The sequence below is a fragment of the Electrona antarctica genome, assembly GCF_951216825.1.
Source record: "Electrona antarctica genome assembly, chromosome: 6".
NCBI classification, from domain to species: Eukaryota; Metazoa; Chordata; class Actinopteri; order Myctophiformes; family Myctophidae; genus Electrona; species Electrona antarctica.
Genome location: NC_136811.1, coordinates 38,523,051 through 38,582,838, shown reverse-complemented (window position 1 = coordinate 38,582,838; position 59,788 = coordinate 38,523,051). Strand labels below are relative to the sequence as shown.

At 43.6% G+C, this 59,788-nt stretch overlaps 1 protein-coding gene across 3 annotated transcripts; it reads left to right on the top strand.

Moving 5' to 3' along the window:
- Window positions 1-15,276: 15,276 nt before the first annotated feature.
- Window positions 15,277-59,361, top strand: eva1ba (eva-1 homolog Ba (C. elegans)). 3 transcript variants are annotated; one of them, XM_079503188.1, is made up of 5 exons: window positions 15,277-15,454; window positions 16,988-17,359; window positions 55,194-55,356; window positions 57,315-57,410; window positions 57,537-59,361. In XM_079503188.1, the coding sequence occupies exons 4-5, from the start codon at window positions 57,344-57,346 to the stop codon at window positions 57,983-57,985; spliced, it is 516 nt and encodes a 171-aa protein (XP_079359314.1). In that variant the 5' UTR covers window positions 15,277-15,454; window positions 16,988-17,359; window positions 55,194-55,356; window positions 57,315-57,343; the 3' UTR covers window positions 57,986-59,361. The 3 variants fall into 3 exon arrangements, with proteins under 3 accessions (XP_079359314.1, XP_079359315.1, XP_079359313.1); XM_079503189.1 differs by lacking the exons at window positions 15,277-15,454; window positions 16,988-17,359 and adding an exon at window positions 42,978-43,142; XM_079503187.1 differs by lacking the exons at window positions 15,277-15,454; window positions 16,988-17,359 and adding an exon at window positions 42,978-43,270.
- The last annotated feature ends 427 nt before the right edge of the window (window positions 59,362-59,788 follow it).

Here is a 59,788-nt window from a genome sequence, read left to right as displayed (position 1 = left end):
CGAGAAAAATAGGCCATATCTACCCATCTGGATATCGCTAACATGGGATAAACTGGGACGCATGCTTCCAGATGTGTGTATGTCACTGCATTATCATAGCGTGTGTCTGTATATTGTATTTGTAACAGCATGTTTAGCTGTGAAATATGTATGTGAATTAAATGGCCTTGTGAAGCGAGTGCCTGCCAGCAGTAGCGTGTGTGTGTGTGTGCGCGTGCGCACGTTGTTTGCTTGCATCAGGTGTGCGGTTCTCAACCCGTGGGTCGGGCCCCCCCGGCGGGTCGCCAAAAAAAATATATTTTTTTTTGCAACTGAATGGCTGGATAATAGAAATTAAGAGTTTACATAGTACACATTCAGTGCATTCATAAACATTCCTTAATGATTATATCTGGTTTCAGTATTTATTTGTGATGTATTTTCGCTATTATTAAGGTTAGTGTAGCAGTCATTTGTATTGGGAGTGGGGCCGCGATACATGGCCAAAGCATTTCCGGGGGTCCCCGACTCCCCAGCCAAAAACGTTGAGAACCCCTGTTCTACAAAACATAAATGATTGGCTCCAGCTGTGTCTGAACCTTTTGGACTTGTGTGTCACACATCAGCTGATCGCACCATAAAAAGAAATCCAATACTAGTCGCCTTGTCAGAAAACAAAGTGAGGCAACAACAAAAAGACCAAAGAACAAATGCATTTCAGTATTACACCAAAATAAATGTATTTCTGGTCCTGTTGGGAATAAACCGTAATACGTGTACGCACAAGCTTGTGTGTGTGTTTTGGAAATGAAAGAAATAAACTCAAACATCTGAAAGAAGATTAAACTCCAATAAAGAAGTTGTTGACCACAGCATGATTTTGTTTTTGCAGCTTAAAGATGTTTGAAGTGTCCTGACTCTTCCTGATGTCTTTGTTTCAGTTTGTTTAGTAATCCGATTTAGAGCTATAAAAAAATAACTGCAACCACGATCCACTTAAGTTGATTTGAGCTGACTCTGAGACAGAAGTCCATGTTCGTGACCCAATTAATTTCTCACTGAACACGAAAACACCACTGGAGGTCTGTCTAAAATTAGTCCAATAAAAACAGATGAGCTTGGCTTTTAGAACCACAAGACTTGAAGTTCTCCCCACAAGAAAGGGGCAAAGCAATTTCAGTGACAGCCAGTGATTCTTGAGACAGTTGTAAAGCTGGTGCCAGTACAAACCAGGGGCTTTGTTGTGGCACCTTTGAGGGGGGGGGGCATCTCAGTTCCCTGCTCTCAAGATAGTAGCACAAATTACTGTAATAGAGGTTTTCCTGTTATTAATTGTTCAAATGTTTCTGCATTTCACAGCCAGAAAGTAGTTGTAAATTAGATTTCTTTTCCCATTTATAATTTCCTAATTAAGAAAACCCCCATCCAAAACACAAACAGGATGTCACCATAGAGTTATTTGCATCTAGTAAATCTCTCTTTTATCATTGGAATCTTTTATCATGACAGGGTCTGGTATTATGGTGTTAGAAGGTACACAGTAAGTGTTAATTTAACCATGGGCCCATCCATCTATTATACAATTGAAAAGGTGTGCCCAAAACGCTGTGCGCCGCACAGGAACAAAAGGCACCAGCTACTACGTCACTCCAAGAGTGTCTGACACACTGCAATAACCCACTAAACACACTAACACGTCACAGACTTACCCTCCGCGTCGACCCATGGCTATCTCCTCATGTCGCGCAGCACGGCCACACTCCACATCACGCGCGTAAAAATTGTCATTGCACTGCCACTAAAGCCGCCTCCCGTCCACACTCGCAAACAATATCAATATAAATAATAAACACAAACACGCCACAAGCACCGACACCCCCGCCTAATTTGTTGCCACGTCTATGAAAACAAGCCCAGAAAAAATGCCATTCAACACGCTACTTACAACTCCCTTACAATTCGCGGACCTGGCAACACTGCATCCCGTGATTCCACTCTTTTCATTGGCTGCGCCGCCAACATTGTCAAACATTGTTGCCACGTCTATGTAAACAAGGCCGCAAACCCTGACTTCCTACAGCCTACAGCCTATACTTTCACACACTACCACTCGCTTACAATACGTGGACCTGGCAACACTACATCAGCCCTTCCCAATGGCTCAAAACCCCACCACGTCACCCACGTGTGTTTCGTGTTACCTTTCACACTTCCGGAAACAATACCGGAAGTTACACGGTACACACACACACACGCACACACACACACACACGCACACACGTGCGTGCGCGCGCACACACACACACACACACACAGTGTACAGCCTGCCGGAAACCAAAAGTAGAAGAAGACGAAGAACAACAACACAGGTTCTACACTGATTCTAACTTGGATGGAGAGCGCCGCGATTACATACACAGTTACACTCATGCAAACACGACCGCGTCGACACCTGGCGTGGTACAATCGGGACGAACCGACGCGCATATATATGGATAACAACAACAACACTACACGCAGCAACAACGCGCTGCAACACAACACGTAAGTCACGTATGTAACTATGGTTCTATGAATCCTGGATGACTGCTTAAAACTGGATGATTGGCGTCCAGTGTTAAGCACTGACTCTGGCAGTCAGTAAGGCTCAAATAGAACAGCTGTGTACAACGCAGTGTCACTGCAGACACGTGTGTGTGTGTGGTGTGTGCGTGCGTGCGTGCGCGGGGGGGGGGATTTTGGATCGCCTCGCGATGCAGCTGAAATGGCACACACACACACACACACACGCCACAAAACGCTAATAATAATACTAATAATACACAATTAGAACACTACACTAATCATAACAACAGTACAGCACAGTACAGTACACATGAGTACAGTACAGAAAGAAAGCTCACATCAGAATATTAATCCATGTAATAATAATCATAATAATAAAACATAATAACACAACACTAATAACTATAATATCAACAGTACAGAGAACAGTACAGTACATCAGAATATTAATCCATGTAATAATAATAATAACAATAAATAAGCACACAACACTAATAACAGTACAGAGAACAGTACAGTACACATGAGTACAGTACAGTACAGTATACTGTTCCTGCGCCTTGCCATGCTCTCTTTCAATCATAATAATAATAATAAATAACAACACTACACTAATAACAACAATAATATCAACAATACAGCGAACACTACAGTACACATGAGTACAGTACAGTACAGAAAGAAAGCTCACATCAGAATATTAATCCATGTAATAATAATAATAATAATAATAATAAATAATAACACAACACTACTAACTATAATATCAACAGTACAGAGAACAGTACAGTACAGTACATCAGAATATTAATCCATGTAATAATAATAATAATAAAAAAACACTAATACAACAGTACAGAGAACAGTACAGTACAGTACACATGACTACAGTACAGTACAAACACTTACAGTACAGTACAGTACAGTATACTGTTCCTGCGCCTTGCCATGCTCGCTTTCATACGCACATACACAAAACCAAACAGGGCCACTCAGCCAGCTTGGCAACTTTGCGCTTTCCAAGCAAATGCATAAATGAAAACATCATGGGTTGCCATTGCCTTCTTCCCATTTGCGACGCATCGCGTTAGGATGAGCGGGCCGAAGGCCCGCGAATTTCTAGTAATGTTACATTACTATACTCAGGACTTTGCAGTCTGAGTGTATTATTACTAAACCTTCACAGAGACCATGCAGTAGAACCCCCCGTCACCAACCATCTGAAACCCATCAGTGACCCGGCTCTCCCCATTGCAGAAGATTACTTTCAGCTGCTGCCTCTCTCTCTACCACTCACTCTTCCTGTCTTTCTCATTGTCTATTTCAGTCTGTTGGTCTGTATCATTATTTTTCTGTCTAGTAGTATTTCAACCTCTCTCTCTGACCATGTCATCTTCTGGTAGAAGAGTGATGCACAGCTGGATATCGTCTTCTCATGAAAGCATAGAGACCTTTACATTCTATGCCAGGCGGTTCCCAACACTTCCCCACTTGAAAATCTTGAAAGCGTTGGTGCCTTGTTAAGTGGTCAGGTCGGTTTATTTTAAAGGTCAAACAATCGATTGTGATCAGAATGTTATAATGTTATATTATCATTTAAAATCTTTGTTTTGCCAAATATTCCACCAGTGGGTCCCACTTCCGGCCCACAGGTTGGGAATCGCTGTTCTATGCGAATAAAAGTAGGTGTTTGACATGTTGCATGGTAGAGGGACATCCAGTCCATGCACACTTATCTTTGGACAAGGCTTTCATTCTGTGTGGAGACAGAGCATACTTCTTTCATTCTGTGTGGAGACAGAGCATACTTCTTGCATAATTCTCCAGAGTGCAAAGGCGGAGTCCAACTGATGATAAAAGTGTTCTGGAATGACGAATTTACATAAAGAAGCACTCAGTAGTGAGTGTATAGTACTCTGCTAAGGCAGCACAAATGTGCTTGGAAATCTGACAATAATTTGACTGAGAAAAAGGTACAAAAAGTGAGTAAAATCTGCATAATTGGCATAAGTATTGATTGCTCATGTGATTTACATAAATAAATCAACATTCTTTGTATAAAGAATCCATTTATAAAACATGGCTATTTGTGTTTGTAATAACTGCGATAAAAGCTTTCGAAACTACATCATACAAACACAACCTTATTATTTGCATTAAAATAATAAATCAATTGAAAGGTCCATCTGCTCATAAAGAAGATGTTGTGATTTATTGCTGAAGTTTACTTTTTATACTAAACACAGAATGTTGGCATCTATTCACCACTAATGACAAGAAGCTACAATTTATTGTCAAATGATAAACAATCACTGCCATTTGGCTGCAATTGGGAGTTCTGTGTGTTTACCTTTAACGAATGAATTAACAAGGACAAAAGTATGCATAGTCTGGCTCTTGCCAGATGAGCTCAGTGTCCTAAAAATAGCATGCATAGTCCTTTCTTTTTGCAATAAATACTGTGTAGTTCATTCAGTTCAGTTCATAAGTTATGTATGTCAGGGATGGTAGGGTGCTGGTTTTGTTCAGGTTGATGTGTCACATCAAAGCCATCTGCTGCTATGTGGGGGCACTCATTTGTCTGAGCGCTCACTTTGGCATGCCTCACAAGCCTCAAGGCCTCGCTTTCAGCACAGCTACCTTGTTTCACATTATTTTTACAATATAGTACATATATTAAAAATCATGAAACTATTTCAATCTAAGAGCAGTATGAAATGCTACATTTAAGTCTATAGAGTGGTCCAGGGATTAGTCGGAAGAAGGAAGCACCTTCCTGATTCCTTATTTCGCATTCTTTTACAATACTTTTTTTTTTTTAATCACACCCGTGTGAAGTGAGGGGCGCTAATATATTAAAGTCTAACTCATGTTGCTAGGATTAGGTGATGTAATGATGATGTAAAACAAACGGTGTCAAAACAAACATTAAATTCTCCTTATTGTTGATGGCATTTAATGTTTGTGTTATGGACAAGATGAGGGCCCAGGTAGGGCCGGGCCTTAATTTCCGGGCATGTTGAGAACTCGCCGGCTGCCGGGTGGGGATGCTAATAACTTTGGGGCAGGACCATCTAGAGTTTGAATGGACAGGTATAAGTCAAAAGGGTGAAAACTAAAGTTCTCAACAGGCCTGAAAATTAAGGCCCGGCCACCTGGGCCCTCATTAAACCCTGTACACTAAAGAGAATGTCCCTGCTGCCACCCTTAGATGTCCATATACTTACTGCATGGAGCTGACCTGTTCTGACATTCTGCGTCCGTGTGTGTACGGTTGTAATGCACGTAACTCGAGAACCGTTTGCCCCACCGACTTCATATTCGACACACGCGTTCCACACCCCCGCAGTGAGTGCAGTGCCCGGTATCGAGTCAGTCGGACCCACGGCTCTGCTCAGGCTCTGCCAGTGGGCCTAATCAGCCTAAATCCCCTCACCTGTGCAATTCCCAGCCTCTGCCTCAGCCAATTGATTGCCATGGCAACCCCACACCTGATAATTGATTAGCCTACTTAACCCATTTTGGGCGGGAACCCCTTTTGGTGTTAGCATCATGTCATGCTTTAGCTATTGAAAAATAGCAGATCTAGCGCTACGAGCTTGTAGATCTGCTATTTTTCAGTACCTAGCGCCACATTTAATACTTAATAAATTAATTTCACGATTCATCTGGCAGGGCAAACGACCCAGGATCCGTCTCAAAACATTGCAATTGGTGGTGGACTAGCTCTTCCTAATTTAAAATACTATTTTTGGGCAGCCCAACTCAGACGTGGATAGAAAATGATGAATCAACCAGGTGGTTAAAAATTGAGAAAATTCTATGCACACAGTCACAACTAGCAGTTCTGCCCTTCTCAGGGAATAAAATAAATGGAGATGCTATGGGAGTTTGGTCTAGGTTCACAATTAAAATATGGAAGGAAGTCCAGAAAGAATTTAAACTGCCTCAACTATCATCAGGCCTGTCTTCAATCGGGTGCATGGGAGGTTTTGTGCCTTCAAGGCTAGACGCTGGGTTCCAGGGGTGGAGTTTGCTACGCCTGAGGTTTGTCCACCAGTTTTTTTCCTCCAATCAGTTAAAGTCATTTGAACAACTCAGAAACGAGTTTAATCTGCCCAGAACTGATTTTTATAGATACCTCCAACTAAGACACTATTTACAAAGACATGATGACTGGGACAAAATTCGAACCCCTTCGAGTTTGGAATCTCTTTTTATGGACATACAAAAGCATGGTTCATTCATCAAAGTAATTTCTATCTTGTATCAAACTCTGCTAGAAATGGTTCCCAATAATTCTCTTTATATAAAAGCCAAGTGGGAGGCAGAAATACAACAAGAGATTTCACAAGAAGAATGGCTAGATGCCTGCACTGAAGTGCATAAAGTAACAAACTCTAACTCTTGGAGAGAATATCAATGGAAAATTGTAAGCAGATTTTTTAAGACTCCATTATTGACTGGTAGAGCAGGCACTACTCCTACAACTGAGTGCTGGCGGGAATGTGGTGAACAGTTTGGTAACAATACGCATATATTTTGGACGTGTCCTAAGTTACAGCAATTCTGGAATAATGTTTAACATACCACAAGATTGATGTGGTGCCGACTGGGTTTGAAGGTAGGAAAAAGGTGTAGGCCTGCCTCCTCCAGATAACAGTGGCCAAAAAGACTATCACAATAAATTGGCTAGGAAATTAGAGACATGGAAGAAATTACTTATTTGGTGAGGCTACAAAATGAGCAATTTATTAAGAAATGGACGCCCTTCGCACGCATCGAGATTTAACATTACCAAGATGTATTTCTACAAAGAGATTATGAATGTTTAATGTGATATGATTGTACAATATGTGGGTAGATGCGCACTGTGACAGTATTTATAAAAATATGTATGGTACGTTCTGTAACTCGCATATACTATTTATCATTCTCTTTGATTGATGGACCTTCCCCTCTTTCCTTTTCTTTTCTTCTTTTTTTTTCTTTCATGTCCGTTGACCGAACTACTCGATCAGATGTTGTCTTTCATGTTTACATTTCTTCACTTTATTATTATTATTATTGTTAGTATTATTATTTATGATTATTATTATTTTTCAAATGTGTTACTTTTAATGTTGCTGACATGTCTCCTTGGGGAGACAATTTTGTACTGAGAACTGAATGATGCTATGATGCTTGTGTATACAATGTATTGTCTACCCCGGCAATGACAATAAAAACAATAAGTTGAAAAGAAAACGGGTGCTATGACAAGTTGACAACGGGTATTATTAGGTTCCCAAATTGCATCGTTCTCAGGTAGGCCAGTAGCCGACGGGCACGTACAGTCTAGTATTTCTAAATAGCTTCTTCGCCTGTGATGGGTCAATCTATTGTTCAGTTATCCTAAAGTCCACTTATGAGGCAGTATAGTGATCCAATGGAGCCTAAAACGTGGCATATTTATTTTCAAAGTCCCTGATATGAATATGAACAGCAAATGAGTATTAGTAAAACAAAATACGAGCCGGATATTTTGCAAATCAAGTTTTGATTTGCTCCACAGCGGAAAACGGTCCAGCTCTTTAGGTGTCTCGTCCGGAGATGGAGAGTACTCTGAAGTCTTATATAGAAGTCTTTCATGCAGCTGCTGTGAACACTCTTTTAAATAATGGTTGATGCTCTAAACTTTAGAATCTAAAGGTCTACTTTTCACCATCACTGGATAATCAAGCATATGAACGAACAGCTGCTCCTCCAGCCAATCCACATGCTAATTGTTGTCTCCACCAGGCCGAAGGCTTGGGGAGAGAGTATGTTTTGCACTCCGTCCGTCCGTCCGTTACCAGCTAATCTCTTCCAGTTATAGCGCCACCAGGAGGACGACTTTTGTAAAACACATTTTTTTATATTACTCCTCCAGATTCTGTCCAAATATCCTGAAAATCGTTACACAGTACCTCTATAGTCATGTGCTCAAGACTGATCTGTGCCATATTTAATATTCCATCCTAATTGGCTATAATTGGCTTTCAAAGTTTGCAGGATTGGCCCGTTTGGAACAAAAAGCATCAAATCATGAACACAGCATGCAATTTACGTGAGATCTTTCCCACACTTTCCTACTAGGCTGAGGAATAAATCCCACCCTTTTCACATTGGCCTGTTATAGCGCCACCAACAGGTGGATTTTTGCAAAACACATTTATGGAACAAAATGCCTCAAAGGCAAAGGCGTAAGAAGAAATGGCACCCTTTTCACATTGGCTTATTAGAGTGCCACCAAACATCACACACACTCCTATCGTCCTGGTGGAGACCTGTGCCCAGAAGGGCACTTTTTCTAGTTAATCTTGTTCCTCTGTGTCCTGTTGGCTCCAGCAAATCATGTGGTAATTTAATTGTCTGAAACGGAAGCCTGTGTGTTTCTCAACCAATCAGGCTGTTTTACAAGTGAGAGACAGACGGCCAGCTCAGCATGTTTGCTACTACGTGGCTTATAAGTTCTAACCTATAATGTTTTCAGATAGGCCTACATATTTTAGCGTGCTGATTAAGTTTAAATTGTGTAATACACCGTCTGGATGTCATATTGAAAGAGATTAAAAACTTGAATTAGTTCTGTAATCAAAATCAGCTGTGTTTACTTTGGAGGAACGTGCAGCAATGGGATTCAAACAGGTGAATGAAATTGAGATTATTTGGGCCGTGTTACTGCCACTATCCTGTCCCTGTCCTCCAATGGTAAATTTGAGTCAGATTTAAATAAGGCCATTTCTTACAGCCAGTCTTACAGAGAGTGTCCTGTCCCCCCGATCCTGCATGTCTGTCTAGTACATGTTAATGTACTATTGCTAAAACTCTTTTGCTCCACAAATTTCAATTACTGCCTCCTTATTCCTGTGCTTGGGTCCAGCCTCTGAATCCCGACAAGAATGAGTTATGCATGTTTGCCTCAGAAGCCAGTGCTCTCCTACCAACCTTTTTGCATTTGTACATACTGTATTGTATTACTGTATGTACCTCAAACAAATGTTATATTATAAATTAATGTGAGAATATTGTTTTCAATACTTGTATAGGCTGTTGTTCTTATAGCCTCTACCATCTGTCTTCTGTCTTCACCTCTCATCACCTCCTCACACAGCATGTGTCAGTGGATGTGGAGGAAATGTAAAATGGCGCGGGAGTGGATCTGTCATTTTCAAACTGCCCCCTAACTCTGAACATCTGGTCCTGAGGGGGGATGAGGGTGACCCTGTCAATGGGAGCCCTTGTTTGTCCTGTCAACGCCAGGGGAGCAGCCTACCACAAGATGAACAAGGAGGCAAAGGTGTGTGTACGTGTACGTGTGTGCATAACTGCATATGCATACATGGACTGTCAGTGTATGTATTGGAATGATGTATATGCTAGCTATTGGGCACAGGCTATAGACCTATGAACTAGGGCCTAGTTCATGTAAATGTATTTTTGTTATCATTTAAGATGTTTGTGGGTTTTAAGTGACTTTAAGTGACTAATCTCAATGCACACACGCTCTGAAAAGACATTTCCCGAAAAGCCTGAAACACTCCATATATCTGGAATTACCTACAGCCAATCACATATTCATGCTAAACTCTAGTTGAGCCTAGGGATTGTGTGATTAATTTCAACTGCCTTTTTTGCAGAAATCGGTTTTCATTGAATTCTCATTCACCTCCCCTTGAACAGGCACACTCAAGCTGGAATATAATGCATAGCATCTGACATAAACTTAAAACCCACTAGAATGAATGAGCAGCTTGATATCCAAATACCAAATGTTGAAATATGATGGTATCAGGCCCTTGCCTCCCGTCTGTTTGACAAGGAAAACATTTCGGTGCCATTCAGTCTTAAATCCTTACTCAATGTTCTGTGAACTGTCTTCCTGGATGACAGATCCAAGTGCAAAACAAGAAAAATAATATTGGAATGACTATCAATCATACAGTAGGAATTCTCATGTGACATGAGCACATACAAATTTCAAACGCAAATAAAAATGCCCAGAAACCCAGAATTTGTGTGGTATGCACACTTTGCCAGTCCCAGAGGTTAAGCAGCGGCCGATTGTGGGGAAAAGGAGTGTCTGCTTGGGATTGGAGCTCCCGTCCACTGGTGATTACGACTCTAACAGCTGTCCCCTCTCACATACTGTAGTCAGCGTACGTACACACTACTCTCAGCGAAGGGAGAGAGACGTCCAGGAGCATTGAGAGCTCACACTGCCTAACTGCAAAACACAGCTGTCTTTCCGCACCTCGCCATTCCTAATGATGTTTGGGTTCGCACCACATTCTTCTGTTGTCACAGAAAGAGAGAAATCACCATTCACACACTATTAGCCGTAATTCAGTTACTGTACTTTGGCTGCGGCTGCTTTACGAGTGCAGAGGGATGCAATGTAATGTCTCCATTGGGGCTATGTGGACATTATGATAAATCGGGGCAGCAATGGGTGACCGCAATCAACATGGTCATGTTTTGTTACTGCCAGAATGCTTTAGACATGTTACTAACATACATGGCCTGCAAAGTAAGACCCCTTATCTGCCTGAGCTGCAAACAGCCTTTGCTTCTCTGTGAAGCTTTGCAGAAAAGGCCTTCTTTTGCCTGAGGATTTGTAATTTGATATCCACCCATTTCTTTCGACACCCTTATAAAGCACAACAAGCTCTTTCACCTTGAAGTACAGTATAACCATATTAAGGAGAGCAGAATAGATGAGAGGCTGCTGAATTGATTTAACACTTTTCAGTAGGCCTACCTGAGGCTTTGTTGTGTTTCTTGAATTCATAAATTCCACTGCATGAAACAGAGCAGGTTTTGGCAGCAGGTTTGTGGCTGTCTCAAACAGATCAATCATTTACAGACGCTAGAAGTTTTCTCTTGAAATATGAGAACATACAGGCAAGGTGAGAGCCCTGTATGCAGATTCAAACACACTGCCTTATATGTACTACAGCAAACAACCTTTACAATTGTTTTAGTTGCCTTAGGTTCAAGATTCATAACTTGTAATATGCTATTGGCAGTTTGTATTCTTTTTGGAAAAATATAAAAATATACAGGGTCTAAGACCCCCCTCCTCTTCTACTCTGTGTGCATCCTCCATCTTGTGATGGGAAACATCCTTCATACTTCCTTGGTTTCAATCTGTCTCTTCAAACGCAGGCTTTGGTGTGGGTGGTGGTGGCTTATTGGTGTGTTTGTGTGTGATTCTCTCTTCTCTCTCTCTCTCTCTCTCTCTCTCTCTCTCTCTAGTGAATAGTTTCTATAATCAAAGAGACCTACTTCAGAGCCTGGCCTAATCTTCATAAGCCCATCACTAAAGGCACTCATCAAGGCACAGGATGAGACAAATGAGTTGAGCGAGAGACAGTGCACGTCTTGGTGTAGTTGGTTCTTATGATGTGTGTGGTGAGGAAAAGAGATCTAATTTATCTAATTCACAGACCCTCAAGCCTTGTAAGCAAGGCAAAAGATTGTGTTGTTTGACATATAATGCTTAGTTCACAGGTACAAAAGTTCTGTGCTAGGTAATTCTGACAAATTCCCTAATTCACAGACCATCAATGCATTCTCATAATGCTCATTATTTCACTAGTTTCCTCTCTGTCAGTCACCAAATGCAGTCTTATTCTGTCAGAAGCAGTCTTATTCTGTCTCGTAAAAGTCAGAATATCTTATTGTTGTGACATCCAGTTTGGCCCACTTGTTTCAGTTGTTTGCCCTGGGAACAAAAGGAGGAGGAAACACATAAAGAGAGCAAGAGGAGGTTTGCAATAACCCACATAGCACTGTGCCTGGAGGTCATATTTTTAACTGGCTCGTTCTCTCTGTCTGAACCATAACTCTCCCCACAGAGAATCAAATGCAGATATAGGTAGTCATTATAGGCTTTTCTAGGGTAACACTTTAACGACCGGCCATGTCTATTCTAGCCCAGTCTGGATGAAGATGGTGGAGGGAGGGTGGTTCTGAGAAAAAATAATCTGGGTGACAAACAATCACACAGGGTGTAATTCTTGCGGCGAGCTCCCTTCGCCTCACTGAGGCATGGGTGGAGTGCCACTTAACTAAAACCTCTGCTGCCAGGATATCCTGCTCCGTGCCAGGCACCCATGATGCTGAGACATGTCAGGTTTGAGTGCATCCCAGTGTTCTGGCCCAGATGTGAATTCCACCAGGGTTTGGTTTGGGGTCTGACTCTGTACACTGGTGGTTGGTTTGGGTTGTCTCTCCAGGTCTTTGCAGGGGAACTGTGGTAGTAGGACATAGGTTTTCAATGTGGGAGCAGGGGGCGGTCAATTGGATAGGAAAATAATAAGTAAAAAAACGTATTTCAAACTCAATGCATTTGAAAATCTACAGTATAGGCCTATACATTTATATTCTAATTCAATTCATTAAAACATTATTCAACCTGATGGCCCTATTTTGGCCATATCATTATTTCAACATATTTCAAAATAGTAGCGAAAATAGCTCAAAGCACACAATGAGTCGCTGTGCAACATGTGAGCTTGTAGATTGGCAATATTGCAATGGAGTGCTGCAGTACAGACAAACACTATGTGTGGGTCCTTGGCATGGAAAGGTTTGGGAACCCCTGTTCCAGGCCATAGCAGACTGAACTGGAGCCTGCTGAGGTCTGGCTGAAGTATGCCCATGTTTGGAGCCTCAGCTGGGAGGGTCACCTGCTGGTGCTGCTGCTGCTTACACAGCACAATGTTTAGCTTTCAGGTCATGTGGTTGCTGTCAGTCATCCACAAGGTTTGGCTGGAATCGCTGGATTGTGAAGGGATCTTTTCTGGTCTGCATAATAGCATGTCCTCGTCTCTCCACACTGGTTAGCAGTTTGTTTATCTATGCACTTGGTAGCTGTGTAAACTCCAGTATCTCAAAGGACAGTGAAGTGTAATATGCATCATCAAGCCTTGCAATCTGCTGGATCTCTGCTTGATCAGATGATCACTATAGCCTCTGATGATGTCACTGCTGTCAGTGCTGTGTAAAATTGTATTATTCATGAGAGCTTTTCTTTTCACTCCAAAATCACATCCAGACCTGGACACGCGTACATGGTGTTGGAAAACCACCTGACAGCTACAGCAGATAGCTGTATATCAAACTGAACATGCACATGCAGGCTGTATTCCACATGCCTTATTTGGACTTAAGAAAATGAAGACCTCACTTTATGACACACAATTCTGTATTTATTTTTCTTTCTTTTTTTCTATGCTTATTGCAGTTGATTTTTTTGCAAAGGGCTGCTCTGTTTTTAACAGGCTGTGGTGACTTAAACTCCTGAAAGGCTATCATCTTCCTGGAGATAATGTATGTATTTGAAAAATGCAGTGGCCAAACCATACCATTCTATTTTCTCTGGAAGTGACACAGACTGTTTCGTGTTAAGAACACTGAAATAACATGGATAAAGGAACGGTTTCAGAGGCCCCGAATATTACATAGATAGGATCTCTTCCTGTGTTAATTTAATTCAGCTACCGAGAAGCCATTTCTGCTCTGGGAACATTTCAAACCTTCCTCTGCTTTCATTCTTTCTGTGTTTGATTTGGACGCAATCTCAGTTAATTACAGCCTTAATCACTAATTTGCTCAGCAGAAGAATGGTGCCGCTCGAGCCGTAAACACATTCAATTTCATCATGTTAAGAAGATGAAATCCATGCAGCACTGGAATGCTATACATCAACTGAAATACGATTTGAAGCGCTTAATCTCTCTCAGAACAGCAATAAAGAAAGCTGGACTCCTGTTGTTCACCTCAACAGTATAACATCTCCTTTCCTCCTCCATCTGTGGATGGGATTTGGAAACTCGGCATCCAGGCCCCTATATTGCTTTTTTTTTTACTGTACAGTAAGCATTGAAAAAGGAGTCCCACAGTGCAGAAAATGGCTTTAAAAGGCAGTAGAAAGCGGTACTGTTATTTACAAGGCCCCTAGCAATCGCTCTCCTGTCTCGTCGTCCCACTATTCTCCTAACGTTGGGTTAACCACTTCAACCTGTATATACTTCAGTTGACCGGGGTTCCCCAGGAGTCTACAGTGGGCCCCTCCTTTTAACTTTTAAAGCTTGTCATGGTCTAGCACCTAGCTTTCTATTTGATTGATTGATTGATAATTTTATTAGACAAAAAAAATGCAAACAGTACAGGGTACAGTCAAGCACAGCATTGGTCCAAAAGGACAGCACCGTAGAAAGACCTTGCGGTCTTGTTTCCATTCGGGTCCCATGCATTCATTCACAATATCTATGTGATTGAAGATGTGCCAGTGCGTACTCTAGATCAGTGGTTATCAATGGTCCGGGGACCATCAGTGGTCCTTGAGGGGGTTCCGGGTGGTCCCTGATGGACAGTTGGAGTTGGTAACCAAATGGACCCTTTATAGATCTTTAACGTTTGAGAGCGTAACATGAAATCTTTGCCCTTACGGGTCCATTTGTTTTCTTTTTACGCTCTCAAGAGTTAAATTAAAAAACATCTCCATACTTAATTTACAATGGTCTACACAATTAGAGAATGTAGAAGAATTGTTATTTTGATCAATGTTTGCATGCTATCTCTCCTATATAGTAGCCTGAGGGGTGTGTCATTCCCCCTTTAAAATACTCCGGTAGCCACGCCCCTTTCCCCTCCACAGTCCACACACACCTGCTGCAAACAGACAGACACGAGATCCTTAGTAGTAAAAAGGCTAGTGAAATAAACAACGTATAAAGTAACTTTACACCTCATGGAAGTTGAGTGGAGTAGTCTGGGTTGTTAGGAAGTGAAAACTGCTGAACTGTGTAACAGTTTGAAAGAGAAGTTATTAAATGCATCTTCATAATAACTGCTTGTTTGATCTGTCTTTATTCTGCAGGTGAGTTAGCTACCTATGCTAAGCATTAACGTGTGTGTGTGTGTGTGTGTGTGTGTGTCCTATATACATTAAAATAATACATATGCAGACACAATGTTTTGTTTGGTGTGTCACAGCACCAAATCCTTGTATGAAACTTCATTCTTAAAAAAATATTTTCCAGAAAAATTCGTTTTTTTAATTTTATATAATTTATCTTCCCCTCCGAGCTTTCACATTTTTTATTTAACTACATTGCAAAAGAAGTAGCATTACTTTTGACAGTGCAGAAACATAATTGTCTTCCTTGATGAGCATCAACAACCATCATCACCTGGGCATGCACAGTCAAAGACACACACAGCTCCCCTCTACAGTGCTCTACTACTGAAAGTGACTAATTTCTCTCCAAAAGCACTTGAATATGATGGAATATGACTAAAGCTCACATTTCACATCACACACCATAATTCACATTTTTATTTATTTCAATAAATCGATTCATATCGTCGGGATTAATATCGATATATGATATATCGTAACATGCCTACTGTTTACCAATGGTGGTTTAATTGAAATGGATATTGAACCAAGTATTACAACCTGAATTATCTAGATTTACAGTATATCTCTCAATTTATTTCAAGGCTAGTCCGGCATGTCCAAAGTCCCCACAGATTCCTTCCTAAAATGTATGATTTATCCGATATAAAACTAACATTACATATATGTACACCTACGTATACTAGGCTGTGTAGTGACAGGATAATAGGCTATATGTATTGTATACTATACTAGGCTGTATATGTTGTAACCAGAAGGATGCAGTATACCGTACGTATACAGGCTGTGTATGTTTGTCTGCCCTGCTGTCGCTAGTGAGTTCTGAGTCTGTGACAGAGTAATAATAGAGGGTATGCGCGTGACATCATCATCAAACCCGGAAGTTATGCAGGAATGCCTACTGAGTGGCAAAAACTACTTTCTGGCCATGAAAAACCCATGCATCCAAACAGAAAAGTCCTATCTGATTGCATTAAACAACGTTAAACAATGTTAAACTCACTTTGCATGTTGCTTTGCCACTCGATTTGCCACTCGATGTGCCATTCACTTTAAGCATGCGCATACCCTCTATAACTAGAAATGCACTCTGTCGAGCTGCCAACTTGCGCTTTGCACGCCATGAATGGCCTACTTGTGTGCGAGCAGAGCGTGCAACATACGGAGTCAATCCAATTGACCGAGGGGGCCACCGACATACGCAATAAGCTGCCAACTTGGGCTCTGATTAGCCGAGCGATGCCACCGAAATTACACAATCCCTGATTGGATTGGCCGAGCGACGTCACCAAAAATTCACAATCCCTGATTGGCCATGGGGACCACCGACATATGCAGCGGTACTTGCGCTCTGCTCGCGCAAGTAATAACTTGAATTTATATAGCCCAGTGTACAGTGTACATGTGGCTCTTGGTCAGCTCACTTTCTTTCTTTCTACCTTACTTACTTATACTCAAAGCTTATGGTGTCTCTCTCAAACTGCTCCACAGGTACACGAGCCAGGGTGATGACCCCCAGACCCCCAAGCTCGGCTTCTTCCCAGCCCTGAGTCCATTCTCCTGTGACATGCTGTGAATGCTGGACCCTAGAGTCTAATCTAAATGCCTGACCACTATACTACACCAGAATGCTATGTGCAGTACTAAACATCCAAGGCTGAGTAGAAGATGGCAGCCAGGAGAACGAGGCTGGCTGGTGCCATTGATACAGGAAGGAAAGTACTGGCCAGCTAACCAGTTGTATGGAGGATGGAGATGACTGGAGACACCGCTGGAGGGCTCATCATGAACTAGAGAGAGAGCCGGACCCTGGCATCACTTAGTCTTACACAACTGATGAAGTCAAGTAGAAGACGGCTCAAGGTAGGGCTCCTTTTCTGCTGCTGCTTGTTGTGGTTGCTGAGGTTCGTTGTGAGTTATTGTGATAGGGTGGCTGTATTGGTTCATGACTGGCATGGTGGCTGTATTGGTTCATGACTGGCATGGTGGCTGTATTGGTTCATGACTGGCATGGTGGCTGTATTGGTTCATTACTGGCATGGTGGCTGTATTGGTTCATGACTGGCATGGTGGCTGTATTGGTTCATGACTGGGATGGTGGCTGTATTGGTTCATGACTGGGATGGTGGCTGTATTGGTTCATGACTGGCATGGTGGCTGTATTGGTTCATGACTGGCATGGTGGCTGTATTGGTTCATGACTGGGATGGTGGCTGTATTGGTTCATTACTGGCATGGTGGCTGTATTGGTTCATGACTGGCATGGTGGCTGTATTGGTTCATGACTGGCATGGTGGCTGTATTGGTTCATGACTGGAATGGTGGCTGTATTGGTTCATGACTGGCATGGTGGCTGTATTGGTTCATGACTGGCATGGTGGCTGTATTGGTTCATGACTGGCATGGTGGCTGTATTGGTTCATGACTGGAATGGTGGCTGTATTGGTTCATGACTGGCATGGTGGCTGTATTGGTTCATGACTGGCATGGTGGCTGTATTGGTTCATGACTGGCATGGTGGCTGTATTGGTTCATGACTGGCATGGTGGCTGTATTGGTTCATGACTGGCATGGTGGCTGTATTGGTTCATGACTGGAATGGTGGCTGTATTGGTTCATGACTGGCATGGTGGCTGTATTGGTTCATGACTGGCATGGTGGCTGTATTGGTTCATGACTGGCATGGTGGCTGTATTGGTTCATGACTGGAATGGTGGCTGTATTGGTTCATGACTGGCATGGTGGCTGTATTGGTTCATTACTGGCATGGTGGCTGTATTGGTTCATGACTGGCATGGTGGCTGTATTGGTTCATGACTGGCATGGTGGCTGTATTGGTTCATGACTGGAATGGTGGCTGTATTGGTTCATGACTGGCATGGTGGCTGTATTGGTTCATTACTGGCATGGTGGCTGTATTGGTTCATGACTGGCGTGGTGGCTGTATTGGTTCATGACTGGCATGGTGGCTGTATTGGTTCATGACTGGCATGGTGGCTGTATTGGTTCATGACTGGCATGGTGGCTGTATTGGTTCATGACTGGCATGGTGGCTGTATTGGTTCATGACTGGCATGGTGGCTGTATTGGTTCATGACTGGCGTGGTGGCTGTATTGGTTCATGACTGGCATGGTGGCTGTATTGGTTCATGACTGGCATGGTGGCTGTATTGGTTCATGACTGGCATGGTGGCTGTATTGGTTCATGACTGGCATGGTGGCTGTATTGGTTCATGACTGGCGTGGTGGCTGTATTGGTTCATGACTGGCATGGTGGCTGTATTGGTTCATGACTGGAATGGTGGCTGTATTGGTTCATGACTGGCATGGTGGCTGTATTGGTTCATGACTGGCATGGTGGCTGTATTGGTTCATGACTGGCATGGTGGCTGTATTGGTTCATGACTGGCATGGTGGCTGTATTGGTTCATGACTGGCATGGTGGCTGTATTGGTTCATGACTGGCATGGTGGCTGTATTGGTTCATGACTGGCATGGTGGCTGTATTGGTTCATGACTGGCATGGTGGCTGTATTGGTTCATGACTGGCATGGTGGCTGTATTGGTTCATGACTGGCATGGTGGCTGTATTGGTTCATGACTGGCATGGCGGCTGTATTGGTTCATTACTGGCATGGTGGCTGTATTGGTTCATGACTGGCATGGTGGCTGTATTGGTTCATGACTGGCATGGTGGCTGTCTTGGTTCATGACTGGCATGGTGGCTGTCTTGGTTCATGACTGGCATGGTGGCTGTATTGGTTCATGACTGGCGTGGTGGCTGTATTGGTTCATGACTGGCGTGGTGGCTGTATTGGTTCATGACTGGCGTGGTGGCTGTATTGGTTCATGACTGGCGTGGTGGCTGTATTGGTTCATGACTGGCGTGGTGGCTGTATTGGTTCATGACTGGCGTGGTGGCTGTATTGGTTCATGACTGGCGTGGTGGCTGTATTGGTTCATGACTGGCGTGGTGGCTGTATTGGTTCATGACTGGCGTGGTGGCTGTATTGGTTCATGACTGGCGTGGTGGCTGTATTGGTTCATGACTGGCGTGGTGGCTGTATTGGTTCATGACTGGCATGGTGGCTGTATTGGTTCATGACTGGCATGGTGGCTGTATTGGTTCATGACTGGCATGGTGGCTGTATTGGTTCATGACTGGCATGGTGGCTGTATTGGTTCATGACTGGCATGGTGGCTGTCTTGGTTCATGACTGGCATGGTGGCTGTATTGGTTCATGACTGGCATGGTGGCTGTATTGGTTCATGACTGGCATGGTGGCTGTATTGATTCATGACTGGCATGGTGGCTGTATTGGTTCATGACTGGCAGGGTGGCTGTATTGGTTCATGACTGGCATGGTGGCTGTATTGGTTCATGACTGGCATGGTGGCTGTATTGGTTCATGACTGGCAGGGTGGCTGTATTGGTTCATGACTGGCATGGTGGCTGTATTGGTTCATGACTGGCATGGTGGCTGTATTGGTTCATGACTGGCATGGTGGCTGTATTGGTTCATGACTGGCATGGTGGCTGTATTGGTTCATGACTGGCATGGTGGCTGTATTGGTTCATGACTGGCAGGGTGGCTGTATTGGTTCATGACTGGCATGGTGGCTGTATTGGTTCATGACTGGCATGGTGGCTGTATTGGTTCATGACTGGCATGGTGGCTGTATTGGTTCATGACTGGCAGGGTGGCTGTATTGGTTCATGACTGGCATGGTGGCTGTATTGGTTCATGACTGGCATGGTGGCTGTATTGGTTCATGACTGGCATGGTGGCTGTATTGGTTCATGACTGGCAGGGTGGCTGTATTGGTTCATGACTGGCATGGTGGCTGTATTGGTTCATGACTGGCATGGTGGCTGTATTGGTTCATGACTGGCATGGTGGCTGTATTGGTTCATGACTGGCATGGTGGCTGTATTGGTTCATGACTGGCATGGTGGCTGTATTGGTTCATGACTGGCATGGTGGCTGTATTGGTTCATGGCTGGCATGGTGGCTGTATTGGTTCATGGCTGGCATGGTGGCTGTATTGGTTCATGACTGGCATGGTGGCTGTATTGGTTCATGGCTGGCATGGTGGCTGTATTGGTTCATGGCTGGCATGGTGGCTGTATTGGTTCATTACTGGCATGGTGGCTGTATTGGTTCATGACTGGCATGGCACTGGCAAAAATACTTAAATTGTTGATGCATTCAAATGTGGCTGTATCCAACAAAAATTTTGTGTCTTCGAAAACTATAGATTTTATTTCTAATCTTAACCCATGGAATGGTGCATGAACCCCTACCACCACTGTGTCCGGTAGGTCTATGATGCTCTTAGTCAAGATGGTGGTCCCTGGATCAAAATCAGTTGAAAACCCCTGGTCTAGATGGTCTAACTCTAAAGGCTTACTTAGAGTAGACAATCTGGTAGGGTTCATAAGGCTAGGTTGGTGACCAAAGGAGATCGGGCCTTTGCCATCAAGGCCTCCAGACTCTGGAACAGGGTAGAGGACCTCAGGTTAAACACCTTAGAAGCCCGGAACTATTTAATCCATTTCATCCAGGGTGCCCATCATTTGTAGCGCACGGACCACTTTTACCGGCGCACCGGAAGCTGGTGTGCATGTCTGTGTAGCAGCTAACAATAGCCACACCACTCTAGAGTCGATCGACAACAACGGGAGGTAATAATAAATCTATCGCGACTAGCGACTAGACCGCTGAGCGCCGTCTAACACAGGATCTTTTTTCAGAATTAGACGGGATGATTTAGATCGGGAGTTATGATCGTTTTAAGATTTTCGTTTTCGTCAGCTAAACAGGCAGGGGACATTTTCGATGACGTGTCACTTTTTGACACGTCATCGGATCGGGCAACAAGCGCTTTTGTTTTCATTAATCTCCGTCCTGTTTATCAATCTCCGGCTTGGGCACTTGACCATAACCTTGAACTTGGTCGGAGAACTCCGGCTTGGACACCCAAGGTGTTAACCAGATCATTAACTCGTTTTAAATCGCTCTTTAAAACCTAATTCTACAGAAAGATTAGTAAGCAAATGTCCCAGTCCATATTCAATCTGTGACACCTGTTTGTCATTGTTATGTTGTAAACTTAGTTAATTGTTAATAATAGTTAATATTGCATCGTTGATTATGGTTTTTAATTGTTGTAACATTGTTTAAAAAGTGCTATACTCATTTATTATTTATTTCTTCCCTCTACACCAAATCTCTTCACTGATTGAAAATATCCAATCTACAAGCGCAGAATGCTTAGTTTACATTGTTCGCTTGTATTTTTGGCAATTTTCAACAAATTGTTTGCTTGTTTTGACATGGTCAGAATAGGGATGCTAGGGTTCATGTGGTTAAGGAGGCTTTTACAGAGGCTGTTAAGCACTACACCTGGGTCAGTGAGGAACAACCGGGGCTGGCCACGACAGCAGCAGGGATCCAGGGCAGGCAGACGAAAAGGTGCTTCGGACGGCACCAAGACTGAGGAGAGCTTAATGCCAAGGGAGAGTGAGGGAGTTCCAGTCAAAGAGTGGGGGCAGCAGAAATAACAGAGAGGGCAAGTGTGTGGAGGATCCATCCATGTCTGTCAGACACATACCGTCTCAAAGGTCAGTCAGGTGAATACTAGCCCTTTGGCTTTGTGTGAGCTGTAAAATCCTGAGTGTTAATTTTAGTCTGAGTGTGGAAATGGACCCTCACGGCAGCTTTGGGGATGTTAGTGCATGCGTGACTGTGTGCGTGCGTGCGCGCGTGTGTGTGCATGCCTGTGTGCATGCGTGTGTGTGTGTGTGTGTGTTCGACTCGTTAGTGTGTACTAACTAACACACACTACTAGTGTGTAGCTTGTTTGAGTGGTTCTGTTGCCGCACATTTCTGAATGTTTGTGCATGCATACCATTGCATAGGTGTACTGTACTGTATCTGTTTGTGTTAATATGTAAATAAAAATAGTGAATGCTGTGTAGTTGTGATGAACAACAAACTGGTGATTTTCAGCTTGTTCCAATAGTGTCGTAAACTCCCCCCCCCCCCCCCCCCCCCCCCCTCTGTTTGACAATGTTTCAACACACACAAACACACACGCACAGAAACACATCTGTACTAAGACGCACGCACACACAAACACACACGCACAGAAACACATCTGTACTAACACACACACACACACACACACACACGCACAGAAACACATCTGTACTAAGACGCACGCACACACAAACACACACGCACAGAAACACATCTGTACTAAGACGCACGCACACACAAACACACACGCACAGAAACACATCTGTACTAAGACGCACGCACACACAAACACACACGCACAGAAACACATCTGTACTAACACACACACACACACACACACACACACACACACACACACACACACACACACACACACACACACACACATACTTACACAGATTACACACACAGGGTCATTCACTTACACAGACACACACACACACACACACACACGCATCACTGTTCATCGTTTCAAGGCAATAATTTGTGTGCCTGTAATAGTTTATTTTCTCCACTCCCTGTGTCCTGGGGTGAACTCGGCACCCCTGCTTTACCAGATTGCAGGTCTGGCGTTAGCGCATTACTAAGCCTCTTGCCTAAACATTAACCCCCACGCAGGTCCAGCCAAACATGAGCCGCTGGTTCTATTCCTGGAAGCCGAGTGTGACGTGACAATGACGGAAATATGACCCAGAAAAAGTAATTTGTGTTCATCCACGGATCTCTTTAGATGATAGGTGTTTAGGAGAGACATTGCACAGCCGCATGATCAGGAAGATCAAACAGAAGTTGAGGGAGAATGTTTGACAAGATCTATCAATGTCCACCAGCCAGTGGAACGTGGAACTCAGGCCGAACATTTGATTTAGATGTCCATTTAAGGTCTTATGTCCGGGTTTGGCTCTTTGGAATGAATGATACTCCCGACCTCTACACATCAATCCTATGACCTATCATCCTAGGTCTTAAAAACAAAAATCCAGGCCTGGGCCATGGCTCAGTGGTCCAGGCACCTTGGCTGGTAATCCAGTCTGGCAGTGTGCCGCGGGTTCGACTCCCGATCCCGACGGCCTTTACTGCATGTCTTCCCCCCCATCTCTCTCCCCATTTCCTGTCAGCCTACTGTCTGTCCCTCCATAAAATATATAAAATAAAGGCGAAAGCCACAAAAAAACATTAAGAAAAAAAGAATCCAGAACTGCACGGTTCTGGAAGCGTTTGTCTTCTTGGAATCCCCAGAGAGAGGAAGACTCAACCTACATCCAGGGCTGATCCTAGACTTTGTCCGGAAACACATTTCAGTATCACCGTCCAATTTCTCATTTAATGTGCTTCATGATCGCTTGTACGTTGCAGCTACCCCCCCACACATATTAGACCCAGAAGACATGCAGTCTACAGGTGATGGGGGACATATGGAGTGTGCTATTAAGGAGGTGAACCATCTGGGGGTGTAGGAGGGGCAGCACATGCGTCCCACAGCCTTGCTCTGTGCTTCTTTGTAGTTGTTGTACACAGCTGCAGCGCTGGAATTTGCAATGTAAGGGGAGATGTTTATTGCGTTTCACCCAGTGGAGCAAAAAGGGAGATATGCCATGGATGGATGGCACCTCGGTGAATGCCAATGGGTTCAGTGAATGGAGTTCACAGACTTCGCATCACGGCGGTCTGGCATTCTTCAGTGATTCATTGAATTGGCCAAAGTTTATCACGTTTACTGGAGACGCTCGCCGACCCACAAGAGCTCTATACCCGGTATCTGGAAACACTGAAAGTTCCAAATATCTTTGAAACCTGTCAAAGATATGTTGTGTGAACCTTCACAGGCATATTGCGAATTGCACGTGGTAGATTAACATAATGAGTTAGGAGTGGATTCAGGTTTACGCTACAGTATCATCCATGATAGCATTACACACCCACCAACCCAAGTTATGTCATGGGTGATGTGATCTGAAAGCCATAAAAGCTATCGAGACCAATAAACCAACAAGTAAATCACCATAGCTTCAATGTCTTGGCGAAACTCTCCAACCTATATCCCAGTGGAGAGGTCAGTGATGGGTATCTTACAGTGATGGGGGCTGCATATGCACTGGAGCCTTAAACAGGAAGCTTATTTATGAAGTCTTGTGGGTTTTCTTCCCAAACCATGCAGCCATAATGTAAACACCCTGACACTGCACAAGCTGATTACAAGTGAGGCAGATGGTTTCCACTCCAAGGGAGTCATGTTTTCACATTCCCCTGTCACGGGAGAGCTAAGAAAATGCAAGCCAGCGCACACACACACACACACACACACACACACACACACACACGTACAGTATGTGCAAGTATACATGCATGCGACTCAATGCGAGAATGCATACGCATAGCAATAATACAGGCACAGACATAGACATGCAGCCTCCAAATGATCAGCTTTCAGTTCTCACATGCTACGCTGTCTGTGCTCGCAGGCCTTGATATATTCTGTGTGCTAAAGGGGAGCTGCTATCGAAAGAAATGGCTCTGTACAGTACACACAATCCTCATAAAGAGTTGGTGGGGGGGGGGGGGTGATTTATACTCCCCACCAATTTGGCAGTGTGTACTGCTTGTGCTATGAGGGAGATTTGTCTGAAGCCACAGGGCTTTGCGCTGATTAAATTGTATTTGCTGTTTTCAATTAAATTGTGTAGGTTCACGTCTTAGCCTTGGAGATGAATCCCGACTGGCTCTGTTATACTGTATCTTCCCATATCATTTAGTTGTATGTATGTGCTGCTATTCTTTGAGAACTTCAAATGAGCCATGATCTCAGGATGTGCATGTTTGATGGATGGTAATGAGAAGGCCTTATCTGTTCCTGGCTGTGCCTAAAGCTTACAGTGGTATAATTCTTTAATACAGGGTTGAGTGTAGAGAGGATCAGAGCTGGGCTGTACATGTCAGTTCTTGCTGTTGGACCTCATACTGTAGTGCAGGTGGAGAGAGTAATTCTCTTATTAATGGATATTGGAGAAGTGCCCATGCATGCAGTAAAGATCAAGACCACATGTTGGATAGTTGGTGATGGGGAAAGGCTGCACTATGACATACTGTACATTGCATATGTGTTGGTTTGCAACCAAATTAACTTTCCATTGTTCTTTTTTCACCGGGAGGCAAAGTCCCATTAGGATTGTGCTTTATGTAAGCCAGACTAAAGTTCTGTAAAATAATAGTATATGAATAGTCATTTGTTTTCTAAAACACGCCCGGAGCTCAAGAACAAGACCTTGTGACAGACTTAAGTTTCAGTCAGTTTCAGTGCAGTTTCTTCCTCCAGCGTTTTGTTCTGTTGATTGTTAGATGGAATCACATGCGTTTCAAATGAAGCATTCACTCAGCCTTGTTATCTCTGGTAATCTACATGTGTTGATCACAGCTACAGGGGTCATATGTTCGGTAAAAAGGGGTAAACGACCGAAAGGCCGCGGCAGTGACCACAGTCCAGAAGGATGCCTCCAGCCCTAAAACTGTTTGTTTTAATGAACTGTGAGTCAACATTTACCAGCAGAGGAGGGGGGGGGGGGGGGGGGGGGGGGGGGTTGGGGGGGGGGGGTAGATGGAGGGATAAGAGGATGGGAAGTGACCCGGTGTTGAAGGATTTCATGGAGTTTAAGCTTCTGCAGAGGAGCGAACAGGAAGAGGATGCCTGAGTGATTCAGAGGCTATATGTAAGTGGTGGGGTGAGAGAGATTGGGTGGAGATATACTGTAAGTGCTCTGTGCGTGCGTGCACGTGTGTAAGTTGGTGTGGGTGTTTGTGTGTGTGTGCGTGCATTGCATTTGAATGCAAATACACAGTATGTCCACACACATGTATTGTGCATATAGCCTTATAGAAAGTGTGTGGCTTTCTACCTGCACAACTCTTCGTCCATTCTGAAACTAACAAAGTCCAAAAAGACGTTCATCACTGATATGATGTCATCTTGAGTCTTGACAATCCAGCCTGTGAAAACGTTACAATTTAATCCAGCAATGACTTACGTGAGGCACGTAATATTCATTAAAAAGGACCACACATTTCTTCTTGAATCTGTGCCATTTAACGATGTAGCGACAGCTACAGCAGACATTTTCTGTACACATTGTCATGTAACAAAACTCTTAAATCGGCCATCCCTCCTCCGTCTCCTGTCTGGCTTGTTGGATCCTGCCCCTAGAATGTGAATGTGTGCAGAGAGTGAACCTGGTGCTAGCAACCTGCAGCCTGCCTGCAGTACCGCGTGGTCCTGGCTGCCAACCTGGCCATGCTCTCCAGGCCCTATCAGCAGCTGTGTGTGTCAGCCTGTTATTATCCTGATTATACTCCTCCGGCACACTCCTCCTGGCTCCACCTTAATAAGAAGGGAGAGAGAGCTTCAGATAACACGCACACACACACACACAAACACACACACACACACACACACACACACACAAACGAGACACAGACACAGATCCATAGAAACTCACTTGCACATTACAATGACACACACGTGCGTGTACGTGCATGACACATACATGCTCATAACAACTAACTAACACATGCAAACACATTTACAGATGCAACAAAAAAAACATGCAGTTTTGCATTGGTAGATGCTCCGCTAGTACATTCATGTTTGTACATATGCGATTTATGCACTTCCAGCATGGAAAATGGAGTTATTATTGCCACACATTTATTTTATTCTGCACAGACCTCATGCACTGTGCATGCTGGTGTGTGGTATCTCAATATTCAAACCCGACACTCTGAAGCAATAGACATTCTTGGACTTGAAGCTGTGGGAAAAGGACAAATGGAAACAGACTATTTGTTGTCATATAGTTTATGTCAGTTTCTATGTCATTAAGTGGACTTAGAGACTGCTGCACTCTCAGGCCTGTGCAATTGATTGTGGTAGTAGCAAAAAAAAGGGCCTACGCCGCCTACCCCACATCTCTGGTTGACATTTCACTCTGACTTGTTCTCAGGACAGACATAAATAATGCTCACAACTGAGGGTATCAAGGGTCAGTCATTTCAGTTCACATCTGTGGGATAGTTCAAGTTCCCATTCAGCAAGCCTATCTTGGAGCATGCGTATGGGATAGGGGGAAAGCATGTGTTTTCACAAAGAGGATGGCTGTGAGGCCCAGCACCCACTGGGGAAACCTATGGCTCCAGGAAGTACATCACAGAGGCACACAGGGGGCGGGACCCTGTGGATTTATGAGGCACCTGATTGGCAGGTGGAGTCCCAAGGGGGTTATTATTGGCCGGTGTAGAGAGATTGCCAGGGTAAAGTGGGGCAGGATTAGGAATATTGTCTGTTGACTTGGTGGCCAGATGTTTATGAGTCTCTCTGCCCACTATTCTTTCTTCTTTGGATGAGTTCTTCTAAAAGAACTGAATGACCTCCGTTATTCATGAGCAATCCCCCAAACCCTGAATCTTCTTTTTCTCCCCACGACACAGATGCAGCCAAAGTCAATAAGAATATGTTTGTTATTGCTCTGCATCGTCACAAGACCACCTCAGCCAGATTGAATGCAATGCACACGCCTGTAGGCCATATAGTCACAAGGGGTTATTACCAATATTTAAACAAGTGACTCTTTAATTGGGCAAGCCTCACAAGGCGTCTTTTCTTCCTTTTTTCTTCGTAAAGGCTTTTAGCATTGTCCTTTATTAACTATTATAGCTTTTCTTAGAACTCTTTGAGCAGGGGACTCTTTGTCTCCAATGACTCTATCAACTAGGAAACCATTTGCTGATAAATTAGAGTGCTCACGCAGCTCACCTAATGCTAGCCCTTGGATAAACCACAATGCAGGCTGTAAAGATAACAGTAAACAGCAGAATTACAGTACACGTACACATTTTTGAGGGGTGCTAGCCACTCCTATATACAGATTTAATGTTTGTTTTTAGTTCAATGTTTGTTTTAAAAATGCCATTGACAATGAAGGGAAAATTTACGTCATCTTGGCCCTAACACAAACATTAAATGCCATTAACAATAAAGAGAATTTAATGTTTGTGTTGGCACCGTTTGTTTTACATCACCATTACATCACCTAATCAACATGAGTTAGACTTTAATATATTAGCGCCCCTCACTTCACACGGGTGTGATTTCTTTGGCGTTACAGTATATCAGTTAAATCTGCCATTATTCTGAAGCTTTTGACTGTGCCCAAGGAGTAGTTTGGAATGTAAAACAGAGACTGTGAATAATTTCCTGCTGGCAGGCATGGATTGTTTATGCGTAAACCAAATTGCAGCCTCAGAGTGCCACAAGGCACCCGCAACGCAACGCTCTTGGGGGTTTCCAGACTGGAACAGTTGGCCCTTTCTCTTGATGGTGCAGTGGGCATCAGTGGACAACATATGTGAATGCATTGATGATGTAATGCTTTTCGCTTCTTCTGTGTTTTTCTTCAGTTGGATGTAAAGCCCACAACATAGTCTGGGGTCTTGGGTGGGCTAGCATGAGTCTGAACTAAGGGTAGTCTTGTGATTAAAAAGAGGCTCAATGTATGCAATATGTCATCACGCTGATTCAAATGACCATATGCTGTATAATGTACAGTATGTGTGCGCATGGATGTACTGTATGCTAACACAGTATATAAACTAGGTGGTTTATCTTGTAGTACAGGCAGCCCAGAGTGAAAAGAATAAGTGGGACACAGTGCCACAGTACCACCAGCAAAATATATATATATATATTTAATTTGTGTACTCATCTCATTCAGTAGTCATTCAGTTGTGAAAACATACACTTGGAAAAGTATTATGCTATTTATTGATTGATTGAATACTTTATTAACACTTAGGCCGCTATCATTTATTGAAAAATTAGGATCTAATTCACGCCAGCATTTTTTTAATTTGAGCTCTTATTTTGAAAAGCCGCCATTTCCGGTCCATGAGCAGTAGTCATAACCTAGGAAACTACACGGAGCGGACAGGCCTTGTTTACCATCTGAAGCCAGACCGGAGCTCTGCAGAGCTCCAGATCGTCATATCTGTGCCGTCAAAGAAACACTGTTTTGACCAAAATGCCATCTGGGACAAGGAATAGGAGATACAGGCGATTGAAAGAAATGGATAGAATGGATTATTATGGCGACGACGATCTAAGATGGGCGATCCAGTGCTGTGCTAACAACACAGCTAGCTAACCGGCTAACGTGAGTAGCATTATGGCTCGAGCAATCAAACGCGCCATAAAAGCGCAATTGCCGAAGGCCGTCGGCAATGGCGTTAAGCGTCAGTATCAAAATTAGGCGTCAATTGACTTTAATCGTCGGCAATGGCGCTGAAAGTATTAACAGGCTTTGGGCCAAGCCCCTAGGGCCTAGGCTTGTTTCCATTGTGGTCCTCTGTATAATATCGGAATCAGTCAGAATCGGTATCGGCAGATATGACCCTGCAAATAATCGGATATTGGTCATAATTTCATAATCGTGCACCCCTAGTAATAATTAGCATACATTTTAGGCCCGACCCGGCCCTAAAACATCTGGTTATATCTTTTTCATGAAGCCCGAGGCCTGGCCCAGCCCAGCCCAGGCTTCACGAGGCCTGGCCCAGCCCAGCCCAGGCTTCACGAGGCCTGGCCCAGCCCAGCCCAGGCTTCACGAGGCCCAGCCCAGCCCAGCCCTGCTAATTTGCATACATTTTAGACCTGGCCCGGCCCAAAATACGCCGGTTCGGGCCGAATTTGAGAACCATACAGAAATACAAAATAGTAATCTGCATGGCAGACAAATGACCAGATTCCAGTGTCATCTCGGTGTCATGTGAATGTATGTGTGTCACACAGGTCAAAACATACATCTCTCAGGTCACCTTCATTTGTCTTCCTTTCTCTGTTTTTCGTTGCATGGTCAGTCGACACGGAGGTTCCTTGGGGAGATTTGTCACTGTGCTGTCCCTATATTTGTCTCAAGGCGGGGGAAGCGGCCAATCAGTCAAGTGTTTGGAAAGTGTCTGTTCTGCAGCGGTCAAGATAAGCAGGAGGCCAGGCTGGAGTTGGAGTCGCCAGGTCAGGGGGGTGGCGGTGGAAGGAGGGAGGTCAAACCGGGGTCTAAGGATCGGAATGTTCTTGATGTGCTGGCCGCCAAACTAGGCTATAGAAATGCACTGCCTTTACGAGAGACAACCATTTTGTCTTACTCTTCGTTTTTTCTTCAGCTTAATGTTGTGTGTGTGTGTGTGTGTGTGTGTGTGTGTGTGTGTGTGTGTGTGTGTGTGTGTGTGTGTGTGTGTGTGTGTGTGTGTGTGTGTGTGTGTGTGTGTGTGTGTGTGTGTGTGTGTGTGTGTGTGTGTGTGTGTGTGTGTGTGTGTGTGTGTGTGTGTGTGTGTGTGTGTGTGTGTGTGTGTGTGTGTGTCATATCAGACCATAGAGTATATGTCCCATATTAAACGGTTGTAATTTTTACAAAGGACTACATAGCCAGGCATGACAGAATTGTTGACATTATTGCCAAAGATGTGTCATCCATGTTTGATTCCTCTGTTGTGTTTTACAAAAATGCCTGTGTGAAACCAGAAATGTAGAACAGCAGAGAGGTTTTTCTATTGGAAGTTGGCTGTGCTTATGATTCTAGTTTGGAGGAAGCTTTCCTTACTATAAACAAGTAAAATATCAACCATTTGTACAAGCCCTTATACATCTGGCTATACGTGTCAGCTCATTGTTTTTATATTTGGCAGCTTAGGCCATGTCCCCAGGCTGGTGGTCAGAGGCTTGAGGATTATGGGGTTGTCCAAGTGTAAGGCAAAGCAGCTTGCAACATACTGTACTGTTCAATCTGCTCCATTATAGTCATCTATTTGGAGGAGAAGGTGCTTTCTGTCCCCATGATTTTTATCCAGTATTGGTAATATGACAGACTGAAGTGACCAATGTTGACTGTGAGTAAGTTCATGTCCATGTGTTGCTTATATTCTGTACATTTAGTGGATTTGTTTGGATTCAGGTACTGAGACACATGGCAACTGAAAAATATGGCGCGCGTGTGTGTGTGTGTGGCGCACGCGTGTGTGTGTGGCGCACGCGTGTGTGTACGTGTAGTCTGCTAAATGGCTCCAGTCTGCTCTGGGCCTGAGGCCTTATCAAACCAAAATCACCACCCTTGGTGGGATTTAGTGTCAGCCTCAACATTTATACTGCCTAAGTGTTAGTGGCCATGGGGATATGCCTCATAACATTCAATGTTGTCCAGTCAAAGCCCAGCTATAATCTTAGAGACATTTTGGCTGAAACTGTGATGCCTTGGCAATGCAACGTTTCATTTCCATGACGTCCAACATCGCTACCGGAAAATGAAAACTGTTATGCAGCACGAGAGATGCCACAAATGACAAGTTTTGCAGTGAACGATTGTGAACCTTTCAAGGCCGACTTCATGCCTACAGTTGGGTGCCACCAATATTGTCCCTTATCATTTGACCCATTTAGGCCTGACCTCAAAATTTTAAAAAATCCTTCTAAATCCTCCAGTTTTCTGAAATAAATATTTTCACGGTTTTTCAAAAATAGCAGACCTACAAAGCTCGTAGCGCGCCACTCGGTGGCGCGCTATGAGCTTGTAGATCTGCTATTTTTCAATAGCTAAATGATAATGTTTAAAACACCAAAAGGGGTTCCCGCCCAAAATGGGTTAACTGTCCTTTTGCGCAGATCACGCAAACCTCAGCAAAAAGAAAAGGACAATATCGATGGCCTCCAACTGTACATATAAGAACTGATGTCATCACTCAACCCACAGATCGCCCACGTGAGTCACACATGCATTGTGTGTGACAGCATCAGGGAAGTGAAAAATGTGATTTCTGCACCGCTGAAGGGGTGAACCGTGATCGATGTGCATAATGGATTAATTTTAAACTGCTCAGATATCTCTGCACTTCAACCTGAAGTAGAAAAATAAACAAGGCTTGTGCGTGATTACAGTCCAGGAGATTGCTTTACCTTATTCTGAGATATACTGTATACTGTAATTGCCAAATGTATTTTTGCATCTTTTTCTGTTCCTTGTAAAAGACTAGGAGTGGTGTAGCTGATGGTATTTAAGCTAGACAACAGCATAAGTTAATTATTCACTGCCTGAAGTCAACAGTTGACCATTAAGCTTAATTTATACTGCCTAATTTATGACTACTGTATAAATTAGGCATTCTTTTTTATCCCTCACCAGGATTTCACTCTCTTTTCCTCTTGATTCATTTCAGTAGGAATTGTATTTATGTGCAGTGAGGAAATGATGCAATGATGACAACTGAGTACATTTCAGTGAGAGTTTAACATTTTGTACAGTTCAGAGGCTTTTCCAGGTGAGCTTTTTAGGTTAATGTACTGGGTTCCCAGTTTGGTAAGTAAGTAAGTACATTTTATTTATATAGCACCTTTCACAGAGAGGACTCACAAAGTGCTTTACATGCAATAAAATACAAGACAAAGAAAACAAAGCAGATACAAATTGCTGTACAATTCAACTAAAACAAAATGACTACAAGCATGATTAATCAATAAATATAAGATAAATCAGGAAATTCAGGTTGAACCGTCCACAAATGCTTGTTCAAAGAGGAACGTTTTAAGGCTGTTCTTAAAAATGTCCACAGAGGGTGCAAATCTCAGGGCTATTGGAAGAGCATTCCAAAGTTTGGCCGCTACAGCCTGAAAACCTTTGTCACCTTTGGTTTTTATTTGGCGTTGTACTAAAGTTACATACTTCAATTGTTACAGGATATGATTAGAATTTTGAGAATTGGAACGATATTATGGGAAATGCAGGAAAGTGACCTGTAAAAAAACACTTCAAGTTCAAGTGTACTGTAAAAGCTGAAAATGGTGTATGGAAGAGTTCACCGGGAACCAATGCCTTCAGGCTGGCTCATGTAACACATTAGGCAATAGGCATACTGTAATATACTTTCATACAGTGCACAGTTGTATGCAAGCACAAGACTCACAAAGAACTATTCTTGAGTATGCAAATAGTCTGTAAGATGGTACAGTACGTTCAAATGTGGTCGTTTTTGTGAGATACAGTGTTCGTTGTGTGCTATAATACTGTTCAGATGTCTGTAGAAATACCTTATTTAAATGGAATTGCTGCCCTCTCTTAACTCGATTAGATGATTATAAGATTACATAAGTATCCCATAATATCCACAAATAAAATTAAAATGGCTGTAAAAACTTATTTTGATTTTGCATTCAAAACAACAGTTTGTGAAAACCAATAAATATACTTTTGTGGTCAAGACTAGACAATATTGTATTAGAATGAGCAAATTTGTATATCCATGTGCCTGCTTGTAGTACACGATCTGCTTAAAATGGCTGTAAAAAAACTGATTTTGATTTTGAATTCAAAACAACAGTTTGTGGTCAAAACTAGACAATATTGTATTAGAATGAACTCATTTTGATATCCATGCACTTTCTTGAGGTGATGGAGAGTTTCAAAAAAAGTACAGTATATGCTGTTGTAATCGTAGCCTAGGATGTCTCCCTTAACATTATTTCTTAAGAATGGTGATTGTAGATACTGATAGTGATTCTATTCGATTCTATACTGATGACTATTCTTGGAGGACTGCCTCCTCAACATTATGAATGAATTATGCCGGTTGTTTGTCATTTGACCTCTTGATACATCCTCACCTCAGCATCATCACCAAGCTGACAAATTGAGGAATGCGAGCGCTGTGCACTAATGTGCTCAGATCCTCTTCAAGACCCAAGGACTTTTTGGCACAGAGTGTCAAGGAGTGGAAAGCTACAAGGAGGGAGGGAGAGTAAGAAAAAATTGGATGAGAGAGAGAGTGCAATGTCAGCGTGCCAGGGTGTTGAGATGTTTATGTAATCCCACTCTGCGGTGCCCACCCTCTCTGTGTCCGATCTCTCCGTTCCCCAACGCCTGAGCCGAAGTGCCAGTTTAAACTCTGTCGACCTCCTCTGTGGAGAGTAAAGGAGAGGGATGGAGGGAAGGGAACACTAAGGCTTTATCCCAGCCTCCACGCACGGCCCTGAGGGCTGTGAGACCAGACCACTGCCTACCACGTGGAGGGACCGCCTTGGTCTCGCACTCTCCTCTGAACGATTTCCTGTCTCAGGCTTCCCGCCTAATACCAAACAGACCTCTCCTTCTGCCTCTCCTCTATTCAACCCCACTGCATGGGTGTGCCGGAACCATGTTCCCTACACTCATTTCTTGATACAGAAGTACTGGGCCAAGGAAACTGAAATACTTCAACTCGTGAATTCATGTTAGAATCAATTGACTTTTAAGAAAAGGTAAAGGCAAGGGGATTGCAAAAATCAGAGAAATGGACTGAATATAGAACCCAACAAGACAACACAACTCAATGAAGGACATTCATGAATGGACTGGAATGATGCTTGATTGCGACCGAAGGACCGCAGTTAACTATGGAATCGTGCATTTCCCGTCAGTGTGTTAATATTATAATAATAATGTCCAATAGTCCACGGATTGTGGTGCTCTCAGTTGGTCTGGGAGGGCATTCCACAGCCGAGGAGCAGCTGAGCAGAAGGCCCGGTCCCCCATATTGCGGAGATTGGTCTTTTTTCATTTGAAAGTGTTTGAATTACCAGAGCGGAGGGAGCGGGTGGAGGTTGGGCTTGGGGGTTCAATGAGTTATTTTAGATAGGAAGGGCCGTTGCTGTGGATGCACTGATGGGACACCTCCCAGGGAGACGTGCTCGGTTCTGTCTGTGAGGTATGAGGTGAACCAGTTGAGTGCAGTGTCGGTGAGTCCTATGGTGGAGTGGAGACGGTTGAGGAGAATGGTGTGGTCTACTGTGTCAAATGCGGATGACAAGTCCAGGAGGATGAGGAGGGAGGGGGAACTGTTATCAGCTGCCATCAGCAGGTCATTAGTGAGTGACTGTGTTGGTTGGTAGGGCACATCACGTGACATCATCAGGGATGGATCATGTGACATCACATGACATCATCAGCATGGAGATCCCTGATGTCATCAATATTAAGCACATATATGGAGATCCCTGATGTCATCAATATTGGCCAGCAACTCTACATCTTACCTCAAACCCTTAGATCTCCATATATAGAGCTGACCTGTTCTGACATTCCATATGTTGATCCTTCCCCATCCATCCTTCATCTTCGATGTCTCCCTTTTGACTGATACCTGTCCATTTAAACTCTAGACGGGCCTGCCCCAAAGTTAATAGTGCAGCCGCGCCCGGCTGAGTTCTCAACAGGCCCGAAAATTAAGATCCTACCCCCATGCCAAAGCACCAGCGTTCGCGCAGCAGTCTGCTGTCACCCAGGCGGATATGTTGATCTGTCCCCCCATTCCAAAGCGCCAGGGCTCGCCCAGCAGTCTGCTGTCACCCAGGCGGATGTGTGCACACAATCTCGCCCTCAGGCGCCTTACTGGTGTTATATATGAACCCCTGCACTGACTGTATTGTGTCTGTTTTATATAGAAGATATATGCTCAGTGCTCACAGTGTGAGCTTACATCTTCTATTTTTGAAAAAAATGAAAACTCTTGAAAATGTTGAATAGTAGTTTGAGAACTACTGATTTAGAAGGCATTTGTAGAATCGGACTCAGGGGGTATATGACGAAGCATGATGTGAAACGTGTTGTACAATAATTTCACCTGCAGGTGAACTATAACTATCTGATGACTTACTCCATCAGAACTAGAGGGGCATTCAGGTCTATTGTCAGTACATGGATTTAATCCACAACAAATCTTTGAATATTTTTCTATATTGATTGCATTGAATGTATTTAATTATGTATTTTATTTTGTATACATTTTGTATAGATTTCGCTGTTGTATGGTTCTATATTTCACAATTGTATATCTGTTGTATTTCTCAGATACATTTTAGTGTCTCTATGACAAGGAATGTATATTCCAGAGCCTCTTATGAGGCCTTATAGTCATCTTTGAGATAAACTCCTTTTGTATGTGAACTTGAGACACCACATGACCTTGATCCCTACCTCTCATATCACAGGGACAGGTCTTACTTAACCCGTGTTCCCCTACCCCCTTCTGATTGGTTGCATGACTCTCTGGCACCATACTTAAGTGTGAACCATTATGTGCTCTGTATTCCCTGATGAAGGCTTAACCGCCGAAACGTTGGATTCATTTTTGTCTTACCTGCTGTCCTAATAAAATATTGGCACTCTGGCTATTGGCGTGTGCGGCCACCTTCTTGTTTTTTCAAGATTTCCTGTACAACAAGACACACAAAGCAAAAATAAGTATTTTTTAGTGTGCACTGTGCAGTCCCTTACTTTTTTCCTTGCCTATGTTTCCTTGCCTTGACCAGCACCTCCTACCTGGAGTCATGGATGTGCATGAGTGCAATTGGATATTCCCTTTCCTTCACTTTGAGGAAGTTGTTATTAAATGGATTAAGGGTCAAAGTGAATCAGTGTATGTACTGATTGACTATGTAAGCTGGAATACAACAGGTAGTGCTCATGATAAATATTTGAAGCATGTACTTCACCAAAACATGTAATAAATTAATTAATGAATATTGAATGTCAACAAACAATAACTGTAGTAACATGAATTTACAATATTTACCGTAAGGCTCATTTTAAACTCATTTTCAGACGTGGTCTTCTTCAGAGCAATTCCAAAGACGACCTTCAGTGGCTGAAATGTATTTCGTTTTTTTTAGTTTCCGGATCTCTTCTGTAACGATGGTTATGTCAGAAATTAAAAAACTGACCCAAAAGTAACAATGAAGGTTTCATTGCTTGCCTTACATTAACAAAAGTATTCCAGTAATTTATGCCAGGTCACAGTGCGCCCAGTGCAACATGTCGCCTCAGAAAACAGGAAGGGTTGATCAAATAGAACCAGTTTTCGGTTACTGCATTGCATATTTCTCGCTTCAAATGTTTTCAAAAACATTCTTGAGAGCAACGTTTGGCTGTAAATTACATTGTGTGTTTGTTTATGGATACCATGTTGGGTACGGCAAAAATCAAGCAGTGTAGCAGGTGACTTTGATTAGACAGCGGTCTGTTATTGAGCACAAATAACACGCAGACGATCAAGCATTAAACCAATCTGTGTAATATAAAAATTCTAATTGGCGTATTGCCATTAAACTCGCTTAGCACAATTATGGCCCCCTGAACCGGAACCCTAACCATTTGAGTGACCCCATGACTTTGTCTCAATTGCCACCCTCAGACCAAAATGTCAGCTTTACATACAAGACATTTTGTAATCTAATAGGCAGATTTCAGGATGAAGCATTATTTGCTGGTTTAGATGGCATTTTTTGCTATGTATGGATGCCAATAACTACGCATATTCATATTGAACAAGCCAGCCAAGGTCCCTGTGGATTTATAAATTCCTTTTCTGTGTTTTACATGGAAGCCCAGTGTTTCTATAAAAGGAAATGTCTGTGCTTTAAATTTATTTCTTTGCTGGTAATAAATGTTGTTATATTTCAAGGGATGTCGCCATGAACCTCCACTCGAAGCAGTTGTGTGTGCTTGCACGTGCGTGAGCATCCATGTGTGCGTCTCATTATCGTGCATGTATTCAGAATTCAGATAGAACGGAAAAATATGGGCAGGAAGGAGATCAGCCTCCTGATCACAAAACAAGCCTCATACACAGAAGCTCCAGCCATGGAATCCCAGCTGTGTCATAAAGAGGCTACTGCTGGCAGATGCCTCCAGTGTGTTTTTTTTTATTGGGAGTGGAGGTGGGGGGTAGAGACATGTGTTTTTGTGTAACAGTCAGAGAGGTAAAGGGTGTGGACTTCACCTGAAAGCGTAGTTTCTAGCCTGGACCCATCCCACAAGTTTTAATGAGCATCTCTCAAGCGCCAATGTGTGTGATAGTTGGAGAGACGAATAGGACTTGATAACGTGCAAGTAATAATGTGATTTTTACAACCCTTCCTCTCCTGCGCCTCCCTAGTCCATTCTTCAGTCCATTCTTTCCATGTTGCTCACTGTTTTTCTTTTTTCGCTGGAGCTGAGTAATCAGAGATGTTAACACCACGTGTTTGGAGTTTGAAATCTCAGTGTGTTTCTGATTTAAGAAAAAGCTATAGTCCCCCCTCAGGAATCCTTCCAGTGATATCCATTTCTGTGTTCTATTTTGTACACATGACTAATTCATCTGGGCATGGTGCTTTTTTTTTTTTTTGGTCAGATGGATTTTGGTGTCTTGCTTTTCTCCAGGGTTTGCGAATGGGAGTTGATGCTTGACTGACTGCATTAGCCAAGTCAATTATCAGATTAGTCCCAGTCTTTGGAGGGGGAGGGGGGACTGTACATTTTAATATGATGAGCACATTTCGTGTTTGCATGTCCACGACGTGGGAAATGTTGCATATTTCTGTCGCTGTTGGGCATGAATGTAGAACTAGATTTGTTTCTCTACAGCTGGAATGGTGGTGTGTTGCATGGTGTGAAGCGTCCTAACTGGCCTGCCACAGCCTTTTAAAGTGTTTTGCAGTTCCACCACTCAGTCTTACATCCACCCGCCCACGCAGTGCAGATCAACAACAAAGGATCTCTCTCTGGTAATGCTTTTGAAAATTAGTGGGCGGTGCCTTCTCAAACTGAACGCACTGCAAATATTAATATAGGTTACAGAACATGGCTTTCATTCCTTTTATTCTTTGGAGACACTTTCGAAGTGCATTACCTTAACTCACCCTGGCAGTGTGCTTGGTATATGAGTGCTGTCTTTGCATACACACACACACACACACACACACACACACACACACACACACACACACACACACACACACACACACACACACACACACACACACACACACACACACACACACGCCGCCTTCACAGCATGTTACATCCTTTTCCACTGGCGCTCCAGAAAGGCCCCTGTCACTTTCTATGAATCGTAAAATGTCTACCTTCCACTTCCAGTGGCTCATTTCAGCTTGAGGCATTATCAATAGTTTTCATAACTTTGTTGTCCAACATGTCTTCATTGAGAGCATAGTGTGATGTGGCTCCTGACAGCATCAGGTCACACTTTTTGGAGGCCTGCCTATTGGTTTGACAGCCCATTATTCAACCATTAGTCCGAAAAACCAATGGTGCTTCGGAATAACCATTTTAGTTTTTTTTTGTCAAACTACTCTCTCACCTCAGTCTCCCTTTCTCTTTCAGTTACTCTCTCTTTACCTGTCTCTTTCTCTTTGTCTTGCTTATCGACTCCCTCATTGTCTGGCGTTGGTGAGACTATGTTTTGCCCCCCCGTCCATCCGTCTGTCCATCTGTGAACAGCTAATCTCCGGCACCGTTGGCCCATTCGACATGAAAGGCCTGGAGTCTCTGGCCTGGATGCCAGAGCAGAACCGTCCTCTGCCCCAAAGTTTTCACATTGGCCTGCTATAGCGCCACCAAAGGGCAGAGGTTTTTTTGAGTGGTGCAACCACTCCTATAGATAGCTATCTGGGTCCGTGGGTCTCTGGGTCTGTCTCTGGCTGAGACAGCTATTTCCGAGCACAAAAATTGCTAGTTTTTCACAATCAAGTGTCACTATTACGCAGCCTAACACACACACACACACACACACACACACACACACACACACACACACACACACACACACACACACACACACACACACACACACACACACACACACATATTAACTGTATATATGATGATTTGGAGTGTTACAGTACAGTACAGTACAGTACAGTAGAGGGACCCCCTGGGGACCCCCACACGGTAACTGTCATTTCTCGACCGTTTCAGACGCGGGGCGGCTCGCTGGACACAAATCGGTACACATTATCTCTATAGTCATGTGATTAACTGTATGATGATTTCGGGTGTGACAGTACAGTACAGTACAGTACAGTACAGTACAGTACAGTACAGTAGAGGGACCCCCTGGGGACCCCCACACGGTAACTCTGTCATTTCTCAACGATTTCGGATGTGGTTCGTTTTGAACAAAATGCCTCAAATCATGAATAACCCACGATAACCTACCTGACCTTGTGGAGACCTGTGCTCTGAGGAGCACTTTTTCTAGTTTTACTTTCTCTGCCTTCCTCTCTGTAGTTCTTTCTCTAGTCTAACCCACCTTCTTCCAGCCCAGGGTTGCAGAATATAAATCAGCCTCAATGACAGGTGGACATCTGCCAACCATGAATAGATCCAAGGCAGGAATGCGATGAGTGATGCAACTCTCCTGACAAAAAGCTCATATCCTGGAACTGGATCTGGGATTCTCTGGACCCTCTGTTCCAGCACCATTGATTGAACTGACAGTGATAGAGAGTGGATCACTGGAGAGATTCCGCATTCCTATGCCTCTCGTTTTGCATCCAACATTGTTTTTTTAATAATGGTCTGGGGAAAAGTTAAAATTTGTCAAAAGAAAATGTTTGAGCTGGAGCGATGAGAAGACCCACTGGAAGGAATAATCAAGTGAAATCCAATTGAACCGTGTCCACCTCCAAAATATTTTGTAGTCCTTCATGGGTGCTCAAGTTTTCCCTCTAGTGGGCTGGTTAATGAGTGAAATATGTGGGCCAGAGACCAAGGTGTCCTTTCCAGCCTCAGCAGGGTGTAGCACAATAACAGCTCTGGCACTGATGCTGACCCTTTGGAAGGATAAAATGAACCCTGTGACGCACTAAGCCAATGGAGCTTTTCAGTACTGATTCCATGGCGCTTAGTTGTTCTTCTCCGTTATTATTGTGAAAACTTTGCCTCATCATACGTTGATGGGGAATGTCACAATGCTTGCCCAGGCGTATGGCTTCAATCAAATCTGGTCAAGGCTCAGCTTGGTGGCCCAGACGATTTACAGCTGAGCCTGTTCAGATGGTCGAGGGCGGCGGGTGCTCGCATTGGAATCCCTGGCAATAAAACTGTTGGTTGCAAAACACGACAGGCGCAAGCTTGGGAGAGTGTGCTGAGAACTTGAACATGAACAGCACAAACATGGAAGAACATTGGCACTGTGGCTGTGTCTGAATTGTGTGTAATAATGTCACATAAGGCTAAAATAAGATGTGTGCCATAATCGTTGGCTGTGTTTCTGAGCGGAGCTCGCAACTGTTAGCAATTAGCAAGTTCCTTACAGGGAGTTGACATATTATTGTGATTACATGTTTACCATGTTTTGTGTGGGACTGCTCTCCTCTGGGGGAAAAAAGTGGATTTTCCCATCATAGTTGAAATGCATAGTTTTGGACAGAAAGGAAATACTTATTGAATAACCACTTGCAAATTATTTTAATGTATTGCTCTAAAACACATTGTAAATCAATAATATGACATGATTATGCCTCTATAAATAAGTCACAGGCTAACCATAGTGTATACCATCTTTTCTGAGTACACATAGTGATTGATTGTCCAATGTGTTTGTGTGGGCTCAAAAGTATAGTCTGCAGTCTATTATAATTCTTGCACTGTTCCTCGGCACAGTATGCCAGGGCATACTACTATGCTCTGTGTGTTGTTTTGGTGATGGTAGCGTAGCGTAGTGTGCCTTTGCATCAATGTCAATGTGGCAGCGGTGGCCGAACGGATAGCGGCGCGGTCTAGATACCGGAAGGTTCCCAGTTCGAATCAGCCGTCCGACACGTTAAAATTACCACCGCTGAAATGCCCTTGAACAAGGCATCAACCACTACGATGAAATGTGTTCTATGAGCAGGGCCTGGCTGGAAACAAGTTCTTGAGCTTAGCCCAGATACCCTGGGTAAATATAGATTTCATTTCATTTCATTGAAAGAAATCCCCTTACTGTATACAGCAATGGTTGTCAAAGTGGGACTCTCAGGGTTCCTCCTTGAGGGGGAACCCTTACAGATCTGCAACACTGATCCAAATTGACCCACACGGGTCCATTTGTACTCCATCAAAGTTATGGGGAATTGGAATTAAAAGGTTTGAGAACCTCTGCTATACCGTATTATATTGTTATACTGTGTTAGCACACACACACACACACACACACACACACACACACACACACACACACACACACACACACACACACACACACACACACACAGCAATGTTTTCTTCAATTTGGTGAGAACATCTACTAAATATCCATCACTGTGATGCTCATATTTGTTTGTGTTGTTTGTCATCCCGTTGGATTCCATGTGGAAAATCTTGGTGAGCTAATTTGCCTCCCCCCTATAGCTACAGAGTTGGCTTTTTTTCTCCCTGTTTCCTTAACGACAGAGGGGAAAGCTCCCCCCTCCTACCACTACCACCATGCACTCCCTCCCTTCCTCCCTCCCCTCGTCCCCAAGCCTGCCCATTTTAGGCTGTTCCTCTGTTTTCCGTCTGGGAAGGGGATAGTATGACAGCCTTTCCTGCTTCTAGTGTAGTGGGGCTGGGAGAGAGAGATAGAGAGAACTCTGTTACTCACTCCAACTCTGAGAGGAAGTTGCCACCTCTTCCCCAGACTCTGTGTGCAAACTCACACATACACACACTCTCTCTCACACGCGCAAAAACACTCCTCAGGACCTGAACACGGCCGGCAGCAGGGAACCAACAGAAACGGTCAGGATTGCTTGTAATGTTATTTTTTCAAAGTTTTGGAGGGAACGAAGAGGAGTGTTTTGACTGAAACGTGCAGTGCAGCTTGGATGTCACTGAGGGGGACTTTGGAGGGACCTCTTCACTGACTGGTGAGTGTGATGGTTTGCATCAGTGAACTGACACTAAGGAAAATGTGATTAAAGTGCTGCTCTATATATTTCTGTCAATGTACATTGTGTTTGGGGGAGGGAGGGTTTGTTACTTACTAGAATAGTCGAGTATTTCATTCAATGCCAAAACCGTCTGAAGTTTTCATGTTTTGCAGTTGAGGCACTTATGAAAACTTTGATGGATTGCATCTGATTTAGGTTGCGTGCATTTGGAATGGCTTGCCAGTTCCTTGGGGCGATCCATGGAGTGCTGTAAATTACAACAAATGCTGGCATCCATCCACACAACTGCAGCAGATGGTGTATAGTCTTGTCCATTGAAGTCGACGTCCATTTACGTGAAATATGAGTGGCTCTTAGTGTATTTATTATTTGTTTTATATGAGAACCAAGCTTGTGTTTCCACTCGCTTAAAATAGTGTGTTTACATCTCATCTAAAGGACACAATTGACATTGGAAAGAGACGAACATGGTGATACTTGCTGGAGGATAGGCTGCTCATGGGGTTCTCTCTTCACTCCTTGATAACAGTTTTACAAAGTGTTTAATTTCCCAACACCTTTGCAAAGTGTTTTTAATGGGCCCTGGTTCCAAACTGAACTTTCTGTTCTTAATCATCCAAACATTAACGGGACATCTGTGCAGTTTGTGTGTAGCATGTTCTGTACAGTATATGATGAGCCAGTGTCAGAGAGGAGATACAGCCCATGCAGTTGAGTGGGGTGGGGGGTCAGCCTAGGTCCAGTCTTCCTGTGCAGCTGTATGTTGGCTAACCTTGCAATGATTAATAGGCTGTTGCAATAAAAGCAAACATCCTGTTGCATTCTGTAGTTCTTTTACAGGAATAGTCAACAGTCTGTTGTCACAAGAGAATCCCTGCAGTTTTCCCCCAGCATGAGTATATATACAGTATACATCCAGCAGTTCTATTAGTGGAAGCAAGAACAACACATTATCCTAAAAGAACACATTTATACAATAGGCATGCATACAAATCATCAGCATGCAACAAAGGTTCCCTCTCTATTTGTCTTTCCCTCTGCGTCTGTGTATGTCTCGCACGCGCATGTGTGCATGGACACACGCACGCATGCAATGGCTAATTCACACCTTCACACTAGAACCCAATTAACCATATGCTTCAGCTCCCATGGTTCACTCTTCACCGGGCTGCTATGGTAAACACCTCTTATCAGATAGAGAGGGAGAGAGAGATATGGCCCAGGGGTCTCCTTTAATTAACATTATTGGAGTGGGAAGGCTCTTTAGCTGCCTCACCAGTCAGTCAGATAAAACCCCAGATAGCAGGATAAGTGTGAAGGCTTTTGTAACTTATCCCTTCAAGGCTGTTTGGGGACAGTTGACTTGTGTATGACCTCTCCTGGCTATTCATACCCGAGCAAACTTTCTTTTCTCCCCAAAGCCCCACCGCCACGTTTATCAGTGGGCCTGCCTTATCTGTCCTGGGGATGTTGGTTTACAAACTCTCTGTACCCGTTGGGTCATAGGCCAATCCCCGATTTGAAACGCTTGCCTAAACTCCTATGGAACAGACTACCACTATGCAACTTTCAATACAAGATGTAAACTCTGCTTCATACAGGACAGACCAGCACATAGTATTAACACCTTCACAAGCTCATGCAAGAAATGGTAGTCAGGTCTTATGGTCTACATAATATGTAGCCTATACATTAGCAGTTGCATTTTAGACAAAAAAAGAAGAAGGAAAAAAATCTTAAATGTGTTTTTTTTGTAGCCTGAGATTTATAATGCAGCAACAAGAAAAGTTTATGGGAGTGGTTAGTGAGCTCTTTTTAAGGTGTAGATGTGGTTTCCAGTGGGGAGAGAGAGCAACCTGTAATCTTGTAACCCTTATGAACAATGCACTGGAGCCTCCTCTGGGACTCACTGTCAAATGTTGCCAAACCAAGGGAGATACAGAACTCAAGTCATACACACCCTTAATCTATGCATGTTGTGTGAACATACAGTTCACCCTCTTTGTTGCATTAAAAAACACTGTATTCATTAGACACTTTTACAAGTTTTTTGTGTGAGACACCTGAATATATAGTTCTCCAGATGGGCCACAGTGCGGAAAAAAAGAGTTTGCCCTTGGGGCAAACTAAATTTTTCGCGTTAAAACACCTCAACACTGTCTGACCTTCATGTAGCGCGGGGTCCGTAGCGACTTGGCTGCCCTACCATTGAAGACTAGAAATACTGTAGAGTTGTGAATAGGTCTATATTAGTGTTTGGATAGACAAAAGGTTATGAGCTGCCTACGACTGCTGTAATCTCCAACAGCATAACGCAAGCAACAGGGTTTTATAGTAATTTGAGAAATAGAGAGGGTTGAGTGATATGTCTATGAAACTGTGTTTAGCAAGACTCCCACAAACCACCGCAGTCTTACTGGACTTAAGGCTTACTGCTGTCTAGTAGGGGCTCTGAATGGCCCAGGAACTCGACTCTACTGGCTTTGGATGATGTTTGACATGCTAAGTCTGAAGGGTTTGAATAAGCTTCTCTTCTTTCCCTGGACACACGCACGGGCGTGCGTGCGCGCGCGCGCGCGCGCACACACACACACACACACACACACACACACACACACACACACACACACACACACACACACACACACACACACGTACACAAATATACACATATTCAGACCTTCAAAAGCTTCCAAGAACATAGCATAAGCTACAGAATGGACTGGACTTTGAATTTGTTTAAACTCTGCATGGCTATTTACACATGGCAGCTAGGCTATTGGGAAATAAAATCCAACAAAAGAATGCAACAAAGCAGGGTCAAATAGTCTTTGCAAAATACTTATCAGGGTTTGTTTTAGCTTACTTAGGCACCACACCACATGGGTGGGGTGTCACACGTGGGACCAATACAATACAACGTTGTGCCAGTGAGTTTAGAGTGACAGGAGAGTATTACTGTAGTAAGTGGTTGACTTACCTGAAAGTATATCTAAAATGTCCAGATATGATAAAATGTGCCCATTTAGTTCTCTATTAAGTTAGGAAAAACAAGAACTGTGATTTATTTCCAAATGTAACTGGACAGCATTAAAGTTATAAATAGGCCTACAGACTGGTAACAATAGTACCATAGATACAGAGACCCACAACAACCACTAGCACTGGAGAGCTCCACACTGCAACACACAAAATGTAATTCATTTAAATATGCGAGTATAAAAATAGACCCACAGAATTTTTGTGGTGTACTGTAGTTTTGTTAGGCACTCACTGCTGTTGGTTGTGGGATAGGACAGTAATAATGTATATTCTGTCTGTTGTTGCGTGTCGTGATGTGAGGTGTTGTGAGCTTATAGATCGGCTATTCTTGGCGAACGACATGATCGTACGATGAAATATAAATGTGGCTTCAAGTGGAAACACTTTGACAAACCTTTGACTGTGGATATGTTCACTGAGTACACTCCATTCACATCAACCAATAGTGGTTTCTGGAAAGCCTTCATCTGCCAGAGGTAACACAGTCTGAGAATGGGACAGCGGTGACGCTGCCCACCCAACCATGCAAACGCCAAACATGTGTTTTATGTCACAGAGTAATCAGCAGTGTTTGAGTAATGAATACAGTATGTGGTGTGTGTGTGCCAGGCCCAGGTTGATCTGACGGAGATGACATCACTGCTCTATTCTTGTACTTTGGTGTTCAGGATACATCTGTGCTGTAACTGTGCTATGCGGAATATCTCTCACTCACAGTGTGCACAAATATGCACACAACACGTGCGCACACGCACTCGCACGCACGCACGCACGCAGACACGCACGCAGACACGCACGCAGACGCACACACGCACACACACACACACAGGCACACACACACACACAGGCACACACACAGGCACACACACACACACACACAGGCACACACACACAGAGGCACAAACAGAATGACACCAATGAAGCCACATGCACAGTTTGCACACACATGATCACCAATAAATATCCAGTCTCGCGTAGACTCTGATCAAGTCACTTTGCAGGTTGCTAATCCGGTCAGGGTCTGACTCTCTCTGAGTAGATACATGGAACAGTGCACGCATTTGTGTATGCAAATGATTGGATTGGACTCTCACACTGGTCAATTTGGAACTAAAACCAAGCTTTCCGCTGTGTAGAAATTCTGGTGATCTGATTAGTATACGTCTGGTGACATCAATATAGGGGCTAAAACTGCATGGAAAGAATACAGAGATTTGAAAAATAACTATTGCAGGTCCCTCATATTGGAATGGCATCAGGAATAGGTTTGTTAGCGGCCTTTATTTTGTTGCTTTTTTCCCTTTTTCTTTGTCATGCCAATTGATTCTCTCCCCACACACATTTCTGTGTTTTCACTGCTGTTGTATCCTACTGACTCACCTACCAGTGAGGAGCCCCCACCGGGAGGACACAGGGCCCTCGTCCTATCCCCCCCGTCCAGCCGGCCCTGCTGACATAGGTGCCGACCCCAGCCCGTAGGAATACATGCAGTGACACCCTCCCGTCCGGTTTCCCTCCACCGAACATGGCCGCCTAGACACTTGACAAAGCCGGGTGCACCACGGTGGATTTGAACCCACAACCTCCACGGTCGTGTGCAGTTACTTTACCACTGCGCCACCCGAGCAGCCTTTTTCCCTGCCGTTGTCGATGTCACCAGATGTCCTGTGTAGGTGGGGACCTCCAATACATCTGGCTACACAAAACTAATAAAGGTCAACACACATGAACTTTTGTTCCCATTCCTGTCCCCGCTGCCCGGGGTGTTGCTTCTAATGGACAATCGGATAAACCGTGTGTGATAAAGTCAATATGAGGAAAGGACATGTGCTATCTTTTGTTGATTTACATACTAAAGCATTCTCTGTCTCCCATCAGTACACATCTGGGCACTATTACCCGTCCCACCCACCCCAAAGCCCAGTCCGCTATCTCCATTACCCTCCCATTACCTACCATAACCCACAAAAAGTGCTTCTCATGGGACAAGTCTCTCTAGTTTGCATTTTTTATGGCACAAGGATACCCATTTTATTTGGTCATGGGTTGCAGTTACATTCCCTTAAAAAGCATGGAGGCTCTGTTGAATCAGGCTGGCGTCAGGACGGATACCATATCATTGTGACATAACTTCTATTTTTGTGAAAAGTGTAAGGTTTAAAGTGAAATAGTCAGTGGTGAATGCACATGTGATTTGATTTATGAGTGTTTTGTGCTCACTCCTGGTATTGTTGAGTGCTGCGATGCAGTAAACCTGTTGTTCATTGTCTCTCTGTCAAATAGTCTATGCCTAAAGCTAAACAGAGCATGTAAAAGTTCATGGAAAAGAAAGCTTTTTCTCTTTCAACTGAAAAATATGCAAGACTGTGAGTTTGGATAAGATTATATCGCTAGCCTTAATGGAATGAGAATGTCAAAGTTTGACCAATGTGTGAAACAAAGTTTAATCAAAGCAGAGGTATACAAAACATTATTTTTCATTTGAGCTGTTTTTGGAAGACGGCTACGTGGTAGTTGGTTTTTGAAGTATGAACACTGTTTTGTAACGTTGTTGATGGAGTACTTCAAGCTGGAAGATAACTCTGACTGGCACAACAAATAATTCAATGCCATTCACATTTGTTTTAATCTGCTGGGAGTAACAAGCAAGGTGGAAGGGAACTGCATCATCATGCAGTGCAGCATGTGGAATGCCACAGAGTGCTATCCTGGCCCAATACCTCTTACTGTCTAACCTTTTGTGCTAAAACAAAAACAACCCTTGAAAGTTTTTTTTAGTATAATACCGTTGTTGTCGGGCAGAAACCTTGTATCTTCATGTTTTAACTTTCAGCCCAACTTGGTCATGACTGAGTGTCAAGAGTGTCGTGCAATAGTAGTGAAAATAGCCAATATGCAAGCTTGCAACAGATCGGCTATTTTCGTTTCAGTTTTAAAGTGAAAGTAATAAGTCTGGGTTTAAAAAAACAAGATTTTGTGGGTGAATAATAACATACTGTACTATGTATGATTGTGTGATCATAACATACTTTGGAACACAGGGTCTATTTTTCCATAATATTTCCTGAAAAGTAACCCGTTGGACATACAAGGTTTCCACCCAACAGTGACAATATACTACCGTACTTGATCTGGGGTCATCTTTACCTGATGCACCGTGTCACTAAACCTGATGGCAACCACATGTCTGACTGGGCCCCCTCCAAATGCAACAAGTACCCTCTCAGTCGGAGACCCTGGCAGACCTTGACAAAGGGAAAGCAACATTAACACTTGAGCACAGCTTGATCCCTAGGATCTCATGTGGAAGAGAAACACAAGAAATGCACTCTCTTTTCTCTAAATTAAAGCCCTTTCCAACATTCAGAAGGCCTGTTGTGCCGTATAGGAGAAAATACCTTAACCAGATGCAACCCCCCTGAATGCTTTCACAGGCACCACGAACAGAGAACTGTTTGGAAACGTGTCAGTGTTTATCGGGTGGAAAGTTACCGCGTGCACCTCTGTGGATTTTGGGGAGAGCTTGAAGTTCCATCAACCTTTTTTTCCCTTTGGCCTGAACCTTACACTGTTCTGCCTGGGCTGGTGGTCAGGTGATCGTGGTTGGCCGGTAAAATGCCCCGGAGACCATATTTTGGCTTGGTTATAGCTGAACGGTCAAAATGTTCTTGCAGAAGCCTTTTAAATCAAAAATTGTACTGCAAGGGATATCCAAAAGAAACGTATGTGATACAGATTGAAATACATACAATCTGTTACAATCACCATTGGGAGTAGCCATTAGACTTTTATTCAGCTACTGAGAGAATGCCATAGAAACCATTTGAAAAAGGAGATTTCAGTAACTAATTTGAACTCAGAATATTTATTCAACTGGAACATGTTGAGTTTTAGAACGAACTCGGTAGGCTGCAAATAGTGAATACATTACCCAGATTGGCTTTTTTGATGTCATGCGTCATTAAGTTCAGACAGATTTTCTCTCAGTTAGCAGCAACAAAATCAGAGGAAACGGTAACATTTTAATGAACATAGTTAAGAGCAGAGTTGATCAATTCTATAAATTGTCCTTATTTTTCAGTCTAAGGAATGGGCTCTGTGATCTCCCTCACCAGAGCTGTGTATAAAAACAATGAAATGTGATTAAATCCAAATCTGGCCCTTTTTTTGTTCTCTGAAGCCGTGTGCCAGGCACACCGCAGAACGACAGTCCAGTGTGCCAGGAATTCTTGTGGCTGCATTGAAATTCTAGGTATCAAAAATATTCCTTCCCCTCTGTGGTTCAATGTATGTCATTACAATAAGTAAATAAGGCTGACTCGCTCCCTTGTCTTTTTCATCTTCGTTCCGTAACTTAACTACGGTATGTCTTAAGTCCTGAAATAAAGTCTTCTCACGCGTTGCAACTTATTCCTTCAGTCTGGATGAGGAGTCGTGTGGTTGAGATAGTTTAGACAACATTTATTACTGCCACCCAGCAAGCATTGCGGGAAAATAAGGGCTTCTGTTCAGTGGCGACCCGTGGTTGCTCTTGCTTCAGAGGTTGGCCCCTGTCAGTATGCGGTTGATAAATCAGCTGCTACAAGTAGGCTCCACAGACAGCAGACAATTCAGTCATCTTTGCTTATGAGATGATAATGGTGTGCCTATTCCAGGCAATTCAGATAATAATCTTTACTTGTATAAGGGCGTCGGCATGGAGCTGGCGACTAAAAGACTGTCCATTGCGGAAAGGGACAAACCTTTGTGGAAAGGAAGGGCCATTGTGGTCTTCTTCAAGTGGATGACAACAGAAATATCAACACAACGTGATAGTTTGGGGTTTCTGCTCCACATTTGGCTCCACTCCTCCAAACCAAAGCAAACAATACTCAGTCAGAAATAGTGCCTGTCCTCTTCTCAGGCCACATGACACCATGCTGTGTTTATCCTGGCATCAATGAGATTACAATTCCTACTCTGCCCTTTCATATCACTGCTATCGAGCAGAAACATTGTACCTTATATCTGACCATTTTTCATACATTAATGTCATATTTTATATACTTTGTTGAATGACTGTGTTGTGCCAAATTGAAGAAAATAGACAATCTACAAGCTCTGGTGGTAATCTCACTGGTCCTTCCTTACGTAGCTGACAGGCGCTGTCATGTGACATGTGACACAAATGGCTTCCCCTGCCTTCCTTACGTAGATCAAGGACTGTCTTGACGTAGATGACAGGCACTGTCATGTGACATGTGACACAAATGGCCTCCCCATGCCTTCCTTACGTAGATGACAGGCACTGTCATGTGACATGTGACACAAATGGCTGTGAAAAGTCATGATGGTCATTTACACAGACAGACAGACAGACAGACAGACAGACAGACAGACAGACAGACAAATTCAGTTTTCATAGCAGTATACCAAAGTATGCATGAAACAAAAGAAATACAGGAAAGGGTAGAGACCAAAGAAGTACAGAATAAGTAACAACACTAGTAGAGTTAGTGTAACAATATTAGGCTTATATAAGATACAGATTGACACCTGGGCCCGTCAGGTGTCCATGCACAGAGCAAGTTTTGTCAGGGAACTCGATCAGTGCTGTTTCTGCTGGCCGACCATCGGTCGGTCTCAGCTCCATGCTTGAACTATTCTCAACCAATCACATACTCATTATAGAACACCCTATTTAAATGGAGAAGTTGCATTGCTCATTCCTTGCTTGCCTTTAGCAGCTGCCTACTGCGTCTACGCAGTGCTGACGCTTGCTGCTGCTTCTGCTTTAAAGTTGCTGCTCACCCGCCACTCAGCTACCACCTGTCATTTAGGATTGTCTTTGATGTACTGGGGATTCGGAGTCCCTTCATGAGTTGTCCTTTATCATTTAATTAGTTGTCCTCAATGTCCTGACAGAAATTAATATAATATACTTTTGCGTTTACTAAACAAACTTTGAACTAAAGACAAACATTACCCCTTATCCCTAAACGTATTCGCCATTTTTTCTATTTTAAAAAAACCTTTTACAATAGTTCAAATAGCTGATCTACAAGCTCACAACATGTAGATGTAGATCAAATTATTTTCAAAATAGTAAAAAATGGCAAATTAGTTTAGGGATAAGGGATAAGGGTGGCGCAAGATGGAGCCCTATGTCGATTTCCTCGTAAAATAGATACGTTGATGTAAAACTGTCCTGGGTTTTGATTCCTCCGTGGTTCCTCCGGCATGGTCGGGCGCTCCAGCGAACACAGTTGTCCGTGTTCGCTGGTGGGAAGCCAGCAGAGGTGGATGTTCTCCATTGCTACACTAGTGAGGTACCTGTTCAGCAGGGAGGTACTGTTATACCTTCCCTGTGAAACTCCTTACTGTCAGGTGGGGGGGGGATTCAGATTTTACGGGGGCCAGTTTCGAATTGCAGCCATCCGTAGGTGCCCTTTGAGAGCGGTTTTGAAGGAGTCAAGGGATTTGCATGTCTTAATGACTGTTGGTAGGGCGTTCCACATTTTGGTGGCATAGGAGGGAAAATAATTTAGTCCCTTGTTTGTGCCGAATCTGGGTTGTACATGGTTCGTTGCACTCCCTCTGGTGTTGTGGGTGTGGACTTCGTTAACATTAAGGAAGTATCTAGACAGGTACGTGGGTATCTTGGTGGAGTATCGAATCTTGTGGACCAGACCCATTGCAAGATGCTGTACTCTGTCGTCGACCCTAAGCCATTCCATGAGTCTGTCAAAGTGGGCAGGGGTATGTGTATCATAGGAAATGTGGTTGTCTACAGACTCCTCAAATGTATGTGTTAGCATTGACGTACAGGCACTATTGATTTTGGCAAAATAGGGGGGGGGGGGGTCTCTGACTGACTGACTGACTGATTGTAGATTAGAAGGTTTTGTTTTGTTTTTATGTTTATCAAGGTGCTGGACATAATCTGCATGGTCTGCTTACTCTGCTATATACACTGTTGTTTTGAAAGACGTGTCCATTTTTGGAGCCAAGCAACCGTGATTTAAGGTTTGCTGTGTACATGATCACTCCCACTGCTGAGCATACAGTATGAGTACACTAGCTGCCTCGTTCTGCCTGCAGTCAAAACATTTATTTTATGTATCATCCACTTTGAGCAAAATATGGTTGGGCAGTAGGATTAATCAAAATCTTTTAAATTAAATATCTTAGTCTTTTGTAAATGGGGGGTCTAGTTCAACAAAGCAAGCAAATTGAGTAACTTGGAGAAAAGAGCTGAAGGTTGAGTCATGGGATTGTGCGTGGCTGGGGACGAGGAGGTCTGCTAATAATTTCCTCCATGAGGTACAACAAAAACACAACAAAACAACAGGGCAGGCTAATTAGTGTTTACATAGGCCTTAAACAGGTCTCCAGTTGACATTAACCACCAGCAACGGATGCCTGAGTCATGATGAGCTCAGGTTTGCTGCATTCCAGTCTGAGAAAAGACCAGTTAGTTGTCCAATCATTAGCTTTGACCTTGGCTTGGAGAACTGTGGTCATCCGAGCCTTTCACTTTATTACCCTGGAGACAAAAACTAAATATCTCATTGAAAGCGTCCGTGCTCCTTTCATGCTGCAGTGCTTGGATATGACAAGATTTGGCACCGTGGCACGGAGGAGATGACCGTGTCCATAATTGAAAAGGAAGGAAGGAAGCTCAACAGGAAGACAGTGTATAGACGCATCCCCTGTCGCAGTGACCAGAAACAAAAGAGCTGTCATCTCTCTCCTATGGGGACTGGGCGGGGGGGTGGGGGACTGGACTGGACTGGACTGGGGGGGGGGAAGCTGTCTCCATAGCGACAGCTCTGTCACCCCCCCAGTGGTAGTCCAGCACTGTATCAGTGTAGTGTACATAGGGTCTGCCAAAAGTCAGCAAGATCAAAATCTGCACTGGAAAGCACAGGGGCTCTGCTAAACCAACTCAAGCTGGCACAGGGGCTTTTTCCTAAACAGGGGGAGAATTAGCGAATCACGCAGCACAGCATTTTTCAACGGCCCTCGATCCCCACCTGGCATGTAATGTGCTAACTTTCAGCAAGAAGAGAAGCTCTGGTTTAGCGCACTGTTCCCAAACTTTTCCATGCCAAGGACCCCCAAATAGCCATATCCTCTGGCCTCCATGTATTGTGAAGAAAGATAGATAGATAGCTAGATAGATAGATAGATAGATAGATAGATAGATAGATAGATAGATAGATAGATAGATAGATAGTGTATAATAAATAGTATGTATTGATTGATTGATTAAAATGTAATAAAAAAGAGTTCCTTCTCCTTTAAAATTGTGCCCCCTGGTGGCCCCCCTGAGGGCTGCCGCCAATATAAATGGGGGAGAAAGTATCGGGCTATCTCTTGTCATGTGTCACAAACAACCTATCAAGTCAGATATGCAACGTATTTTGCATCTACGTGGAAATGTCACCATTTGTTTCTCTTCATTTATCATGCTTTTGTGCCAGTGTTAACAATGGCCAGATACAGTGAATGATGGGATAATATAATGCCTATTATTCTCACTTTTTGATAGTGCTATACACATTGTTCAGACACGTCTGTATTTCTACATATGCAAGACAGGACTGTGAAACTGCTGAAAGCTGAAATCCTTCCTCCAGTCTCCTGCTCAACAGTGTATCCAGCGGCAACTGCAAAAGGCCTGTCATTGTTTGCATAACAAACGCCTCACTGGGTTTGGATCTAATGTAGCCTGACGTCTTTGTGTGTGTCTGTGTCTCCCTCTTTCTCTCTCTCTCTCTGCGTGTGTGTGTGTGTGTGTGTGTGTGTGTGTGTGTGTGTGTGTGTGTGTGTGTGTGTGTGTGTGTGTGTGTGTGTGTGTTTGCTCTTGTCTTAGGGTGGCGAAATGAACTGTTTGGTCTGAGGACCAAAGCTCACGGGAATTGATCCAAAGAGACAGTGAGTGAGAGATAAAGAGACAAGCTTCATCATCCATCTACAACTTTCCATAGCACTATGAACTGGAACTGAGGAGCTTGATTACACATCTTAATTTCCTGGTAAGTTGAACTACTTAATGCAAGCCCTATGTATAGATACTTAGTTGTCCAGGTTCCCCTAATGGTCTATGCCTCTTTTCCATCTACAGCAAATCTTTTAGCAAAACGTAGCCAATCTACAAGCTCACACAGCGTTGAATTGTGACGCATTGTGAGATTTTCAGAATGTTCACCTATGACATTGCCAGAGTAAGGACATTAGGGTTAAAGTGGTTAAACATGTATATAGCTACAGTATATATGTCTTAGTATACATTGGTTTATTTTACAGGAGTAGAATGTTGGCTTTGCTTTTAAGGCTTATTCAGTGAGCCTCTTTACTGCATATGGCTTGCATGTGTGTGGATCTAGATGTGAGATTTGGCAAATGCTGCATCAACAAATACACATGATAAGTGCTTATTAATAAGGCGGCATTTGCGTCAGGATAGAAATCGGAGAGACTGAGGTTATCAGTGGGTGCAATTTTGAAGTAAATGATAACGTAAACATGTGGTTTGTGCAATTTGAGGGTATCCATATGATCTACGCCGGTATGTGCAGGCATCACAACATGTGGTTCGACTTATCATGAGAGCAATGCACAGGTTAGAAACAAGACTGCTTCAGAGCTGATCATCTATTCCCAGTTGAACAAAAAAGTTTTTTTGTTGTTTTGTTTTTAGGTTTTTCTTTTATCCCCCCACTGAGGAGGAGTGTAACACAAAGCACATGTTTAATCTTGAGCTTAAAATTGGCGCTGACACAGCATACACATTAGACGAGTTCAAGGTCCCTCCTTTATGTGTTGGACCCCGGCTGTGTTGCTATCAACACTCACATGTGCCCTCAAGCCATGTGGCCATGCCATGATGTCATCAAGCCAGGCAGGGAGGAGTGAGGGAGTGCAGGAAAAACAATTGCAAAACAGCCTAGAAAAGCCAGAGTCAGCAGGAAAAGGCCGTGAGGCTGACGAGGGTGGTGGTGGGTAGCGGAGGAAGGAAGTGCAACACAGTAAAGACCGACCAGGACCACTGTGACCCTTGGCTGGAGTGTTCCACGCAGGCAAATCCAATGAACCCTTCACTCAGATTGGAAACAGCTTGGCTCCCCGGGGGGACAAAGGCTACCGCATGTGGTAGCAGGGATGTAACATAGGGGCTCGCTTAAACAAAATTGTCTGAAAACAAAAGACAGACTGGAAATGTTGGAGAAAGATCCAGCTGTCTCCGTGTCCCATCTGGGGTGTGGCTGTGCAGGGTCTTTTATTTTTCTCGCAGGGAAATGTGAGACTTCCTCAGGAGTCTTGAGAAGTCATGACCAGGTCGGCAACACAATAGTAACACGGAAGTACAGGAAGCAAGTAAGGAAGGATTCAAACCTGCGTCACCAGTGTTGAACCCACGTAGGTCTACGACTGACTAGACGTGAGTGACATATAGTGTAAACAACACATACAGGTACACAACACAGTGTCCCTTGCCTCTGGACTTTAGCCATTTGGTCTGGGATCCTCCACATCATGCAGGAAGCACTCCTCATTGACTACCGGGATAGTTTGACCTTTCTGACCTCTCTGGCGAGTCCTGTCGTAGTTCAGGGGAGAGAGAGAAGGCGAGTGCGGGCGCCATGTGCCAACTGTGTAATGATGATCCCAGTTGGAACTGGTGTCTAAGGAGGACACAGAGAAGCTTTTGTTTGACTTTAGAAGGCCACATCCCACCCAGCCAAAGGCATATGAAGAAGTGCTGTGGTCAGTGGGTTTGGCACGCAAGAGCAGCACAGAGTGGGGCAGCCATAGAACACTTGAACCGCATGGTGAAGAGCCAGGGAGCATACAACACCTGCTAGCACACTGGTTGAAGGTCTTGTCTTTTGTTTGTCTGTTGTTGACTTGCTTGACGTTTACTCCACGCTAGCCTGTTAGACCCTTGCGCAGTGTTTGTGTCCAGATCTGAGCTGGTGTCTTGTTTTTCTAGGCGTGAGAGAGGAGAAGTCAGCAGCCGACATGGATCTTAAGAGGCAAGAGATGGACCTTTTGAGCAACAGCATTGCTGCATATGCACACATCAAAGGTCAGTCATGTGCAGCATGTCTGTAAATCATCATGTGTATTGATCTGTATTGGTGAACCAAATTAATCTGAATGACACAGTAACTGACACATTTACAGTTAATTTTCACTCTCTTCTTCCTTGTAGCCAATCCAGAAAGCTTTGGCCTTTACTTTGTGATCGGTGTGTGTTTCGGCCTGGTGCTGACCCTATGCCTGCTGGTCATTCGCATTTCCTGCAAACCACGCACCAACATTGCCCCACCCACTCCAGAGAAGAAACACCTAAAGGACATCAGCGAGGACGATGACGATGAGAGCGAGGACGATGAGGATGAAGAGGGGAACGATGTTGAAGCACCCGCTCCCCTGACAACCACCAACACCACCACCACCAGCACGGAGATACCCGTCGGCAACCACCACAGCCAATCAGACGGGACGTTGAGTGTCAACGTGTTCACATCGGCCGAGGAGCTGGAGCGAGCCCAACGATTGGAGGAGAGGGAGCGAATCATACGTGAGATCTGGAGAAACGGCCAGCCTGATATTCTGGGGAGTGGAACAGGGACAATTGGACGAGTGCATTACTACTAATACAAACTAATGGACGAATACAGTCTGGGCACCACTGTATGGACATTAAGCACTGTGACCCTATGAGACTCCCGCAATGACCTTTTAGGTGGGTCCAGTGTGCCTTGAAGTGTGACAGGCAGACTTGAACATGTGTCAAATACAATGCAGTAGCATTGTAAACAGGAAACACCTGATAATTGCTCGTCTATGACAGAACTGAACTGTGTGATATTGCACTTCCAAAGCAGCAATTTGTTGCTTTTCCTGACTGAAGGGAACAACACCACACCAAGAACTGTAAGTTTGCTCCTGTGGTAAAGATGCAGTATGAATGTGTGGCTTTGATTATGTTCAAAGCGAGGATATGGTAGGTAGAATGTATGCGCTTAATGAAAGAAGCACAAAGACAGAGAATTTATATGTACTGTAATATGTAATAGCAGAAGTTCAGTAATGGGGACCAAGTATTTTTCTGTGGAAAGTCATTCCCTTTGTATTAGAGATTATTCTCCTCATCGCTTGTGATTCTACAAAGGGGATATACTGTATCTCTAATACACAAGCAATTTCACCAGCATAAAACCCCTTAGGGGTCCATGAAGAAAATGACATTGCTTATGCACGGAAATATTGACAGATTTATGGGGTCATCTTTCTCGTAACTTCATGACATTTAAAATTGGATTCTCTACGTTGAGGATACATTGGTTCTATTTTCAGAGAGAAAATTCCACTGAGGGAAATGACTGAATTAAAGTATTAAACTAAAAGTAATTTATGGATGTTTCCCTTCCTGATACTGGCCTCTCAAGAACATGCACACAACAGAGCTTCTTGTATCCTAAGGCCGTGAATTTGGATCGTCCGGATACAAGAATTTTAATAAGATGCTTACCGTGCGTTTATGTACAATAGAACATAATGGCAAATAATGACCTAATGTAAAGGTCACCCATTGTTAATTGTCATTCATGGTCAATCACTCCCAGGTGTGCCTTGAAAGGTTAAAGAGATATTGTTTTATAATAAAATGTCTGGAAATTCTAATCTGGGTTCTTTTTGTGACGATAAATGTTTTTACAAACCCCAACTGGATGCTGTCTGCAGGGCCATAAAAGGAAGATATGATGCACATATCTAGATAACACAGTGGCTGGTGTAACTCATAAAGAAACTCATTTCCTTCCCTGCTGTAGGGGGAGGAAAAGGTTCAGATTCAACATTTGGCTGCCAACCGAGACATGTTACTGTAGAACCTTGATGAATTGCTCAATTTGGGCACTGTTTGTATTGGATGTGATCACACGTCAGTCAATGGTGCAGTGTTATGGTGTTCCTCTGCTCTGCAGAGTTGTAAAAGAATAAAGTCTTGGCACTTCAATAAAGCCATACAAAGGAAGCAAATATACACTCACCAAAGGCTTGTGTCTATTTATGCTGTCCTTTGTCCTTCGCGGAAGCCAGAAAATCTAATTTGACACCCTTAGTGTTATGACTGCAGAGAGGAAGGACTTGCTTGGAGAGGAGGAAGGTCACGAATCTGAATCTCTGAGATTTCTGAGTCCTCAAAGCCAGTGCACTGCTGGTGAAGCAGACAGCGTTTAGGTTTGCCTTGGGCCCTGGTCTGTTTTAAGACAGAGGCTTCTATGAAATCTTCTTTTGAGGTCTAAGCTAGAAAACCCTCCCTCCCCTCATGTGGTTATGTAGGCTTTGACAAATCAGCAGTGTTGATGGGTCAGACTCTTTGAAAAAGCCATGTAACTATATTTGTACAGTATAACCCTCTTCCAAATGGCGTCTAGACAATTCTGTGCATTTCAT

Bases quoted from the DNA above. Each gene is read 5' to 3' on its own strand.
- eva1ba (XM_079503188.1), top strand. From the start codon at position 57,344: ATGGATCTTAAGAGGCAAGAGATGGACCTTTTGAGCAACAGCATTGCT. The intron at 57,411-57,536 runs GTCAGTCATGTG...TCTTCCTTGTAG, and splicing joins TGCATATGCACACATCAAAG to CCAATCCAGAAAGCTTTGGC.